Source organism: Agelaius tricolor, unplaced genomic scaffold (assembly GCF_023055355.1).
Source record: "Agelaius tricolor isolate 1412-34295 unplaced genomic scaffold, bAgeTri1.0.p SCAF_11, whole genome shotgun sequence".
In the NCBI taxonomy this organism is placed as follows: Eukaryota; Metazoa; Chordata; class Aves; order Passeriformes; family Icteridae; genus Agelaius; species Agelaius tricolor.
The window spans coordinates 6,683,441-6,744,751 of record NW_027269271.1 but is presented as its reverse complement, the minus strand read 5'-3'; the positions used below and the strand labels follow the sequence as shown (position 1 = coordinate 6,744,751).

General features: G+C 42.3%; 3 protein-coding genes across 10 annotated transcripts; 1 reads left to right on the top strand and 2 right to left on the bottom strand.

The window, feature by feature from the left end:
* Positions 1 to 1,606: 1,606 nt before the first annotated feature.
* TPR (translocated promoter region, nuclear basket protein) lies at positions 1,607 to 34,919 on the bottom strand. Of its 4 annotated transcripts, none has more exons than XM_071435946.1 (51): positions 34,748 to 34,919; positions 32,743 to 32,847; positions 32,246 to 32,319; positions 31,169 to 31,265; positions 30,839 to 30,942; positions 30,221 to 30,385; positions 29,898 to 29,990; positions 29,699 to 29,779; positions 28,653 to 28,740; positions 28,036 to 28,176; positions 27,160 to 27,251; positions 26,229 to 26,426; positions 25,639 to 25,746; positions 24,897 to 25,123; positions 23,668 to 23,831; positions 23,449 to 23,588; positions 23,210 to 23,358; positions 22,792 to 22,954; positions 22,414 to 22,548; positions 21,534 to 21,674; positions 21,230 to 21,398; positions 20,593 to 20,759; positions 20,211 to 20,363; positions 19,588 to 19,704; positions 18,731 to 18,934; positions 18,456 to 18,640; positions 18,123 to 18,270; positions 17,622 to 17,759; positions 16,863 to 16,994; positions 16,474 to 16,604; positions 15,910 to 16,120; positions 15,610 to 15,756; positions 15,038 to 15,236; positions 14,193 to 14,398; positions 13,669 to 13,730; positions 12,572 to 12,780; positions 11,996 to 12,268; positions 11,076 to 11,224; positions 10,193 to 10,276; positions 9,658 to 9,858; positions 9,191 to 9,322; positions 8,544 to 8,634; positions 7,910 to 8,097; positions 6,935 to 7,003; positions 6,249 to 6,358; positions 5,485 to 5,591; positions 4,714 to 4,809; positions 4,372 to 4,528; positions 3,606 to 3,724; positions 2,657 to 2,755; positions 1,607 to 1,815 (listed from the first exon to the last, which is right to left on the bottom strand). In XM_071435946.1, the coding sequence occupies exons 1-51, from the start codon at positions 34,896 to 34,898 to the stop codon at positions 1,760 to 1,762; spliced, it is 7,125 nt and encodes a 2,374-aa protein (XP_071292047.1). In that variant the 5' UTR covers positions 34,899 to 34,919; the 3' UTR covers positions 1,607 to 1,759. The 4 variants fall into 4 exon arrangements, with proteins under 4 accessions (XP_071292047.1, XP_071292049.1, XP_071292050.1 ...); XM_071435948.1 differs by having other exon boundaries at positions 6,249 to 6,343; XM_071435949.1 differs by having other exon boundaries at positions 6,249 to 6,340.
* Positions 34,920 to 35,197: 278 nt separating this feature from the next.
* ODR4 (odr-4 GPCR localization factor homolog) lies at positions 35,198 to 51,209 on the top strand. Of its 5 annotated transcripts, none has more exons than XM_071435941.1 (15): positions 35,198 to 35,305; positions 35,465 to 35,485; positions 36,639 to 36,772; positions 36,871 to 37,005; positions 37,373 to 37,468; positions 38,382 to 38,488; positions 39,208 to 39,244; positions 39,350 to 39,490; positions 40,045 to 40,140; positions 40,599 to 40,664; positions 41,952 to 42,080; positions 42,750 to 42,840; positions 43,800 to 43,985; positions 48,977 to 49,069; positions 49,969 to 51,209. In XM_071435941.1, exons 3-15 carry the CDS (start codon positions 36,674 to 36,676, stop codon positions 50,034 to 50,036), a joined length of 1,344 nt encoding a protein of 447 aa, XP_071292042.1. In that variant the 5' UTR covers positions 35,198 to 35,305; positions 35,465 to 35,485; positions 36,639 to 36,673; the 3' UTR covers positions 50,037 to 51,209. The 5 variants fall into 5 exon arrangements, with proteins under 5 accessions (XP_071292042.1, XP_071292045.1, XP_071292043.1 ...); XM_071435942.1 differs by lacking the exon at positions 35,465 to 35,485 and adding an exon at positions 35,420 to 35,440 and having other exon boundaries at positions 35,209 to 35,305; XM_071435944.1 differs by lacking the exon at positions 35,465 to 35,485 and having other exon boundaries at positions 35,205 to 35,326.
* Positions 51,210 to 55,587: 4,378 nt separating this feature from the next.
* PDC (phosducin) lies at positions 55,588 to 59,832 on the bottom strand. Its single transcript, XM_071435616.1, has 3 exons — positions 59,757 to 59,832; positions 57,993 to 58,153; positions 55,588 to 56,112 (listed from the first exon to the last, which is right to left on the bottom strand). The coding sequence occupies exons 1-3, from the start codon at positions 59,815 to 59,817 to the stop codon at positions 55,588 to 55,590; spliced, it is 747 nt and encodes a 248-aa protein (XP_071291717.1). The 5' UTR covers positions 59,818 to 59,832.
* Positions 59,833 to 61,311: the final 1,479 nt, after the last annotated feature.

Here is a 61,311-nt window from a genome sequence, read left to right as displayed (position 1 = left end):
TGTGATAGGAATATAATGACATTTTCATACCTAATCAAGTTCAGTGTTTTTTGGGGGGGGATTTAAATTTTTTAAAACTAACAAAACAAACGTGTGTTGTAGATGGGAACATGCAGCAGTATGTGTACAGACAAGAGCCAGCCAGGAAGTGTCAAAGAAGAGCCCAGGTCACCATCAGATACCCAGCCTTTGTCCCCAGAGTTGTCATCCGGCGGCGCTTCCAGCGCGCTGTGCGAATGCCGACCGTCATCCGCACCGTCAGGATCAACCCCCACCCTTCTGGTAAGGGGACATTAAGGCTCTCTTACACAGGTGCTTTCACCTCTGACACAACATTGTGCTTGGGAGGTTTTAGTGGCTGTAGGGGACACAGCTCCTCACGGAGGGTTCCTTTTGCTTGCAGGAGTTCTGCGCAAGGAAGTCCAAATGACAACGTACTGGAGAGGGCTGCCCAAGGTTGTCCACTCAACTCTCTCCATACCCAACCAGAACAAGCCCGATGGCTACGACTACTATGCCTTCTCTTACAGTAAGTAAAACTAAAGCACATCACTATAGACCTCAGAAGGGGGTGGGGAAGAAGCTCCTGTTATCACTTGTAGTACTACTTTCAGCACTGCTAAAAAGTCCCGAGAATTAAAATGCTGCCCGTAATCAAGAGATGTTTCTATTAAGAATCAGGACAAGGTGCAGCAATGAAATACAGAGGTTCAAAGCAGCCAGTTGGGGAATGTATTGCCAGGGAGTTCAGCCTTGTAAAGGGACAAACCTTTAATGAAGGATTATGTTAATGATAGACTGAAGTCTTTGGATCACAACACAGCAAGTTTTTCAATGGCTTCTAGGGAACTTTGTTTTGACAAAACACAAAAAGGAGGGAGATAAACCACTTAACTTAGCTCAAAAAAATTATTTACGATCCTAGATTAGGTAGACTCATTCCCCCAGCCAGGATCCCATTTAAGCATTCCTCAGTTTTCAAAAAACTAAATAGCTCTATGAACAAGCCATACCCAAATACAGGCTATTTAAGTCCCTGTCAGTAAGATCCAATTCCTCATCTTGGAGGAATCAGCCTCACAGGCTCATTCACACTCAGGGACCATGGACTTCCCACTTCTGTGGTGAGTGCAGGAGTGTTGTGGATCTAGTTAGTTTGATTTCCAAATTCTTAAGACTATTTCTGTGTTCTAGCAACACAAGAACGTTCTTCCCTGCTCCTGGGACAGATTTAATTATTGGCAATGCCATAAAACTTACTACAACCAAGGACACCTGAAAAATAAAGCTGAGAACAGAAATTTATTGTTGGAGCCTCTCAGCTCCCTATATGCACATGGAACAGTAAATCTGTTATCCAGGCCTAAGTGACACTAAAATGCAGGCTTGAATTTGTCAATTTTTCTCATGAATTAAATGTAGTTTCTGGAATTTAATCCTGACCTCTCTTCCTTTCAGATCGGTACTACAGTTTGGATATTGGCAAAAGAATAGCACGGCCTGTTACTGCTCTTACAGGAAAGACTGTAACCAAAGACTGGTACAACTGTCCCAGCAAGTGATGAACAGCAGAGGAGTTTAAAACAAGATGCCATTTGGATGTCAATGTTTTTTCTAATTTTATTAATAAAAGACATTGAAATATGTGCACACAACTCTAAGTATTAAAATGCTGCTTCAAGCTCTGGCTTCATTACACTAAGCAATCACAGGCAAACTGGCATTTTGTATACACAGCTGGAAGTCCTTTACATTTCATTTAACTAATGTTTCCTCTGTTCAGGCCTCCTCTGCCTCCCATGGCATGAGTTACACCTGTGCAGGGAAAGAAAACAAGTGCATTAGTATAAACCCTTTTCATCAACCATTGCACAGGTGATACTTCATCATTCCCTAAGGAATTGTCAGGGCAGTGGAGTGGTTCCTTTCTGATACAGTTCAAGTTTCCCCTTTCTCCCCCTCAGCCTGGTGACATGTGTACATGTCACCTGTGTCATGCAAAAGGCTGGGGGTGACTTGTGATCCTGAGCCAAACCAATGAGCAGAGGCTTCTTACCTCATCTGAAATCACTTAGTCCCTCCTTCTTGTTATTAAAAAAAATGGTGACAGATGGAAGAAAATCTATCCTAGTCCCACCTCCTTATTTTTTTCCCCTTAAAATACCAGTTAATCTATATTTCAATGCTAATATTGAGTCCTCTACAATGTTAAAATAATGCAAAACAAAACAAAATCCAAAGGTTTTTTTTAAGTACAGAAGTTGCAAAAATATTTTCTTGCCATGGTTTAACTCCATTACATTGGAAAACCTGTAATACTTCCAATAAAGCTTTTTTCAATGAGTACACATTGATATAACTGGAATCCTTAATGTACCAAATGGAAGCTCCTCTAATGCTAAAACCAGAATTTTCTAAACTGCTGTCCTAACAGACTTGTGGAACCTTGCTTTAAAACTTTGAAGATCTAATGCCCTTTACATTCTCTCTACTGATAAGAGCCAGGTGCTACTGCAGAAGGAAGTTTGCCAGTCTGAAATCCGCTCAGCCTAACACACTAAACCCCAACCAGAGCTCAGGGTCACACACCAAACTAGAGGGCAGGGCTGCTGTGTCACTCACTCACTCCCTGGCTGGAGCAGCCAGGAGCACTTACCCCTCTGCCTGTTGAACTGCCGGCCACGCACGCCCGTCCTCAGCGTCGGGGGCTGCAGCCGGACACGGCGCAGGGACTTGGGCTGAGTGCTGCTCGTGTCTGTGGGGAGAGGCAGTGCAGAAAGAAAGGGTGGCTGTGCCTGCCAGCTTCTCATCTTTACATCTTTTGATATGGGTTATGCTTTCTTTACTTTAGAATGATGGAGGTGCCTCCTTATTTCATTGACCTCTAATATAAATAAAAGCTTCAAAACAAGTAAGTTGCACTTCTCTTGTTCTCTATACAAAGGGTTAATTGATAACTCAGTAGAGATTAACTTATTGTTGTTTCACAATTTAATTAAAAATATTTTAAAGCTGACATCAAATATGCCAGTGGATAAACCACCAAAATATCAGTAACATTTGCTCCTTGAAGTGTTATTCTTTTTTTGGCCTACTCCAGTTACTGCAGTCCAAGGAAAAATGGTTTACCAAAGGATCTATAAGCATCAGAATATGATCTTGCTCTTACAGAATCTGGGGAGACCTTAGAGCCCCTTCCAGTGACTAAAGGGGCTCCAGGAGAGCTGGAGAGGGACTTAGGACAATGGCCTGTAAGGACAGGACAAGAGGGAATGGCTTCCCACTGCCAGAGGGCAGGGTTAGATGGGCTATTGGGAAAGAATTGTTCTCTGTGACAGTGGTAAGGCCCTGGCACAGGGCACCCAGGGAAGCTGTTGCTTCCCCCTGGAAGTGCCCAAGGCCAGGTTGGAACCTAGGTGTCCCTACCCATGGCAGGGGTGGCACTGCATTGGCTTTAAGATCCCTTCCACCCCAAACTATTCTATGAGTCTGATTCTAAGAGTTTTATCTTATTTTGTATATCCTGCCTACCAGCCATGATGCTGGACAAAGGAATTCCCACTCTTAATGAAAAGGTAGGAACTATTATTGTGAATATCCTGTACCTGCAGATGAACTTGAAGGAGGATCCTGACTAGTTGAAGGAAGATCTGACTCATCAGATGCTTGAACAGATTCTTCTTCTTGCTGACTATCGATTTCTAGACCTGCTTCTGAAGTAATGCTAGAAGGGAGGGAGGGGGAGGAGAACCATGTAAGTGTATTTGCATAGTTTCAAAAAGGTCCAGAAAAAAAAAGACCTGTCTTGGAACACAAAGATCTAATGAAAATCAAAAGTAAAATATAGCATAAAATGATAAACTGTCCCCTTTTAGATCTTGACTTCACCATATTACAAAATATAGCAATTATCATAAATATTAAAAATTGCACTTGTAAAGCAAGTGACATAATTATTTGTCTTCAAAATTCACTAAGAACTGCTTATTCCAGCCCTGTGCTTCATCTTTTGTACATGCACTGTATTAACCAGGTGAATTAATCACGTATGTGTGCTTTGCACAAGGAGTGATTTTCTGCATTACACAGGAATGCCTTAGTCTTTATTCTACAAATTGATCCTTCAACCCATGCCTTTAATAGCAGTATTTGACTATTGCAGAGTGCTCTGCATTCTTAAAAAATAATTTTTTTGGGTGAATTTTATATTAACTTTGTAAACCCCAAGGAGAAGATCAGCAGAAAACCATTGGTTTTGGATGAAGACTCAGATTGTCCTGCCTCACAGCACTACAAAACGCTGTCTGAGCTGCCCCTGGGTGACCATGAACATGTCAGCAGTGCTAGTGAATCAAACCAGTGGTGCTTTACCCCTCAGACTCTGCCTCTGCGAAGACCTCGTCGGCATCATCGCCGGCGCCGGGCTCGGTGGTGGTGGACAGGCTGCCGGTGGAGGTGGTGACCATGGGCACGGACTGGGACGCGTGCTCCGAGGCGTCGGCCGAGGCACTCTCTGTGAACACCGTCACTGGGGAGCACAGACACCCTCAGGCCCTGCCCACAGAGCCTGTAACAGCACAGGCAGCTCGGGGACAGGCTGCCCAGTGCTGCTGAGGAGCGGCAGCACTGCACCGACCACGGGGAATCATTGCCGGCTTTGCTGTGCAAAAGCACCTGCGCCTCTGCAAAATTCCTTGCGCCTCTGCCACTTACCCGGTGCTGCCACTTGTAACGGTGTTGTGGGGACACTACGACCCCCTGATTCCTCCTCGTGGGCAAGGAACAGTGGGGTTTCATACATCCCTAAACCTGCAACACAAAGTTCTAGTGACAATCCATCCAAATGAGTGGCTAAAAAAAGGATTAACCAATGTCTTCCCTCTGGCTATTTGATAAAATCCAGTCACTTGTATTTAAGCAGATTGTTGTCGTTTTGACTTACTGCCAGAGCTGATTATAATTTATTGGAAGGTAAAACCTTCATGAAAATATTACTGCCTGTTTTCTTAACTTTCATCCTTGCATTATGCCATTATTTTGCTATGAGCTTTCTTCAGAGAACAGCCTGTGGTCCATGCCAACAGGGATGCCAGAAAGGGACTGATTCAGACCAACAACAAACACAACAGCCTGGCCATCTCTGAGCAGATAAGGATATAGCCCATAGATTTCTTTGCATTTGATGTTTTCCCCTATTGTTTCACTACAGGTAAGCTACAACCAATAGTAAAATTGAAGTTAAAAACCATTCCTTCAATATTTCATTCAATTTCAAAATCCCAACACAACTATAAATGTAGCAGCTTGAAGATAACACCTTCTCAATTTCTGTTATTCTCTCCTGGCTGACAATTATTTAAGAGTTGCAGGCTTCCACACTTCAACAATTACCTGAAACACTGTGTGAAGAATTGTGTTTTGTTGAGTGAAAAAGAGGGAATTCAGTCAAAGACCCACAGAAAAGAGAGCCCAGAAGTGCTTTACCTCCTTGTGATGCCAGCTGCCCAAGATCAGAGTGACTGGAGCTGGTTTGTGGCATATCTTCAGGGGGCCCAAATCTGAACCGAGGAACTCCAGCTACCTGGGGGGAACTGGAAAACACAGACTTAAGGAATTCTGCAACTTCCCCAAAGATCGGGGCAGGGGGGAGAACTTTCTGACCAAAAGAACAAATCAAGCATGAGACAAAATGAGCTAATACTGACCATAAAAATCATCTGAGTTACTGCTAAATAAACAGCAATTAGCTCTCAAATTATTAGGAATGCATTCAAAATCAGTACAATACAATAGTCCTGAAGAGAATATTCTTTACTTATCCATTCTATGAACTCACACAATTTTAAGTGGATTGCTGGACATGTCCAGAATATTCCAAAAACAGAAATGGGAGCAACTTTTCCTATTTTCACTTTCAATATTAATGGGGAGGGAGGAAGAACAAGGAAGGAAATTTGATAGAACTTTTTTGTTTGCTTAATCTCTTCATAAGTCACCGGTTACAATACATGGGAGAATATTCAATTCCTAATCTGCTGATCAGTCATATGACACACAAGTCAAACAATAATTACTTATCTGCACATGCAGATATCTATCCTCCATCTATCCTACTGCCTACCATGTTACTTCAATCACAAGTTCATTTAATTTAAATTTATTTTAATTTCACTGAAAAACAGAAAGAAAGAGAATAAAGAATAGAGAAAAGCCTTTTTTTTTTCCTTTTTCTTTTCAGATCTACTTACTGAATAGCTTCTGCAAATCCATCTGTACGATGTGGAACTACAAGAGTTGGTGTGCTTGGAACTGTCCTGTCCTCATCATCAAAGAAGTGCTGCTGCTGGAAAAAAAGAGACTGATATGAGAGCCTACAATGTATTTCCAGTTTTTACCAGCTGAGTTAAAGGTTGATTTTTCCACATAGTCCAGCAAAACAAAAGCAGATTTAACTCTAACAAAATTCTTGTTTAATTTCAGACATCTAAAACTGATGCCTTTGGTCTCACAGAAGGTACTTAGTCTCTTCTCTCACTGAACTTGCATTTGTTCTGCCAAATACAGCTGAATAAAGGGTTCAAAATTAGCTGATGGAGACAGCATAAATTAGTCTTCTTCCTTTACAATGAGGCTGAACTTAGTATTGTTTTTTCCAGCAACACAGACACTGACTGACTCTAAAAATAAGTAAATAAAATCACCTTAGACAAAACCAATTGAGCCTCTTTTGAGGCCTTTTGTTTCCTGGGAGCTTTCTAATCTTTGCCTTCCATTAATACATGAATTAACAGGAGCAGGATATTTTCTGCAAGACTACAGAGACCATCCCCTCCCTGAAATCAGCAGCCAGGTTTCTTTAAAAACCAAAGTAACCCCAAGAGTCAGGGATGTTCCCTCAAAGCAGGGCATTAGTAGTAGACTCTGATACACTCACCATTCCACCTATCCCAGGGGTCAGCTGAAGCCCTCGCCCCACCGACTGTCTTCGAGTCATCTGGATTCTCTTTATGGGAAAGAAATGGGGGAAGTTGTGTGAATGTGGTCCTGGAATTCTAACAACCTACAAGTGTTCAGTCAGAGCCAAGGATGGCAGCTAGATGAGTAAGTATGGCAATCATCATGGAATCACAGAATATCCTGAGCTGGAAGGGACCCACAAGGATCATCAAGTCCAATCCCTGCATGAAGGACAGGCCCAAGAAACCCAGGAAGAGCCTGAGAGCATTGTTCAAACACTCTTGGAGCTCTGACAGCCTTGGGGCTGTGCCCATTCCCTGGGGAACCTGTTCAGTGCCCCAGCACTCTCTGGGGGACAATGTGTATATTCTGGGCAAGTGACAGTAATCTTCTACTCAAGTCTCTACTGAATATAGAAAACATGCACACATTGTGATCTCAAGCCTCGGCACAAGTTAATGGTAAAGGATCATTTCAGTCAGGGTATTTTTTGAAGAATTCCTGTTGTGATGTTTTAACTTACAAAATCTACATGTCTTCAACAAGCATAATCATGGGTCAGGCACTGACTGTGAAAGGTTTAACTTGGAAAACAAATGGCAGCATTCCTTTGCCCCATCTACATTGGGGCAGCTCATAAAAACCCTTCAAATCTGAGCTACAACCTGGCTAAGAAAAGCTTTTTGAGTGGAAATATCATCAGCCACTGATTGACATAGCACTAGTATAATATAATAAGAATTCCAAAATAAAAAGCAGTAAGGCACTGGGGATGGATTTGTATGTTTCCTGTCCAGCCATCATCTGCAGGGTGACTAAACCCCTCTGCTCAGCTACCACTTCTATCATGCTGAACAGCTGGCAACATTTTTCCCAATGGATTTTACTGATAAGAAATCATGCAGCAATTTTTTTCCCCCAAGTCTCCTGAGTCACTGGAGCTGGTTTGTACCTGCACTGGGGGCCCCAGCTCCTGGGGAGGGGCGTGGATGGTGAGCCGTGGGGGCAGAGGGTGCGGGGGCCTCCTTGGGGACTGCGGGGGCCGCGGGCCCTGGCGCTCGGACGATGCCGATGACGGCTGCTGCTCCCGCAGGCTCTCGTGGGCAAACGTGGACTCTGCAGCACTCGTGCTCCCTTCTCCTGCAACACAAATATACAGGGTTTGGAAAACCCTAGGAACCAAGCTGAATACCTGAAGGCAAATCTTCCAATTCTGCCACTAATTAACTCATTTTTCCCTTGCAAGCCTGGGGACAGCCCAGTGTTGTTATGTAAAATCACTTGAAGAGGACTTGTGCCAGCTACAATTCCAGCACTGAAACAAAGTGTTAATTATTCAGATGCTGATTTAGAGACCGATTAATCCAGTGAGCCATTAAGTTTCCACAGAAACCAGAGCTTGCAGGATTTTCAAAGGAATTTAGAATAAATCCAGAGAAGATAATTTCAAAGGTATCCACACTGCATGTTAAAATGGCCTTAAGTATTATGATTTTTTAAGTGCAGATTTTAACACATGGAAAATAGTTTCTATATTTCCCTCCCCCTGCCTACACAGACTCTGAAGAAACATGGAATAACTGTACCACTGTTTTGGGAATCTGCTGCCCTCTGGTTGCTTTCAGCTCCTCCCATGCTCTCTTCAGTCTCTGTTCCAGGATCTGTACCATCAGCACCCTAAAATTCCACAGAAACAGAGTGAGACTAAACAAATTATAGGTTGTAAAGAGAATATAAAAGCAGTAGAAAAGTATTCAGGAAGTAAAAAAAGTCAAATATAAGACAATCTTAAAAGATTTTTGTATCTACAGCATTAGGTAAATATATTCAACTGTGTGAGATTTCAGAAGTTTTGAGTACCTGTGCATATACAAACCTGATGTAGCCACCATCATTTAGTAGCAACAGATAGTGAAATATCCAGCTTTTCAAAAGCCTCACCAGTTTTGCAACTACAGTATTTGCTGCTAGCTCCTGTACTTTGTATTTTCATTCAGCCCTCTTAAACATTCCTAGTTGATTTTTCTTGTGAAAACACCAGTTGTAAAAAATTACCATGACCCAGTATCATCCTTCAACTTTTGGGGATGAATTCATGCCAGGATTTTCTCTTCTAAGCATTCACATTTGTGAATGAGTATTGGTAAACTTCTTTCAACAAAACAGTGAGTATTACAGCACTGATTTGTTGCAAGAAATTTACCAGGCTACAAAAGAAATGTACAAATCTCACCTCAGCATCATCTGCTTCATATCCATCATTGCCATCAGCACTACCAGTTCCTTCATTGCTGTCATCACCTTCATCTCCCATGCCTGTGTCTTCATCGTCATCCTCGTCCTCCTCTTCCTCATCATCATAATCCTGTGATGAGACAATAAAAGAGCCTTAGGAAATGCAGAGAGGGGAGTGGAATAGGCTGGATGTGGTGCACAGATCAACACCCACCCAGACGCTCCCTTTCTCCCTCTTCAACAGGACAGGGGTAGGAAAGAAGATGGAAAAGCCTGAGAGTTCAGATAAAGGAAGGTAAAAGAAAAATTCAAGGTGAATTAGCAGGTAGCTTTAAAACACTACAAATTCAGGCAACATAAATACAGACCAATTACTCAGTCAAAAATATTTTGATTAAATTAATAATGTCTGGTAAGTTTTCCATCTGATGAAAGACAAAATCATAAAGGAATTGATATACATACCTCCTGCTCCCCTTCATTTTCTTCATCATCATCATCTTCATCATCACTATCAATTACAATCACATCATCTCTCTTGGACTGGCCATCCTGAGATGAAGAAGTGTTTTGTTGGTCTGATTGAAGGGACCCCAGGTCTATAGGGATAGACTGGGAGGTCTCCTCGCTGTCCTCCATGGCCGCGTACTCCCCCTGGGTCACACCCTGCCAAAGAGCAAAGGCAATCACCAGCACAAACAAAACTCACTGCACCATCATCAACAGCAAGAGAACCAGACTCTGATGCTCACAGGACAGCTATTGCTGTTCCTTAAAAACTGACCAGAGGAGAGGACAAAAGAGAGGAGAGGACAAAAGAGAATGTGACAGGTGACTGTCAGTGACTGAACAGTTCAAGTCTAAACTTTAAAACATTTTAAGTGGTTTCCAATGGGAAACCTGAAGGATTCTATTTGAGATTTCACTTCTAAATATACTGAGAGTTTTTGGGGCAGATGGCTATTTCTGCTGAAGATTTTTGCTCTTTAAATATGCTTACTTCTCCAATGGAGTCTTGTGAGTCTTGATTGTATGTTTGTGCCTCCACTTCTCCATCAGTGCTCTCTTCTGCTGTCACTTCCTCCTGGAACAACAAATATTTTTCTCATTTAAAACATATCATTAGCCCTAAACATGCTTGAGAGTTTTGTTTTTTACTTCTTTAATAAAAATTATCTTTTTCCACAAACATTATGGGCAACATTTTCTCCTGCTTCCTTAGCAATGCTTTTATCAAAAATCTCACTTCCCTGCCCTAGAGAAATACAACTTTCGCCCACTAGACCTCAGCACACCTCCATCTTTTCAGGACCAAAGACAAATCAAAGCTTACCATTCTACCTCCAGCCTCCCAGATCCTTAAGTGGCAATGTTCTTATACAATCCTGCCCTTTTTCTCTTATGAACATCCCTCTCACACAGAGTTAATTAAATATCTTTGGCTTCCTTAACACTGTGAGGTTCTGTCTCATCAATTTTATCCCTTTTGTTCACAGCACATCTCAAATCCCTCACACCAACATTCACATGTGTCTTCTGTAGGCTTTTCCAGCAACTCTTCCTTGCTTCCCATCTCCTAAATCCCCTGTATTTTTGTCCAGAATTACTGTAGATAAAGACCTTCTGAATGACACTGAAAGAAGTTTGAACTTCTTCCTCCTCAATCCTAGGATACAGCTCTCTCTCCCATCCTACAGGTTAAGATTTACATCATTCAAATTGGTTTAACCTTTGCCTTTTTAGATACCCAAAAATAATTGTTTCCTCCCCAACAGATTAGGAAGTCATTTAAGAATTCACTGATTTGCCCTGAAGTAACACAATTCTTCTTCCCATTCAAATCCTACAAAGATTAAGTAGTAGCACTTTATGTTTGTGCAAACCTCAGGCCCAACTCTCTGCATGATTCTCAGTTTCTTTGAAGTAGGTGCATCCACTGTTTCCTCAGAGATCTGGTCTGAGTTCTCCACAGTGTTGTCCTCCTCCTCCTCTCGGGAGCGTTTAGACAGTGAGGAACTGGGGGTAGCTGAAACTGCAAAGACCGCTCAGTTATTTTCAGAACAACACATGTGTAAACCAGAAATCAAAAGCTTTGGTATTTTCCTCTGAAGATCACCTCCATGTCTGCACTAAATGACAACAAATCAGAATTGCACTGAACTGTTTCCTAGGCCAGGAAAACGTCCACCCCTTGAGTTACAAGTCTTAACCTCTCAGGCCTTTATTCACAACTTAACTGACCCTAAGTATAAGACTCAGAGTACAACCCAAGTATTTCTTCCAACATCTTTGCTTTGGACAAGTACACCCAAAATTTTAAAGAGAGTATCAGCTGGAAAAAGAGAACCCCAACAGTTTGCAGAAATGTTTTTTGGGGAATAAATCTTCTATTTACACTGTGTAGGACAAACAGATGTGCAAGAGTGTATTACAGTGTGTAGCTTTAGAGTACTTCCTATATTTTAAATCCAAGCTTAAGTAGCTTACTCATGGCTCCTAGAATTAACCTTGCTCATAGTGCCATGGAAACAGAGCCAGCAAGGTTTAATGTCTTAAACTCCAAAGACAAACACAAAGTTTTATTTTCTTTCTACTTTAAGGAACGCAGTGCCAACAGCATTTCAGAGGCATCATTTCTGACAGCTCAAGAAGGAAGCCTAACTTCAGAAGTTCTTAAAATGTGCAGAAACTAAGGGAGGGGGGAAAAGGCTTGAACTGAAGTGAGGCCTGGTTGGCCAAGGGTCCAACTGGAGCTACCTACAAGGAACTATGGAGCAAGGCAGGCCTACAAAATGATACCAACCTGTGCCAAACACGGCTGTGGATGTGGAGGGCCTCTCTATCTGGGAGCTCTGCACCACCTCCACGATGGCAGGGGCTGGCTCCTGAGCTGCAGGCTCGATCTGAGCGTGGCTTTGCTGGGTGGGCTGCACGAAGGCAGTGGCCTGGGTCTGCTGCTGCACAGTCAGGATGGGCTGGGGCAGAGATGTCTGCACGTTGGGGCTGGTGGAGCGCACGGAGCCGCTGGCACTGCCGAACACCGGGACGTGCTCCACGGGTCCTTCCGACTGCATGGCTGGAAGGCAAACAGCAGCACAGTCAGGGTCTTCATTCATCCAGCACAGCTCACATTCTCCCTCTCAGGATGCCCTGAACAAGCACATTCAGTGTTCTGCAGATGAATTCACGTTATGTACATCTCCAGCTGAGGAAGCATGAATTTTGCTGCAAGTAGAATGGTCATGGAAGTGCAACACTCCAAGAGATGCAGGGACAGTGACACTGTCTGTGGCCCTTCCAAACTGACTGCCACCAACCTTTCAAGGCAAAGGCAGCACTTCTGAGCACTGAGGATCCTTATGCTACACTAAAATCTCACCTTCCTGAGTCTCCACCTGTGTTGTTGGCATAACTGTGGCTGTGGGGGTAGTGGTGGGATTGGTGACTGTGGCAGGAGTCACCATGGGACGGATGCTGGCCCTTGGAGTAGATTTATTCCCAGCCATTGCAGCAGCAGTCACTTTACTGGGAGTTGACACAACAGGAGTTGGTTTAATGTTTGCTGTTGGAGGATCTGAAGTGCTGGCACTGAAAAACAGGAGATTGGTTTCATCATGGTACAGAAAGCAGACTTTAAAAATAACAAACAAGTATATTTTCATAGCCAGAAACACTAGTTTTTTTAAAAGCTTTTAAATTTAAAAGCCTGAGAATAGCCTATGGAATTGTCTTCAAAACTTTTTATAGTTGAGAAAGAGAGACACACTATGCCATCAATAGCATTTTATCCAGCTTGGAGAACTGACAGGTTTCTTCCAAGGTAATCAAGTGGGAATCCAGTAACAGATCAAAATGTTTGTACTGTTGGCTGTGCTGGAACTTTATTACAGTGAGTAACACATCTTACATCAAAACTGATTCACTCAATACAGAGTGACATCATCTCTTGGCAGAGACAAGGGGCAGCCAAATTTTAAGAGACATTTTTGAAAGTTGTGCTGTCTAAAGGATGCATTTCATAATAGCCAAGAGAGAGTTTGTTATCCCAGCTTAGTAGTACAGCAATATTTCCCATTTCAGAGCTTAGGCAAATGACTATTTTATCTTTTAGAGTTATCTGTTCAGTCCATTTCTCATTCTTGCACAAGGAAAATCCTTCCCAAAACCAAAAAGGTTAAAGTTAATCAAAATTACACAACTTCAAAAACCTTCAAATCTGAAAACATTTTTTAAAAACCTCCCATGTTTCCCAGATACCATGTTCCTGGGGGCTAATCTGCCAGCTTGCAGCTTAAAAGCCCTATTGATTAGATGTAGCTGAGAAAACAGGAGAAACACATTATTTCAGTCAGTATCTTCGCAGTTGTTTAAGAAAAATTATGAAAAGCCAGTAGTTTGCTAAAAAGAAGAGCAACTACATTATGATAAACCCAAGAAGTATCAACGACAGAAACTCTGCAAACCCCTTGAACTCACATTCCTCTTTCACCTGAAGCTGGAGTAGACTTGAGTGAGATTTGCCTCTGCTGTTCTGGGACCTATTAGGTAAAAACCAGAAATATCATGTCAGGTACACGTGAAACGGAGAAAGCAACATGGAAAACACTTCAGCACTTTGCTAACAAGTCTGTGAAAGAAATGCTAGTTGGGTATTGTAATTATGGCAAATTCCCTGAACCAAATCATACCACCCACACCAAGGCTCGAAAACAATTTGGTAACTGCTCAGGTATTTTCTGAAGCTTTGAGACATGAACCCATTATACTGAATGCATGAGTAAAATACAAAAATAGAGGGCATAGCATGAACAGCTCCTTGACTGATTCACAGTGAATGGCAGAACTGCCTGCTTGTTAGTGCTGGGAGCTCTGATTAGAGCAGGAAATTTAAATGAAATTCTGAACCCTTACTGATGCCAACCTGTGTATTTCCAAGAGCAGGGCATGGTGGCCTGGCTGCCGTGTCAGGGCTGCCTGGCAGGACTGTGCACATGCTGTACCTTGTTTGTGGACTCTGGGGGCTCATCCCGCTGCTCGTGGTGCCGCTCCTGCTGCTCCCGGAGCTCCCTCTCCAGGCGGCAGATCCGCCCCTCGTACTGGGACTTCAGGGCGCTCATCCGCACCTCCAGCTCCGTCTTCTGCTCCTCCAGGGAGCTGCTCTTCTGCTTCCACTCCTCATTCTCCTTTGTGAGCTGCTCTTTTGTACCTGGTGGAACAGGAAAGGGTGCAGCCTTGCTGAATCTGCACACTGAACACCTGGGTGTTTTACCAGGTCACTGAAGTATTCTGAAATCCTAAAAATGTTAAATTATAAAAGGAGATCTGGGAGGCAATATGGACATTTTTCTTTTTAATTGCAATTAAATAAAAAGAAACTGAGATAGAAAAATATGTAATAAAAATAGATAAAGAAAAACTTAAAGAAGTAGTCCCAAAAGAACAAGATGTTTTCAGCAAGCTCTTACATCATCATTCCTCTCAGTGACATTTAAAAACAGAGGAGACAATGTGTTTTGCAACTCTGCATTTAGGGAAGGAGTGAATAACCAGAGTTGTTAGTAGAGCCAATCTGTTCTAATCAATAGAAGGATCAAAAATGTTATGTTGGCTGGCCAAAAGTAAGCAAAACTTTTTCTATGTCCAGTGTGCAGCTACTTATGTACTTTTATCATCCCCTGGAGGAATTAAATTTTAAACTTTAGAACAATCCCTACAGCATTTAGTCTAGAAAACACTTTTCAGTAAAATATGAAGCAGGCCATATTTTTCAAGCATCCTGTCTAAAGGTTTTTCCATAGAAATAATCAAAAATCTCTAAGGACAGAAAGAAAAAGAAATACAATACCAGCTAACTGTGCTATTTTCTGCTTGGCTGCAAGCAAGGTCTTCCTTGTTTTCTCTTCCTTCTCTGTGATCTGTTGCCTGAGCTGTTCTTCCTGTGTAGTCTTCTCTTGCAGATCTTGATGGAAACGGGCCAGTTCTGTCTGGAGCTGCATTATCTGCTCCTGGAGATTTCTAACTTCAGTTTCCTTTTCTGTTATTGTCTAGGAGAGAGAAAGATCGCAATTGTTGGCCAAAACCAACTACTTTGGCAAACACAGGGCCCAAGTTTCCAGGAGCTGGTATTAGCTGGCCATTGGATTAAGGTTAAAAGGCTTCTTAACAACAGGAGTTCAGTCCTCCCTGAATGCAAGAGATGGAGAACAGCATTCTCTTTTCCACTTATTCCAGGAAATAATGTGAGACACACTAAAATTTACACTAGATTTAAGATTCCTCTTTCCCAAGAAAGTAGAGGCATATTTGGTCACTTCCCATATTTCTGTGACACACATCAAAACACCCTCCCATTCTTCACTGTTACACACTTAGGACTGCACTGGAGAACAGTACTCCAAAATTACTCACTGTTCTTACCTTTTGTAAACTTTCAACCTGAGTCTCCAAATTCTTTGTCTTCACCTCAGCTTGACTGAGAGTGTCTTTTAGCTCTTGTACTTCCTGGGCAGAAACTTGGTCTTCTTGTGGTTCTGCCAAAGGCAGAGTTGATGATTCAGCAACCATCTGAAAGGCATCAAGGGGTACAAGGCTGAAGGGGACTATCTGATCACAATGTCATTACTTTCACAAGATGCCTTTGTGTGCCAAGTGATTGGTTTAAAAGTCCTGGGCAAAGCCCAGGAACACTAAGGAATGCTCCATTTCAGTTCCACCTACCTTATCATGCTGTGCTTTCAGCTCCTCATACTGAGTTTTGTACCTGCGACCGATTTTCTTGACCTGTGTTATAGTTTTCACTTTTTCCTGTATGTCAGCCACTTTAGCATCTAGTTCTTTCTGCAAAGTGTCCTTTTCTGTTCTTATTTTAGTTACTTCATCCTTCAGGCTCTGAACAAGATTCTGGCTTGTAGTCAAGGATGCATTAGTTCTAAATGACAAGAGATCAGAGGGAGATGCAAATGAGATGCTTGAAAACATATACATTTCAATATCCTTTATTTATGTAACATCACAGGCCTTATCTGTAGTGGATTATATTTTCTAGGATTTTGCAATACAGAATAGAAATTATTCTACAATACATTACTTTGGAATAATTTCAGCTAATAGCTTGCAAAACAACTCTCACTTCACCTTACCTGCTTGTTAGCAAGCCACAGAAAGAATACCAAAAGTTTCACAGTTACACGGAGACACTTAAGAAATTACACTTTCAGATACAGCTGTAATTAGAATATTTTGCTTTGCACCAAACCTTTTACAAATTGACCAATACCACACCTGGCAACTTCTGCTTTAAGCCTGCCTGTTTCTTCACTCATCTGCTGGACACGCTTGGCATTTGCCTCCTTCTCAGAGAGCAGCTTTCGATACTCTTCCAGATCGGTGTCCTTCTGCTGGCTCAGTAAGTGCTGGAAGGGGAAGAAAAGAGGGGCATTTTTGTAAAATAATTACACAGTTATAGCGAGAAAATCTTTTTGAATTAGAGCCACTGCTTTTGCATTTTGATATGGAATAGCCAGCTCTGAAGCTGCATGAATAACGTTTTATAATTCAAACATATTTCTTAGTTTTTTATTCTTCATAAGAAAATACAGCAGTTTTTTTAGTTGTTTGACTGGTGGGCCTTTTTTCCACATTATGTTCTTCAAAAGGAGGCATTTCTCCACCTGAGTCCGGGCTTTCCAGCGTTTAACATCCTCTTCCAAGAGCTTCTTCTCTGCCTGCAGCATCCCACTCTTTTCACTGAGCTCAGCATTGGACTCTTGCAGGGGCAGAATGTCTGCCTCGAGCTTGCGTACCTGAGAAAGCACAACAAGGGGTTACAGTCTGCAACTCAGAAGACTGAAGGAATCCCTCAGGAAAAAGTCATGACAGCTTCTGTCCTAACTCTCTGCCTTCTTTTCCTAACTCTCTGCCAGCTGGAGGAAGAGAAAAGGACAAAGACAACAGCAGAGGATGATCCCACAGAGAAAAAAAATATTGGTGCAACTTCCCAATCTTCAATGCTCACTCTGTACTTTGGTACAGGAGAGATTATTAATGTTAAAATCCAACGCATTTGCTACCATTAAAACAAGCAGTATCTCACTTTTAAACTCTTAATAAAGCTGTGGTCTGTTTTATATGCATTCTTGTGCCATTTTTAATGTAATTGCTGATAATATGATTGCTCCTGGTATACCTCTAGCTAAGGATAAACACTGACTTTCAGGTTCATCTAAATGGAACTGAACTTCAAGCTCTGCAATACTGCAGATGGACCAAAGTCTTTTAAAATTGGAAATGTAATGTTTCCTCATTAGTGTATGACTTCAAGGAATAATTATAATGTAAATCACATATTTACTGTAATTAGCAATGGTATATCCCAACATTTAACCCATACACTGAATATCTGGAAGATTTATGTGAAGCTCAATACTAACTTTTGCTTGTATCTGCTGTAGCTCTTGCTCCAGCCTCTCCTTCTCTTCCCTTAACATCTTGTTGGTTTCTATGAGTATGTTCATGGTCTCAGTTTTCTTCATTAATTCTTCATGCTGTGCAATGGTTTTTGCTGTTACCTGTGGAAAGAGTCAATCATTTGTTTTGCATGCACATGCACATATACTCCACCTGGATGTGGTATAACACCATCTTGGAAAGCTATCATGTCATTCATTATTTTACATGTACATTCAAGACACTGGGAAGGAGGAGATGGGAGGAAAAAAAGTAAGATAATTAGGGTAAAATAAAGATAATTTATGAGATTTTGGAATTGCCACACTCTCTCACAAGACTCGGAACAAGATACTCCATTCGGTTATAAGCAAGCCCAGTTAAAAAAAACCCCCAAATTCTTTCCAAAATTCATTTTTGGGGACAGGCAGCCCCAGAAGAGCCCTGTACTCATGGAAATCACAAGCATTAACCCCCAGCCATACCTGCACCTTCTCCCTCTCAGCGTTGAGGCTGTCCTGCAGCTCCTGGAGCTCCCTCTCCAGGTGCTCCACTCTCTGGCGGTATCGCAGGCTCTCCACCTGCGCCACCTCAAACCTCGTCTCCGCAATCTCCTTCTCCCGACGGATAAACCTGCAGGGAGGAGTTCAACACCACTTCACACCAGGAAAATGTTCTCAACTGGTACAACCACCTCCCATCTGCAATAAAGCACTTGGATTTTTAACATTATCCTTCAAGTATAAAGTAATACAGAATTATTTAAGTTCAAATCTAATTTATAACCCCCAGGAGAAGGAATCCAGAGCTAAGGTTACCGAAGAATTTCTAAGATTTGTTCCTGGGATTTGCCTTCCTCACTGAGAGAAACATTTGCTGCAGTTGGGATGGCTTCTTTCATGGAAGTCACCATCTTATTGCTCATGCTCTCCAGCTGCTCATGTAATAATCGATTTTGTTTCTCCAGATCCTCACAGCGGGATGCAAGTTTTGAAGCTTCATCCTACAACAAAATCATTCACTGAATGTGATTTCTGTGGCTGAACTTCTGTTAACTGAAAAAACCACACTGAAACAACAAAGCCCATCACACCTTGATCATTCTCTCTCTCTCTTCCCAGGAGGCTTTGGATTCCAAGAGCTCAGACTCTGCTTTCTGAGCAGCCTCCTCCAGCTGCTGCCTCACAGCTGCATTCTTGGCGACTTGCTCTTTGATGGCCTGCAGTGCCTCCACATCAGCAGCATGAAGCATCAACTCCCGCTCATATTTGTTCTGAGCTTCAGAAGCCATCATTGCCTGCACAAAACCAGAATAAATCAACTCTGCTACCCTTATTTTGTGTGTTTGATCTGTACAAAGAGACAAAATCAAGTGACCACAGCTCAAGAAGAAAACCACTGCCCAAAATCTCTGCTATTCTCAAGCACAGGAAACATGGAATGCCCATCTACTACATTTGGGGTTGGATTAAACAGCCCAAAGTTTTTTGATATCCTTGAAACCAATTAGTGCTGCTGGAATTCTCATCTGCAGAAAAATAAATTCCCTTTAAAAATAGTTGGTAACAAGACAATCTTATCAGCTGCTGCTAAATATCACACTGCCCCACAGTCATAAAAGATGACAATTATCTATTGGGTTAGAAAAATACTTTCCCCATTGTCTTGTTGGGAGCATTTTCAGCCCCCTCCTCAGGGCATGAAGGCAGCAATTCATTAAAATCAGTTAATTACATTCCCAAGCCAATCTTTTTACATAATGAAACAGACCTTAGAAAGAGAAATCTATTGCATTCAATAAGCAGCTGCTCCCAAAATAGAAAATGTGCTCTCACAGCATTTTTCCCACCTCCAGCAGTCCCTGAGTAACAAGTTTAGTTTTGAGTTCAACGGAAAGCTAACAGGAATTCTGCTGACCCTGGCAAAAATAGGCAAACACCACAAACTTACTTGCTCCTGGCAGTCCCTCCTGGCCTGTTGTTCATTATTCAAAGCTGTGCTGGCTCTCTGAAGAGCTTCCTGAACTTCTGACTGCACAGCTGACAGACTCTTCTTCAGCTCTGAAAGCTACAGTGACAGGGGAACAAACAAAACGAAGTAAGAACAAACCCAGGACTAAGTGGCAAAGTATGTGCAGACTACTGAACACAGTCATTCATAATGGTGATTATTTTATTACTTATAGATTAAAATTAGTATTAAAAGAGACAAATACTTTCTATATTTTGACTTACTAATATACAGAGGTTTTTCCCAGTAAAAATATAATCCTTTACTTTCAGAGTTGGGCCTGCAGTAATTCTAGTTAAAGTCATTTTGTTTCCTTCTGAAACCTCTCACAAAGGCTGTTACTTTATGTTTTCCTGCTCAAAGTTCAGGCAGAGAGTGACAGCTTTAAACACAGAATCACTGCAGTGAAGTGACACTGTCAATACACAGCTCCTGTTTGGAAACCTCTCATAAATTCAGGCAATCTGGGAACACTCTAAAAGATTGGTGGGAAACCCAAGTGAAGCTGAGGAAGCTTTGTGAAAGCCCATTCCTTGGGGTTCTCAGGGAGGGTCAGTGCATACCTGCTGCTCCATGTTCTCCACTGCTTTACGCTTCTCCTCCTGCAGTTCCTGTTTTTCTTTTTCTGACTCCATCAACTTCTTTTCCAGCTGTGCCTGATATTCTGAAGACTCCTTCAGACGAGCTTCAACTGTTGTACGTACTTCCTCTGTCACCTTCATTAAAATCCATCATGAGATCCATTTTTTACCCAGTTAAATACATTATTCTGATACAAAACTGGAATTTTGTTAACAATTTAAAGCCAGAATAGGCTCATCATTCATCATCATATTCTCATCATCTAATTTAGAACAATAACACTGAAAATGTGGAAAATCACAAACAGCAGTGAATTTTTGCTCAAAAACACAAAGTAAGTAAAAATAAGTAATTGCTACTTACTTGTTTTTCCTTATTGAGGGATTCCTCCAGGCTAAGAACCATGGCCCTGTACTGCTCCACATTACTGGAACTAGTCTTGAGCCTTTCTCTTAGGTCATTGACTTGCTCCTCAGCTTGTCTCAGACGACTTACAAGATCATCCACATCTTCATTTGTACTAGGCTGACCTGCAGTGTTAGAATACATTCATTAACTGAAGTTTAATTTAGTCTTAAAACCACTGTTCGCTTGAAAACTGAGGTAATTTTTGCATAATAACATGATAAAAACAATTATTTTCACAAAGCTTCCCTAAATTAAACTGTAAGCCCTCACCAAAATAAAAGCTTATAATAAACATTGTTGACTATTTAAAACTATGTAGCCTAATACATTTAAGCTCCTTCAAATAATAAAAAGAATCCTTTAAGAAGTTTTGCATTATTTTTCCCCTTTGTCAAAGACTGCTTGGATGCGAATTTTACATTAACAAATCATGCTGGTTATCATCTGTCTGAATATGTGAATGCAGTAACAAAGTGATTCATTATTTACTGTACTGTTGTCCCAATTCCAATTATTATGGACTGTGAATTTTACTATTCTGAGATAGCAATGCTCAGCATAAAGAGAAATTAACTGTAGAGGAAGATTTTACCTTTCCCTGGAGGCCTTTGTGAGGACTGGGATGTGAGCTGGGCCTCAGTGTTGTTCAGCTGCTGTTTCAGCATGGCATTTTCCTTCTGGGCGTTCTTCAGGAGCTCCTTTGTGTTGATGTGACGGTTGGTCTCTGTCTCCAGCTGCCTCTTCAGGTCCAGGATATGAACCTGCAAGCACAGGGCTCTCCAGTTTGCAATTATTCCCAAATGGCACAGAGGCCAAGTGTGGCTCTACATGTCAGGGATGGAGAAGCACCTGGGGCTTTATTTTCTTCCAAACAAGTGCAGCACATTTACACTCACCTCCTGATTCTTGGTAAGGGAATGTCTTTGTTCCACCTCACTTTCCAGTTTCTTCTTCAGCTGAGATATCTCACGTTCAAGCTTTTCTATCTGATTATTGAGTCTCTGCTTTGTTTCTGTCTCAGATCTCTCAAGTATTCCCTGAAAAAAGAGCACAATGCATTTTGTTTACAACATACCTCAATAATTTTCTTCTGAATTACTGCAGCATTTCATACAAAGTTGTCACAACACTTCTCCCACCCCAAGAATAACTAAATAATAGGTAGATACAGAAAATGATGAAAAGTAGTGCTTGCAATGTTTGACTTAGCTTTGAAAGGTTTCATTAATGATATTAATACAATAAATATTATTAGAAGAACATCTACTATCCATGCATTCTAATGCCTTGGACTAAAAAAATCCCCACAAGATCTACCAGAGAAACAGAATTCAGTCACATGATAAAATGTGCATCCTTAAATACATTCTAAGTGTCAATATACATTATAATAAATTATATAAATGTATAAAAGTAAATATAATGTAACAGCAAAATCAACTACCACAGCAGGCACTGTTACATTTTGCTATCATTAAAATTACCATTACAAATTCTTTCCTTTCACTTTGTTTCACATTTTTTATTTCCATTTGAATCCTTCTCATCAACTCAGAATTCTCAGGACTTTGCCCAGGTAAATAACAGAGTATCATAATGTAGGACAGGAATCCCAGACTCGCCGAAACAAGTTGCTGAAGTATTTTATATTGTGTTGATTTGTAACCACAAAAAAAGCCCTATATCAAGACCCAATCCTTTGAGTCTTTTATTTTCATGGGTATTTATTGAAAAGCCTGACAGACCCAACCTGGGCATAAGAATAGCACCACATACCTGAATTGTTCTCAAATTGGTGAGCAGCAAGTTCTGTCCTCTTTGTTCAACCAGCAGAGAGTCACGTTGCTGAGTCAGGCGCACATCTGACATCTTCAGGATATCCTTCTCTTTTTTCAAGTTTTCTGCTCTCACCTTTAAGACAACATATTATAAAAACTTTGTTGTCAATCCCTAATCCATCCATTGAATTTAGTATTATTTAAAAATCTGTGTGAATTAAGCCAAGAATAGTTAAGAATAGACCTACTGGACATTCTACTTTCCCTGCAAACTGGAACACCTTGGAATGCTCTTACATCTCCACTCTTCACTTGAGACATAAGGAAAACTCATGCTGGCCTGGCATACCCCACAGTGACACACACTGTTACTGACCTCTGCCACTGCCAGTTTTTCATTAGCTCCCCTCAGGTCCTGAGTCATGGTGTTAATGATCTGCTCCTGCTTCTGAGTGGTCGCAGTGAGTTTCTGGGTTCTCTCGTGCAGGGAGGTGATTTCCCGGCGATAGCCTTCCACGTTATCCTGCAGCATCTCGTACCTTCCAGGGAACACAGCAAAGCAAGTCTGCCCCTGTCCAGCTCAACAGGGGCATGCACACTGCTGTGTGCTTCATGGTTTTATACTTCAGTTTGCACAAATGTGCCTCACTCAACCACAGCTTCTGCTTTTGAGCCCACCTGCATTATTTCCTTCATGTTCTTACACAGACTAGACAGGATCAATGTTTAAGTGAACAAACAAAATCAAGCAGCCAGAGAACATGCAAGGCAATGATATTATGTAGCTGAATTACCGTTTGGAGGCAAATTCCAGCTGTGTGGATATCTTTGCATTTTGTGACCTCAAGTCTGTGACCTGCTCCTGAAGCTTTTCATTCTGCTCATTCAGAAGCTTGTCGTTCTCTGCCTTTTCTTTTTTATAGTTCTCAAAAACTTCTTGTAACTGCAGAAAAGAACAGACATAAAAGTAAGTACCAAAAGCAAGTAAAAATAAACAGGGACACCTTTGTGCAGTGTCTACTGAAAAATGTACCTGCTTAAGAGCAGCCTTGGCCTCCACAGTCTCCACAGACTCACTCATGGACACTGGAGCAGGAGTTGCCATGGACTGAGGTAAATTTGGGCGCTTTGGAGTAGATGTAAGACAGATCTCCTCTGGTAACATACCTGAAGCTACAAGAAGGTAAAGGGAGTTTTAAAGCAACTCTTCTGCTTGCCACAGCAGATCACACAGCCCCTGCAGCCTGGGTACCTTGCAGAGGAATGATGGCCCCCGTGGTCTGGGTGAGCAGGATGCGGAACATGTCCCGCTGGCGGATGATGGACTCCACGAGCTGCAGCTGGTGCTGCCGCGACTCCCGCAGCTGCTGCAGCTCACTGAGGGCCTCATCCAGCTGGCTCTGCAGCTCAGAGATCCTGAAACAACAACAACAGCCCTCAACATCACACACAGGCATGCCCAGGTGTTCTGGGCCCCTTCCTTCTGCAAGGATGGTGAGGGGTTGGAGAGTGTCCAGGGAAGGGAATGGAGATGGAGAAGGGTCTGGGGCACCAGGAACAGCTGAGGGAGCTGGGAAAGGGGCTCAGCCTGGAGAAAAGGAGGCTCAGGGGGGACCTTGTGGCTCTGCACAACTCCTGACAGGAGGGGACAGCTGGGGGGATGAGGCTCTGCACCCAGGAAACAGGGATAGGACAAGAGGAAACGCCCTCAAGCTGTGCCAGGGGAGGTTCCAGTTGGATATCAAGAAGAATTTTTTCACAGAAGGGGTTGTTAAACAGTGGCAGGGGCTGCCCAGGGAGGTGTTGAAGTCCCCATCCCTGGAGGTGCCCAAGGAAGGCCTGGACGTGGCACTCAGTGCTCTGGGCAGGTGACATCTGGGGCATAGCTTGGACTCGATCCTGGACATCTTTCCCAAACTTAATGATTCTGTGAACCTATGACAAAATCCTGCAAAGCTCCAGAAGACAGGCCTTTGGGCTGCCATTTGCAGATGAAAAAGAAAGCAGGCCTATTTCCTGAACAGCAGAATTCTACCCATGTGAGTAACTTCAAAAATGTCAGTAGCATGAGCAGAGAGTCATGCTAAGAACCTTTCACACAGAATTCTCACTCACCTCAGTTAACCTGTGGCCTTTACAGTAGTGATTTAGATTTGCATACATGCAGGTTTTTGTTCAGCTAACAGGAATAAAAACTAATCTTTTTGAAAAACAGCTCTGTTGTTTGAAACCAGTCACTAGATGACTGGCAATTATTTTTACTTCAAGTTTTGATGACAGGACCTATTTAAAGATATAAAGCTATAAAGCCATTTTAATAGAAACCTGAAGGTCCTGTAGCTTAATAAGGACTTGCTTTTATGAGTTATTTAGCTGCTGCACACAATTAATAACAATCAGAAGTAAAAAAAATGAAAAGTGCTTGAATGAATTCCTGTTACTAATTAGTACAAAATTAATGAAAAGGAAGAGGTGACCTACTTAGATGATGTTGTTTCTTGCTCCTCTTTTTCTCTTGCCTCCCCCAGCTCCCGAAGAGCCACCAGAAGACGCTGATTCTGCTGCTGAAGCTCTTGGATATTTCTGTAGGAGACCAGGTGTTGAGTGATCACTTCAGAAGAGCTGCTGATGTCAGCAGAGCTCACTGCTTCATCACGGATCACGTGGTTGCCTCTGGCTTCTTCCAGTTCCATTAACAGCACACAGATCTGAAAGAGAACAGTCCTTGTGTAAGGCCTGCACAGACTCTAAAGTTTGCTGTGAAAACCAATATATTGGGAATAAAGGACTTGGAAATTAAGGGGTTTTCCCTAACATGTGCAAACAATTATAATCAATAAATCCTTGTAAGATAATTATATGGCTTATAACTATAAGAAAAAATAGCTTGACAAAAGACAACAAATCAAAAGTATATGAACTGTTCAGTTCTGTGAAGAGATCACAGGACAGTCCAATCTAACAAAAAAATTACATAGATGAGTTTTCCATGTCAGATGCTTAACAATATTATCCTAAAGCAGCACCACTTCTATCCAGCTAAACTTATTTCAGTTCTGAAAGCCGTCCTGAGGAGATGCTTTAATGTCACTAAGGTACTCAGGACAACCAAAGTCTCCATGACTGTGGCTGAATGCAACTTCCAAGCAAACATCTGAAATGCAGCAGCACATGAATACACAACTGCAAACAGCCCATTTAACCACAGCAATGTTTCCTGTACCTGCTGGGAGAGATCCTTCACTCGCACCTCCAGTCTCTGGCTCTCCCTCTCAAAGAAGGAGGCGTGTTTGTTGGCCTGGTCAGCGCTGTCCTGCAGGCGATGGATCTCCTGCAAGCACACCAACAAGGAGTAACCATCACACCTCCACTGGACACATTCCTTTCCAGAGAGATAACAGCATGTGCAGACATGCCTGGGGAACCTTAGAGTTACACAAGCAAGGTTAAACTCCAGGTGTTCCAAAATCAAAAACCACGTTCTTTTGTAATGTACTGGTGTATGCTTTAAAATCATTGGGAAAGGAACACTGAAGTCAATTTTATGTCAAATAAACACTAAACTTTGTTTACAGTGAATCTACTCTCCCAGAAAATCAGAGACAAATCACCACTATAAAAAAACTACAAAATATGTTGGTTCTGTAAAATACTTTGTACAGTTCCGGGAAGCCAGAAAGTCCAACACATATTTTCCCATAATAAAAGTTGACTGAAAGATGCATTTCATACACTTATAACAGCAATTAGTTTTAAAGATTTTTAAGGTAATTTGTTTTCCAAAATTACAATGATCTTTTATTTTATACCAACCTTCATAGCTTGTTCAAGCTTTGCAGACAGACTCGCAACAGCTTTTTGGGAACGCTCAAATTCTTCACGCTGACGTTTTAAGATTGGGGCTTTGGCTTCTACTTCCTGCACTATTTCATCCAAATATTTATTGATTCTCCTATTCTCCAGCTTCTCCATATGCAACTGATCCTGAGTTTCTACATAGGCATTGTACAGCTGCAACAAAAAGGTTTTGGTTTGGTTTTGATATGCTTGTACAGATCTCTTTAAAAAGAACCACTGGTAATGATACAATTCATACCTTAAAGCACTGCAATTTTATACAACTGAACTAGTTAATTCAGAAAAACAAGCTGGACTTTTAAAATATGGTTCTAGGACTCATATCATAGAAAAGAAATTTCACATATTAAATTTAAAATGGCAAACTGTATAGTGCAACTGTCTGCAATAAAAGAAGTCTACATAAAAGGTGGACGTTTAAAGCAAATTTAAGACAACAGAAATATCAAAACCAGTAACACAGCATAAAGGAATTTGATGGCTGGACAAAACAATCAGTAACAAATAATAACAACACAAATTGCATAAACAGAAGTATAAAACCCCCTAGAACCTGTATGACCTATTGTTATGCTAATTGTTTCCAAGAACAGGCCAAAAGCAGAGCAATACAGATTAAACTATTATCTCAGTAAGCAAAAAAAGGCTGCTCCTGCCAAAAATGCATATAGAAAGTAAGTTTATATTAACAAAACCCACCTATTTCTGAATTTGATCTACTAAAGAAAAACTGTAAGGCATGTTGAAAAAAATCCCAGTAACTTAGCAAGTGACATCAGGCATGACCACAAACCTAAAGAGTGCCCTAAACCTGAACCTTTCTGTTCTCAGAGTGTCACTGATGGCATCCAAGGGCTTTGCTGCTGGAGAGGTTGTGCTCACTCACCTCAGTTAATTTCATGCCAGGCTTGACCACTTTGGCCACTGCTGCAGCAGTGGGAGACATGGCTGCCAGCTCCTCCTCGGACAGGATGGCTCCTGGAGACACAACCCCACAATTACCATCCAAAAGCTGCAATAATTCCCACCAGAAATACTCTTAAATATCATATCTGACTGGCCTTATTTGAATTGCTGAAAAGCTGTTACTACTAGGACTCCTGAAATGCAAATAATTTCAGAACATGAGCAGTTGAAATAGCTGGAGCAAAGCTTAACCTCAGGTTTTTTAGCACACTGTCAGAGGTCTGGAGCAGCAGAGCACTGGTTTATTTTCATTAAATTAACAAAGGGAGAGAGCAAATGTACTCCATGCCTCTGTTCCTTCCTGCTCTCTATCCTTTAGAAACTATGGATATGAAGCTAACAACAAAAAGAACATAGCTACAACAGTGAATACTGAGCAAAATTTAATGTCAGACAGAAATTTAAGCACAAGAGGTATGTTCACTGCTGCCTTTTTTTTAAAGAGGAAAATAAGACTAGTTTATCATCTCCACTTCCCTCTCCAGAAAACCACTAAAAGCAGGCTGATTCAGCCTTGAAGAAAAGTTTCCTCTCTATTTATTTGAAAAGATAACAGATTAACAAAAGAACTTCAAAAATGTATGACAGAAACGCACTTTCTGCTGAGGGGAGCATATTTATATACATATATAAGCATATGCATATATATGAAATACCTTCTAAAATGAATTATTAGAAATTACCAAAGATGACATTAGATTAATGCAGCTGGTTCTTAAGAGAAATTCAGCACAATATCCTTGAAAGATCACAAAAGCCCAAGAGTTTCTGTATTTCAGGTGCCAGCTGCTCCCACCTTTGCGCTTCGTAGCTGACAGTAAATCATTGGCATTCTCCAGCTCCTTCTCCAGCTTACTGATCTTCTCTCTCAGCTCCTTCTCCATGGTGGCTTTTGACTCCTCCACCTCAGCCAAATGCTCCTGGGCTGCTTTATTAGCTGAAATTCAATCAGACAAGCAGGTTATATGTCGTGATTGATTTTTATTTTAAAAGTATCAGAATTTAGCTGTGTACCTTAAATTTTACTTTATATGATCTGCAGAAGTTCATGCTGATAAGAAAATTCAGCAGTGTGAGAAAAGCATGAACCACTGCCTATCACCCTTGCTTAGAAATGGGAAAAAATATCAACTGTCCTTAGCAGTGAAAAGGAACCTAAACTAAAAAGCTAAAGTGAAGACATATCTAGCAAGATTATCAAAATCCATACTAAAATTCCAGGTGTATTTGAAAATAGCTCCCCAACCATGAGAAAATTCAACTAGTCAGGCACAGTTTTTGTTACAAAGGAACTGGCATTTCCATCGCCCCCAAAGCCCAATGAAATTCCTTTCAGGAACACAAAAACCCCATTTTTCAGAGTATCAAGGTACTCCAAGGAGCCCAACTGCTCTCCTCCCTTTGCCAGCTTACCTTCCCCTGCTTCCTTCAGGAGCTTGTGCAGCTCTTCCACTGCTCCTGTCAGCTCATTGCTCTTTGCCTCTGAGTCATCAGCAGCACTCTGAAGAAAGCATTTTAGCTCACCTTTAGTACACAGCAACAGCAGCCCCGTGTTTACAAGAAAGCCTAAACTGGCCACAAATTATGAACACAGTTTTCTGCAAAAAATGCTGAAAGAGTCACCCAAGCTGGTCAGTCCTTTCCATGTGAATTGACTCACTGATGCAAACTGCTTTAGAGTAAGAAGCATCAGACACTGATTTGATGTGGCAATTCCCAATACAATCTATGGCCTTTAGCTGTTTACAGCTGCTGCTGACTCTTTCCTTCTTCTGACTAAAGAAAACTGGGAATTTTCAGTACTCTATTTCAAAGAGTCTGAAAAAATAGTATTTTTAGGGACTCCTATTATATAACAGTTTATGTTTCTTTGCTTCCAACTTGAGATATCCCAAGTGCAAAGCTGCACAATATTTATTTGGTGTTTGTGCAAGAAAGATCACAAAGCAGAGCTCAACCTGTGCACTAAAATGTGCAAACCAAAGAGCAAAAAGTTGTACATTTCAGCTGACTTAGTCAGAAGGTTACAGGGTATTTTTCACTCTTTGAGCAAACAGAACAAATATTACTTGTTTAGATGGTGTGTCTTTGACACAGTACAGGACATTCAGCTGGGTCCTAACCAAGTCACCAACACTTGCAGTGTTCAGAAATGAACTTCTAACTCAGAAAAATCTCTTGCACAGTCATACTTTCCACATAAACTTTTACCTTCCAATACATCCTAAGACATAATCACATTTTTACAACATGAAGCCTCAAAATAGTTGGCATAAAATTACTATTTCAACCCCAGTTTTGCTTATTCTCCAAGATGATCCAAACAATGTAAGAGTCTAAATGCTGACTAAGACAGCAGCAAAGAAAACAATGTTTTGCATGTTTCACAAAGTTGAAATTGGCCTGCATTATGTAATATTCATACCCTACTAGAGTTATAATGGAATTAACAAACTCACCTTATACAAGTTGGATAATTTCATGTGGGCATTCAGTTCATTGTGGAATCTCTCTTCCATGCTTGTCTGCTGTTCTTTTGCCTGGCAAATGAAAGAGGAGAGGGTAGGGGAGCATTCCACTATTTCTATTTCACTCATTTTATTGTTTGATTTGTAGGATGAACTGCAATGCCATTTAACATATTTCAAGCTGTCTCACCTCCTTTAGTTTATTCAAAAGTTCTTCAACATGCTTCTGGAGGTTTTCATTTGACTGTTTCAAGCTGTTCACCTGCTCCTCCATTCTGGAAACCTATTAAGAGAAGAAATAAAGACACTATGTAAGATTTTTAGCTCCTAGCCCAGTTTATTTTGGAAAATATTTGTCCAATTGTTTTTAACTTAAAAATAAAAACAAACCCAAAAGTTGCTGAAAGAGCATTTAAGGTCACTCAAATACAGTCATTAAAGTATTGGCTTTGTTTAACTCAGTTAATCAGGTGGTATAATTTCTAAGAAATGACAACTCAGTAATTACATTACCTCCTCCTTTTTGTTCTCCAGACTGCATTTGAGCTCCAGGATTTCATTGCCTTTCTCCCTGGCAGTATGGAGCAGCTCATCTGTTTTAGCTTTCAGCTCAGCATTCAGCCATGTGTTCTGGTTCTGCAGCAGCTCCTTCTCTTGCTCCAGCCTTTTCTCCCGGTACTGAAAAGAGAATTGCACAGTGTGATTGTAGTGGTTCCTGCCATTTGAGTTAATTTCCCCCAAGTTTAAATTAGTTGGGAACAAGAACAAGATTAGCAGCCTTTTAGAGGAAATATGATATTGAGATTTTTGTCCCTTCCTCCTCTCCTTATGGAGTTCCTCTCTGCTCACAGAGTAACGGTACAGGTTCACAGCTCATTATTTTTCTCCTTTCTACCTCCCTTCATGGAGCTGAAGTCCTTCCAAGCAGACCTTCCTTCCACTGCCACTGCCCAGCCTGATACCCTCTGTCTTCCAGGAATACAGATCTCACTTCTAGTCACAGCCACCAATTTTATAATAAAAGAATTTGCTATAAATAACAGGCACTCACTTGACCTACTTTCCAAAATGGTGATTACATCACACACAAACAATGCAGAACACACACTGTGCTTACAAAGCCCTCCTCACCTTCATGGAAACATCTGATGTTTGAAGCTCGTCCAACTTCAGCTGAAGTTTTGCCTTTTCTGTGTTGGCCTCTGTGAGCTTTTCATTTAAACGTTTAACATCCTCTGGAGGAGGGAAATCAGTGTTAGAAAAACCTGTTGTGTAACAACTTTAATTACTAAATTGTAAAGAATGACAACAGGCAAGATACTTTGTATGTAATTGCATGTTGGGCACTAAGATACTGCATAAGGCACATTTTTAAATGGAGAAAAACAAGCACCAAAGTGGTGTCTTTGTGCAATGACTGTGTTATTTCCTGGTATTTATGGACTGTGCTCCTGGCTGTACCATTTAAATGTTCAACTTCCTGAGATCGCCTTTCAGTGGTTCGGACCAAGTCTCTCTTCTCAGCTTCCAGTTCTTCCTTCTCTCGAATTAACTGGCTCTGAAAAAGATTGCCCAAGGGCAAGTAAGAAATGTGATCAGCTCTCTGGAACTGTTTATAGCCTCTGCTTACACTCAGAACCACACAGCAGTGAGCTAAACCTCAGTGAGCTACCCCAGCCAACTGAACACTGGGATAAGAGGCTTAGAGTGGGCATGGAAATCACAATGGAGCTGTTCAAAACTCCATTTCATTTTAATATTCTTGGAAAGACAGCTGTAATAGTCAAGAATTTCCTGAAACAGCTTTGTTTGGTTAAATAAAAGGGGTAAGAGAGTAAACAAGGAATGACAGTGCAATTTACATGCACCAATAGAAACAACCAACAATGCAATTTACACGCACCAATATAAAAATCAAAACAAAGTCAACAATCTTGGATCATTTACAGACTACACTGTCTCTCAAGGTATCACTACACTTGAGGATGCCCTCAAGGTATCACTACAAAGCACCTCAGTCAGGCCCAGGTAAGCTCCTTTGGGGGAACAATGAGATCCACCTCTCATTGTGGAAAAATCAAACGAATAAACTTGTTTTAGCTTCCTGCTTCAAAATTACTGTTCTGCTGGGTCAGTCAGCTCAAGTGACTCATCCTGCAACCCAGTAACTTTTGGGCATAACACAAGAAAAACTGTGCCAGAGTGTGGGAAAAGATGGGGAAAAACAGAACTCTTGTTTATACCTTTGTCTGAATTTTGGGGGTTTGGGTTAAAGTCACTTCACAACAGGTTTCAGCTGGAATGGAACAATCCAGCCAAACTGAAACAAAGCACCTGCTCACCTGTCATTCAATTTGCTAAAACATCACCTTTTTAAAAGTTCCTGTAACTTTCCTGCACACACATCCTCATGGACATGTAAACACCTCCCTGAGCTCATCCTGGTGCCAATCCTGATATTCTCCAATGAGAACTGATTGCATTCTGTGCTGCAAAGGGCCAGGGAGCCCCAGGGTGTCAGCCTGACCCCAGCAGTACCTGCACGGCCGCATTCCGGTCCTGGGCAGCCTCCAGCTCCTTGTTCTTCTCATTGAGCACCTTCAGCTGCTCATCTGGGGGGAAGGAACAGCAGTGAGGGATCTCCACTAGGATGTGTCAGAACTCACCCTCCTAATGCAACAGAGCCACAATTTCCCTGACAAACATTTTTAGCAAAAGAGAGAGAAGAATGCCGGACCCTGCCCTGGATGGACCAGGGGCACTGAGGCAGACTAAGGCACTGCTTAGAGCAGAAGCAGCTTTAGTGAGGATCCATACACAGCCCCCTGCACTGCTACTACCCAGCAAGGGGCTCTTCTGCCATGAGAACAACAGATTCCATTAATCTTGGAACACACCACCAAAACACATCTCTACAAAAGCAGCTGATGGGAGATTTTCAGCTCCTGTGTAAACCCTGAAGCAGTGCCCACAACCCTGGGCTGGAGGGTGAATGTCCTGGCCAGCACTTAAGGATGTTACACAGTTACACTTACGAAGCTTTTTGAGCTCCTCCCGCAGAGTTTGACATTCCTGGGTCTCATTTACAAGTCTTTCCTGGCTCTGAGCCAGTCGCTTTTCCACTTCAAAGTACTGTTGCTCTGCAAAATAACAAAGTCATCTCAGTTTCACATCATAAACATTTTTTTTCTTACTCACCTCTACCAAGGAGCATTCTAAAGAAAACATATAAAAATACTAAGACTGTAACAGAATTTGAAGGAAGGAAAAAAAAAAACCCACAACATTTTTGAAGGCAAAAACCTGAATTTTCACATTGAATGAACACTAGCATGACAAGTGCTGTGCTTCCAGAAACTGTGATATGTTTCAGCCTGCTCTAGTGGAAAGTGTCCCTGCTGATGGGAGGGGTTGGAATGAGATGAGCTTTAGGGTCCCTTCCAACCCAAATCATTCCATGACTCTGTGAAATTGTCCATCAAATAAGAGCCTGATTAATCTGAATAGTTCTTTAACATTTTTGATGTAACCAGAGATGCTGTATCAGCCCAATTATGCAGTGTGGGCTCATCAGCTTAAAACTTCTTTTATTTCTAGAGTATTTCTATACATACAAAATAAAATCCACATATCCCCAGGTATCAAGGGATTTGATGTGGGGAAACTTTTAATGAAGACTTCTTAAAATTAATTCCTGGGCTCTATTCCCTTAGCAGCGGAAAATAAAAGAATTATATGTGAGTTTTTGTCATCTAAAACAGTAACTGTGTCATGGAGCTTCAGTGTAAAATACTCTGTAAAAGCATAATTAATCCCACTCTTGGGCAGGATGGGTTTCAAGGAAGCACTGAGGGAATGTCTGTTTATCTTCTTCCTCTGATACATTACAATTTCAAACAATGCTCCTGCTCCTGCCACACATGAGAAGAATGGATCTGGATGAGAGCAACTTGCTAAAATCTGTGGGTTACCTTAATTTACACCACAATTTATTAATGCATTTACCAAGATGTCTACCACAAGAGAGACTGAAAAACTGAAAGGTAGAAGTAAAGCTTACATTAGAAGCATGTCACATCCTCTACAGATTAACCCATATTCACAATCTCACACTCTTGTCTTCTGCTCTCTGCTGGTGTTACTGTTCTGTTATCAACTCATCTCTAAATCAATATAAAAACATTGATTCCATCAGGGCCACTTTATGGAACGGAATTGAACAGGAAAGTATAAACCTAGGGCTGTTTGAGAGCTGTGTGAACAAAGCTGCATTCCTCCTCCACAACGAGGACCAAAGAGACTGAAGCACAGAACTGTTTGGGTTGGAAGAGACACCTGAGATCAGAGTCCAACCATGGCCCAGCACTGCCAAGGACACCGCTGACCCATGTCCCCAGATGCTGCATCCACATGGCTTTAAAATCCCTCCAGGGGTGGGGATTCCACACCTGTCCCGGGCAGCTGTGCCAAGGATGGACAGCTTTTTTAGTAAAGGACTTTTTCCCAATATTGAACCTGAACCTTTCCTGGGGCAACTGGAGGCCGTTCCCTCTCCTCCTGTCCCTGTTCCTGGGAGCAGAGCCCGACCCCCCCGGCTGTCCCCTCCTGTCAGGAGCTGTGCAGAGCCACAAGGGCCCCCCTGAGCCTCCTTTGCTCCAGGCTGAGCCCCTTTCCCAGCTCCCTCAGACACTCCTCCTCAGACCTGTGCGTATCAATGGTAGTTAAAAACCAGGGGAAAAGCTGTTCTTAAAGACGATTCAAACGCAGTTTTAACCCTGAACGCCCCTTAGCATGAGGAAAAAAAAACAACCAGCAGCAAGAGGAGAAAAAAAAAAAAAGAAGAAAAATATATATATACTCCAGAAGACAAAACGAGACAAACACCGCTCAGGTCCCACTGCAGGCCCGTTCCAAGCCCCCTCCCGGCCTCACAGCCCCCAGGGTACCCCCGCAAGCCTGTGGAAGACAGAACCGCGTTCCGCGCAGTGCCCGCGCTGCCTCCCCGAGCACAGGGACCGTGGGCCCGCCGCCCGCGCTCACCGCTGTCCACCTTGAAGCGCTCATGGCGGGCCCGCAGCCCGTCGATCTCGCCCTGCTGGTCGCCCAGGAAGCGCTCCAGCTTGCCCTGCACGGCGCGGGGCAGCTTCGCGAGCTCGGCCCGCTCCAGGAGCTGCTGCAGCACGGCCGCCATGGCTCCGGCACAGCACCGCCCGCCGCCCGCAGCGCTTCCGCTTCCGCCACGGCAGCGCCATCATGGGAGTGGCGGCAACGCCGCGGCAGTGCCACAGCCGGGACAGGAGACCGCACGGCCTCGTCGCCATGACGGATAGAGGAGCTTCATCCCTGCTAAGTGACAGGAGCTGTCTGTGCTTCTGAGATGCCCCATGTGCCCGACAGCTGCCGGGGAAGGGCGGCCGCTTCCGCCACTCTCAACATGGCGGAGCAGGGACTGTGCGCCCCCTCGCGCGCCCTTTTCCCGCGCTCCGCTCGGCATTGCAGTGCGTCATCTCCCTGCGCCGCGGCACTTAGCGATGACGTAATTGGCCACATCGGTGCTCGGCTGAGACCGGGGCGGCTGCAGAAGCTGGGGATGTGCAGGTGCTGAACCCCTCTATGCAGGTACTGATCCGTGGGGATGGGCAGGTGCTGAACCCCCCTGGGCAGGTGCTGATCCATGGGGATGGGCAGGTGCTGATCCATGGGGATGGGCAGGTGCTGAACCCCCCTATGCAGGTGCTGATCCATGGGGATGGGCAGGTGCTGAACCCCCCTATGCAGGTGCTGATCCATGGGGATGTGCAGGGGCTGAACCCCCCCATGTAGGTGCTGATCCCTGGGGATGTGCAGGTACTGATCCATGGGGATGTGCAGGTGCTCGTCCATGGGGATGTGCAGGTGTTGATCCCTGGGTATGTGCAGGTGCTGATCCCGGCTATGGGGGCATGAGTTGAGGTGTGTGAGCACCTTCCCTGTGGAGGTTCAGGATGCTCTTTGCTTTCTCACCCTGTGCTCTTGGGCTTCAGCTTTTTAATGCTCAATTCTTTGGGAGAGCTCTCCAGGCTTGAAGGGGTTTTCAGACCCTTCCTGCAGGGAAGGAAGGGGATTCTGTGGCAGCCCCTGTGTCCTGTGTCCTGGAAGGGATGCAGAACCCCCTGTGTCCTGGGTTGTTGCAGCCTTCTGCAAAGGCTGCTCATTGGAACATCCACAGATGGTGTGCTCTGAGTGTTTGGGAATTGCAATGGAAGTGCTGTAGTGTATGTTCAAGGACACGTGTGGAATTCAGCAAGTCACTGTGGGAATAGAACAGTGCATCCTTTAGAAGTATCATGTAGCAAGATACTTTTTCTTGAAGGCATTTCAAAATTCAAATCCTGGGTTCAGTTTTGGGCCCCTCATGACAAGAAAGATGTGGAGGGGCTGGAGCATTCCAGGGAAGGGAATGGAGATGGGAAGGGTCTGGAGCACCAGGAGGGGCTGAGGGAGCTGGGAAAGGGGCTCAGCCTGGAGCAAAGGAGGCTCAGGGGGCCCTGCTGGCTCTGCACAACTCCCTGACAGGAGGGGACAGCCGGGGGGTCGGGCTCTGCTCCCAGGAACAGGGACAGGAGGAGAGGGAACGGCCTCAGGCTGGGCCAGGGCAGGCTCAGGTTGAACTTTGGGAAAGTTTCTGTACTGAAGGGGCTGTCCATCCCTGGCACAGCTGCTCAGGGCAGGCACGGAATCCCCACCCCTGGAGGGATTTTAAAGCCATGTGGATGTAACATCTGGGGACATGGGTCAGTGGTGGCCTTGGGGGAATGAATGATTGGACTCGATGACTTTGCAGGGTTTTTTCAATCAAACAGTTGTAAAGGATCTTTGTGTGAGACTTGTTCTCCTGTACCCATTGCAGTGTATGTACCCTCTTTCACTTAGTGCATTGTGTGTTTTGTAGGTTGGAACTACAACAGCTCACTTAAACCTGGAGCCATGGGTAGAACTTACCTTGTCGAGGAAGGTATTGGGCAGTACCTGACAGAGCTCAGCACAAAGGTGAAGCCATATGTCACTGGCCTGTTGATAGGGCAGGTAAGTGTGGGATTGTCCTTCCATTCATTCCTGTGAACTGGGGAAACCCCTGTTCAGCAGTCTCAAGGTCTGTTTGCTTCTGTTGATGTTCTGGCAAGTGCTCCCCCCAACGGGACTATGTCATCAGGGCTGTGCGAACCCCTCCCAAGGAGCAGCAGCAGCAGGAGGAGAGCCTGGGCCCTCCCAAACTGGCATCCCTGGATGAGGAGTGGATCACCACACATGCCAGTCAGGTGAGAACTCACCCTGGGAGGTGGCAAAGCGGGGAGAGGAACAGGAGGGAAATAAGATGGACACAAAGGATCTCAGCACTTGTGTGATGTCAAAGTGACAGAGCCTTCCTAACCATGCTGGGCACAGGTGTTTTAAACCAGAAATACCCTTAATGTTTTCAGGTTTTTTGATGAAAGGACATTTGATATTACTGAAGGGAAAACACTTGCAGGATGTGTTCCTGCATGGAGAGGGTCCTGTAAATGAAAACCAGTCTCCCTTAACTCACGTCTGCTCTTGGTATCTCACCAGTGGTTTTTGATATCTCAAGATACGTGGTTTCTAGATTGCCAATCATGTTAATAAATGTTCAATTTCATTTTCAAGGTGTCCAGAATGCTCCCTGGAGGGTTGCTGGTTCTTGGTGTGTTTATGATTGCAACTCCAGAGCTGGCTAAAGATGGTCAAAATGCTCTGCGCAAGGTAAGCGGAGTTCCTGCTGGGAGGACAGCAACATCCTTGGCTCTGTGTGTGAGGAATTTCCTCTCACTGGCCTGACTAAAATGCAGCAGTTTTGTTGCTTTATGTCACAAGTGTTGTGCTTTGATGTGTGGATTTGAGACTGGAACCTCAGAAATCCCTGTCCTGTGGGACACTATTTTTAACCTCCTGTTTGTAACTGCAATAGCAAATCTGAATTTCTGTTTACTGGGTTTGTCTGTGTTTAGTGGATGTGGACATTCTGGCTTAGGGAAAACATCCTCAAGGTTTATATTAAGCTAAATGCATTTTTGTTACAGTATTGGGGCATCTACTGCCATATTTGGTTTCTGTTCTGAAAATGTATGTTCATTTTGTCATTTTTCTAACATAATCATGGTCAGTGATTTAAGCACAAGTGGGTTTGGCAGCCTGAGATCCAAGAGTCAGTTTTGGCAGTTCAGTGTAATTGCATCTAAGTTATGTAATGAAAGTGGTAGCTGGCTAAAAAAGGTGAGCTCTGTCCAGGTGACCAGTGATTGCTGAATTAAAAATTGGGGGGGATTTGTTTTTTATAATTAGTGGCTATTTTGCACAGCTTTTCTGACCCAGCTGATAGGCACAAAACTGTAATATATCTGTAAGGACAAAAGCATACAGGTTGGGCGTGTGAATGTATGTTGCTTGCTTTGGTTTATAAGGGAGCTAAATTAAAATTTAACAAGTCTCTTTCACTTTGGGGCATAGTGCCTCTGAATCCCTGTTGAATTTTCTTTTAATGTGACATTTTGGTGACATGTAAGCTGTGTTTCCTGCTCATACATAATTTTTATATTGCTTGGACTTAAAATTTTAGCACAAGACTATTTTCCAGGAATTATAGTGCATATTTTTGCAATTTCTTTTTGGTCTTTAGCTAATATTTTCAGTGGAAAAGTCCTTGAGTAAAAGAAGGCTCTGGAAACCTACTGAAGAGGAGGTCTCAGACAGAGCAGCACTTCAAATCTGTTCTGCTACAAAAAAGTATCCTTTATGAGCAAGGTTTATTGACTGAGGCTGCTCTCCCAACCTCTTTTATCCAGTTACTGCTGAATAAATAAGAATTAGGGAGGAGGAAGCTGTTTAAGTTCAGCTAGACATGTATAAGTTGAAATAATGAAGTTTTCTGATTAGCCATGGTTAAGACTATTGACCCTCTTGTCCTTGCAAAATTTCCATAATTTCTTATGTGGTCTGTCTGTGTGACAGCATCAAATGACACCTTTCCCAGTCAGTCTTGACTTGCAGAAACTGAAAAAAAAAATCTAAATTACTGTTTGGCTTTTTGAATTGCTGTTACCAGTGGTGCTTGCATGGAATCGGGGCAGCAGCAATCCTGTGGGATCAATGCTAGAGCTGCAGCAGAATGCAGGAGCTGTTGGTAATGACATAATACAAGGAGAGAAAGCAAGGATTTTTCTCTGAGGGGAGAGAGAGATGAGGACAAATTAAAAATTGATGCCTTGGTGCTTTTCCTGTCAATACATATTGATCTTAATTTGTTTGTAAGAGATGGCATCACTGTGGTAGTTGGGGATTACGGGCAAATGGTTTCCCATTTTTTTACACTGATGAAAGGTGAGAACTTGCTCCAGAGCCTAAGTTAGCTTGACAAGGAAGTTTAGTAGAGGACTAAGTTAGTTGTGGATTGTTCTTAGTTTTTCCCTTGCTTTTCACTGGGTCTTTTTCTTTAAGTAGCACAGAGTAGTTTGCCGAACCTACGATGTGCAGGACCCCAAGGTAAGCTCATCCAGCTTTTAATGCATGGCAAGTAATGCTAAACCCCAAAAAAGCCTCAATACAGTGCTTTGGGGAGATGCTTTATGGCTTTTCTTCTGCTCTCAGAGTTCAGCTAAACCAGCAGACTGGAAGTACCAGAGTGCTCTGACTGCCTCCTGGGTGGCTTTGGGCTGCACAGTAAATGTGAACATCCACATTCCACTTCTTGCTACTTCCCCCAACCATGACCTGGAGAAGAATACCAAGGTAACTCACTGCCTGCAGTGGTTCCTACACACCAGTAACCACACTCATTTCTCTGCTGAGAATTAAATAAGAAAGAGTTGAGCAGTGCAGGAGTGGACTAGTCAGTGGAGAATGTTTAGCAATTATTCCTCTTTTAAATGTAACTCTTCTGCTGTGCTCAATGGGAAGTTTCCTGTGTTCAAAATGATGTAATAATTGTCATGAGTATCCCAGGTAACCTCTCTGGTGCCTCACCTGGTGAAAGGTTACACCCAATTTGTTCAGGACTATGGGGTGCTTTTGCCATGAGTTGGCTTTCAATGGGCTGCAACCCTCTCTGCAACCCCCAAATCCCTGGGGTGGCACTTCACTATTTTGCAATGCTTGTTTCTTAATTTGTTCTGAATATGATCCATTTAAGATTTACCTTTGGGAAAACACAGGTTTTTCACTTTAAAACTTTTGTCAGAGTAATTATTAAAACACATACTTCTATAAGTTTCAGCATGGAACTGTCCAGTCCTTCAGTGAAATTCTTTCTCTTTCTTGTGGTTGTGTTTTCACTTGTTTTAAAGAATGGGTTAAACCGATGGTCAAAGCAGATAGAAGACAGTGTTTTTCTGATCAATGGCCAAGTTAAAGATGAGGATACAGACCTGCTGGAAGGGCAGGTGAGTACCAAACAAGGAGGAATTGAGCTCTAAGAGATGCATGGTTGGATCCTCTGTGTGACAAAGCATTGAATGAGACATCTCCTGTGCAGTGTTTGTTGGTCTGATTGGCTGTTCCAGGTAACCAACACACAGAGCTGCCATTCCTGCAGCTTGCCTCTCCCTCCTGGGCAGTGTGAATGCAGTAATTATGTGTGAAATGACTGAAATGTTTCTGTTACAGAGTGAGGTGTGAATGTGGGTGATGACATTTCAAAGACCTACTTCAGTCACCTCGTTGGTTGATTCATTCATCTCTCCTTTTAGTTTTGTAGTTCTATTCTCTTGGTTGGTTTCTAAGTGCTATTTTCCCCTCTCAAAGCCTATAAACTAGGGAACACTCTATGCCAGGGTGAGGAGACTGCTTCAGGCACTTTTTTTTTCCTGTTTCATGACACAAAGAATTTTTTTCCCCTCAGAAAAAGTTCAGAGGAAATACTCAGCCCAGCACTCAGATTTCTGATGTCAAGGTTCTGACACAGCTGGTAAGTTTTTAGTGGTTTGCAAAGTATAAGCTTGCCTTTCAATTATAAAATTGAGCAAAAAATAGAATAACAAGGTTCTGAATTATTGTCTAGAAATCTTGCTCACTTATTCCTAAAACTTTCCCCCCACCCCTGGATATTGAATATGAAACTGATTGTTAACAGATTTTGTGCCTTTAGAAATTCTTGTGGTGAGATAACCATGTTGTCCATGAATTGCATAGCTGAAAGACTGGAAAACAGGTTCTGGAAAAGAAGTGCTGTGACTAATTCCTTTGGTAGTAGGATACCTGTAGGTACCTGTGTACATTGATTTGAGGTGACTTTGTATCTGAAGTTCAGAGTCACCCCCACACTTCAGTCAGTGCACAGCTTGCCCTGGCTAGCTTGGACATTCACTTGGATGCTTTTGTCAGAAGCTCAGCTGCCAGCTCTGGATTAAGGCGTAGATCCCGTGAGTTGAATCATCATCTGGAGCTGCTGGATCTATGTCAGGAGCTTCCTCCCCACCTGAGTTGTGAAGAACTGTGAATTGAGTGCCCCAGTCTAGGTCCTGAAGTCCAGATGTGTCCAGGCCTTGTTTCATAGCCTTCTGTATTTTGTCAGGTGGTTCCTGGATTCTCAGTTACGTTCTGCAAAACTAGAAGTGTTTCCAATGCCATTTTAAAGTCTCCATGAGTATCTCAGCTTCTTTTGTTGTTAGTGTCTATTGTATTGAGGTTAATTGCTGCAGGGACAGGAAAACTCTCTTTGGCAGAAGTGGTTTGTGCAGTTGGTGAGGAAGTTGTGCACCCCAGTGTTTCCAGGTGTTGTCCTGGAGTGCTTCATGCTCACACTCATTGTTGTGGTAATTAGGGAGAGCATTTCTAGGCAACAGTTTGATGCAGCTCTCAGTGTGACCACGTGTATAATTTGGTACTGACTGATGGGATGACTCCCAGCACACCCTGGGTTACACTGATTATAGCAAACATGAAAACGTCATTGTTTTAAAAAAGCCTGTAAAAGACTTAACAGTTGCAATGCTGTTATTTGCCACAAGCCTGGAGAGTTTTAAGATCTCCTAGACACAAGTGTTTGAAACACCTGGAGAGATAAACAGATTTTCCATAATAGAAAAGAGAGGAAGAACCAAATGAATAACTAAAAATAAAATAAAAATAAAATTAGCTCTACATGATGAGGGAAACAGCTAGTGTGTGAGCACCTGCTGTTGGTTTGCTGATTCTGGTTTTAGTGACTGTGCTGCAAAGGCCTGGGATAAAGGTGGATGTGTTTGTCCCTCAGTGCCAGGGTGCCAGCCCCAGGTCCACGGCGACAGTGCAGGTGTGCAGTGGCTCCATCAACCTGCGGGGAGCAGTGAAATGCAGAGCCTACATCCACAGCAACAAGCCCAAGGTTAAAGAGGCCATTCAGGTACTGAGCAGGGTCTTGGTCCATCAGAAACATTCTCCTGGAACATGTGGGACTTGGCATACTGGTTTTCCTTTGCCAGAATGGTCTAAACTGGGGTCAAAGTTATTTTAGAAACCATCCCTGTGGGGTTAGTTAGTTTTTCTCTTCTAGAGGAATATGTGTGCCGTGGGTAAGGCTGGGCTCTGGGGAGTCTTTGCATAAATTGTCAAAGGGATTAGGCTTTGAAGAATTCTCTTTAAGAAAGGTTGGAGACTATATTTTTGTATTTGTAGAGGTAAAATTCAGATTTACTTGCTCAGTAATTTATTTTTTCCCCTCACTGAGTCATTGCCTGATGATTATTTTTTAGTTTTACTGGTAAATATCTAGAAGTTGTCAGTTCTTATCCTAGCAATCCTAAAACTTTCCTCAGCTTTTCGTTTTTGTTTTGTGGTTTTCCTTCTTGATACCAATTCTTTTAATGTTAGCTTTTCTTTATTAATCAATTATTATTTATTAGTTTGAAAATTCACACTAGTTTTTATTTTCTGGGAAAAAAAACTATTCTTTCATCATGGGTTTAATGTATGGGGTTTCTTTGGTTATTTCTTCCTGGTTAAAAGCTTTGCAAATAGTTTTGATTTTGCAAATGGATTTGATATTCCTGATGATTTCACTGTGTCCTTGCAGGCTTTGAAAAGAGACATAATAAACACATTGAGTGATCGGTGTGAAATACTGTTTGAAGATCTGATTTTAAATGAAGGACCTCAGAAAAAAAGTAAGAAATAAAAAACAAACAAACAAACAAACAAAAAACCCAAAGCCACTAGCTTGTATTTGCAGTGAATTTTGGTGGTTGTAGAAAATTCTGTTACAGTGAAGTTCCAGTATGGTTAGAGCAGAATAAAAAGGAAAAGGTATAATTGCTGCTTGTCAGCCTTGACTTTTCCTTAAATCTGGAAATTTTTTGTCAAGTTTATGTCCTTTGGCATCACAGTTCCTGTGACCACAAAATGCAATCCCAGCTTCTTCCTCACCGATCAGAAATTTTGTGATTTTTTCAAACTTCTGTAGTTGAAACTTTTGCCTCTCAAGTTCCAACTGTACCTTGCACACTTTAAATTTTTATTTCTATTTTTAAATCTATGTATGGTGTTCCTATTAAAATTGATGTGTGTTAAAACTTGATAGAGGCCAGATACTTGGGCTCATGCTGGGACTCTTAAATTTCTTCAAGTCAGTGCAGTGGTGTTGTTGTCTTAAACCAAAAAGGAGTTAATTGACGAATCAATGGGAATGTCTTGGGCAGAAGGAGCCTTTTCCATCGCACGTAGTTCTGAGTCCCCTCTCTAGGTGGCAGCCGAGTTTTGTGGCTCTGAGTGTGACACCTCTGCAGTCCTGAGTGCTGCTGAAATCCGGCTCCTCGGGGAGCTCTTACCTGCACCCTCTCCCAGAGCCCTCCTGCAAGTCATTCTGAACAGGAGAAAAGCTCTGCTTGGCGTTTTATGGTCTGTTTGGAGCTGCCCTGGCTATTTCTGGAGAGACTAATAATGTAAGGACATAAATCCATAGAACAGCAGCCCACTAAGCCAGGCATGTCTGGAAGCAGGGTTTTACACAGAGACCTTGAGCTCTTCTTTTGCAATGACTTTATCTTATGCTCAGAGATTATGGAGGAATCTTATCATAACTGTCAAGGCTTTTATTGGGATGGTATTTCTCCATCTTTCCTTTTAGATTTTGGGAGGGAATATCATGTCTTGCCTCAGAGACTGTTTGTCCCAGTGGCTGGATCCAGTGTGATGCTCAGTGATTATAAGTTTGGTGATGAGGCTGCTGGAGAAATCCAGGAACGTTTTGTGGAGATGTTGGATCAGCCTGTGCAAGCTGAAGATATGCACATAGCTGAGGACATTAGCACAGGTAAATATCTGGGAGCCAGGGCAGGCTGGCTCAGGGGCTAGGAAATGCTGATTAATGGCATAGGCCAGTTTATCCAGATATGAATAAAGTCAAATTACTTCATATGCAACTCTAAGGATTTATAGCAATTCATTGCAGCTTTAATATATTGTGGAAAATGATCCTAACAGTTTGTGTTTTTTGGAACAGACTTTCTCCTCTCAAATATTTTGGTTTTTCAGTGCAGCCATGATTGCAGCCCATGAGCTGCTGTAGAAAATTGAAGAAATGGTTAACCAAGGTTTGTATGTGCCATTGTGCTCATGAATTAGAGGGGATCCTTTATTGATCAATAAACTCTTAAAAAACACCCTGCAAAGCTTTATTTTTTACATGAATATATATATTTACACTTTCAGTAGTTAATCTTTTTAGTGCTAAGTAGCTTTGAGACAAGTTAGAATAAGTTGAGTGATTTAGTCAAATCTACTGCTTTTTCACTACAGAATTAAAAACACTTTAAAAATTATTCTAGCAAAACATTAATGTAGTCTAATGTATCTTTCAAGAAGTTTTCGTGCTAAACCTGATTTTTTAAAAAAAGCCAAATACCTTCCTTTATTCAGAGTGTTTTAATTTATGTACCAAATGCAGTGCCCAAACCTGAAGATTTGTGGTTCACCCAGAATGAAAACAAAGTTGAGAGTGCTTTTCATTTTCTGCTGAATGTCTTACAAGTTTGTGGTCTGATTATGAGACTGCTATATTTCGTTTAATACAGATATTTTGACATAATCCAGTTACTGTATTCATCTTTCTGAATATTTCTGGTCTATATAATTTCCTTTAGGGTTTTCTCCCTTGCAATGTTGATTTCAATGTAGATTTCAAATATGACATTGAAATGCACCTAGGAACATTTGCTGTGGTCTTATGGAAGACATTTTGCTCCCCTTTTTTTCCCCCCCTCAACATGCATATGAGCTGCAGGTTCCAGTTTTACAATTTAAATAAACAAAAAATCCAACACTAATTCTCACATTAAAACTATGAACACTTTTTAATGTTGGTATTTAGGGACAAAAACTTAGGGGCAATGTAACCATGACTTGCTGTGCAAGGTGAACTGTGAGTACTGATATTCACCTTGACTTGCATGCTAACTTGAAGGGGGTTTTGAGTTTCCTAATTTCAGAGTTAACCATAAATTCTTGTCTTTCTAAATGAATCAGCTCCCCCAGGCTTTAACTAGACCTGTTAGCTGTTAAGTGACTCATCCTTTTGAAGAGTAAGAGGTGTACAGGAACCTCAAGGAAAACAGGAAAGACAATAAAAATCTCTCTGGCATTATTAGAGTAACTTTAATACTCTTAAAACTAATTACTACTGAGCTTTAAGGAATCAGTGTAGCTTAGAGAAGCAAATGAGTATTGTTGTAGCAGTGGAGAGAGGTGTGGGAGGAGAGAGGTGATGATTCAGTTCACCTTTATTGCTTATGTAAGGCTGTGTGAGCTGCAGGTAGGAAGGAAACACCTTTCCACTCACAGCAGGGCATCCCAAAGATTAATGCCAACAATAGGTGTGAAGTGATGGCACAAAAGGAGCTTGGGTGTTCTTGTAGTCTTCTGCTTGTAGAGTTAACTGGGGGGGATTTATATTCCTTTTCTTTGAAAGAAAAGCAAATTAAAGTAGGTGTGTATTTTCTTTAAGAAGAAAACCCCAAAGCCACAAATTGAAATAAGTGCATAGAAGAGGAGAGGAAAAAACGTGCAAGGGGATTTTGGGAAAGCTTGGCCTTGTCCTGGTGACCACCATAAGGTTTGTCCATGGAATGGGCTCTGTTAATTGCAGTGGTATCAATAATGCTGACAGCACATTAAAGTTGAGCTAATTAAAGTTGAGGCATCAGTCACTTGTGGTTTATTAAAATCACAAGTTATTTATACACTTTTATCATACCAGGAAGGTCATTTTAGAAAGAGTCCTGTTAAATGCATACAAAGTGTTCTGCATTCTAAAAAAATCCCCCATTAATTATGGGATTTGATTTTTATTGTTGCTTTGGTATGAAATGTCCAAGCATTGCTGTGAACATGTTTTTTTGTTGTAATGAGAGTTTGTGGTTTTTCTTGTGCAAAGGCTTTTCCAGTGCATCATTTTGGCTTGGGAAGCATGTGCTGTTTCTCTAAGCTTAGCTCTAACTTTGTTAATAATAGCCACTATTCAGTAATTGGTTTGTAGGGAACTTTGTCATCAGCCTTTCTGTTTGTGTCACAGTTCCTGTGGTCTGAGGCACCCTCCTCAAATTAACTGGAAATGCTGTTCATACTGAGGTTCTGGGGAAAGTTTACTGATAAAAAGAATTCTCAAAAATTCAAGAACATGAGCAGGCTTTTGAAATTATTTGGGGTTTTTTTCCTCTTTAAAATATGCACTTTAGAAGAAGAGGATCTAATCGGTATAGGCAAAAGATTTATTTTTTAAGCAACTTTTACTTAAAACATGATTTTTTGAGGTCAGTTTTATGTGTTTACTGAACCTGGGGCTCTCCTGCTGTCTCCTGCAGTTTGTCTCTTGACTGCATGTACAGATCTCCAGTAGGGACACCGCTGGGTCACGCTTTAAAATTGCTGTGTGGAAAATAGAAAGTAAACCCCGAGCTATTTATAAGTGAAAGACTTAAATAGCCCTAACACTGTAATTTCAAGGTATTCAGTGCTCTAATACAGGCAACTGAAAGCTCTACATTTCTGATTGGCTTTACTAAATCCCTGCTCCTCCTTGGTGCAGGGGGTGGGCTGTTAAATACCCTGAGTGGATAGACAGAAATAAGACTTCAGCAGTGATAATCACTTCCCTGTCTTGCTTAGGAAACTGAAGAATTAAGGATTCATCTAATTGGTACTAGAAGACATCTGCTATGAAAACTGTTTTGTGTGATTTTGCTGCTCTACATGCAAACCTTCCAGAATGTGGTGGTATCAAGGCCTGTGGTAGCTAAATACCTCAAGGGTGGTTCTTTTTTCTTTTTCCCTTTGTCTTCTTTTTTTTTTTCCAGGCAAGGAATGTGGAGCTGCCTTGATGTGCAGCTTCCAAAGGTCCCCTCAGCACAGGGAGGCACAAAAAAACCTCATATTAGAGGGCACAGACCATCCTACCTGCTCATCAAATATACAGCAGAAAGGAACCTGCTGGAGCTAGACTCCAGAGGTGGCCCAAAAAATGCAGTCAGATTGTCCCAAAGTGGGATGTTTCACAGAATTCAAACCTCTGGACAGAAGTTCTCTTACTGTGCTAGTTAAAGATACTTACTGAAAACCTATATTGCAACAATTAATAACTACTCTAGCTGCAGATTTCTGCTCATTTTAGGCAGCTGAGGGAGTGTTTTTCTTGGCACAAAGAAAATAATGATCTAGCCACAGCCTTATTGAGGACTAGTGGGATTCAGGGATATTTAATGATTTCTCTTCAAAAAACACACTTTGCACTGAAATATTGTTATCTTGATCTTACATGGATGTGGTGCTTGCAGAGAGATCTCCAAGCAATGTCTGTATATCTGTGTATCTCACTGTCCTGTTGAGTTCCATATCAGGCAGTGATTTCTCTGCTGCTGTACATCCTGTACCAATGCAGTGGGTTTAGGGATAAAAACCCTAAAGACAGGTTTTAAAAGCTACTTCGGGTGTTTTTGTGTAACAAGTCTTGTGCAAGCTTGATTTAAGGATATTTTGAAGACAATTATCCACATGAGTCAACAGAAACAACCTTTCTGATCATCTAGATTATCCATTTCCACCATAGGTAATGACAGAGAAAGTACTTTGTTTGCATATGAATCACACAGAGGATGTGCCTTATTACTCAAGCATGTAATTTGTGATTTATTGCTGATGGTCAACCCCTCTGTGGAAATGGAGATCTGTTTTTATTCAGATCCGTGTCCCATGGCCTTCTAAACCCTGATATCTGGTTCTGCTGGGGGTTCCCTTGTCTCCAGAACAGTCAGTTAGGCTCCTTCTCTTATCTGAGCCTGCTTGTCTCATTCTTCCCAGACACATCCAGCTCCCACTGCCATGACAAACACTTTGTCTTTCTGTTTGCTTGTGCAGAAAATGCCTGTGGTTGTAGATTCTGAACTGTAATCCAAATTTTTTGGCAAGTTTTAGCAAACTCCTGAAAATGGGAATGCTTAAAAATGATGGCCCACGACCATCCCGCAGCCTTGTCACTGGGGGCTGTATGGTGTGTTCCATGCTGGCTCAAACAAGTTGGGCTGAAGGACTGGAGATTAATCCCCTTCTTTCTCTCCTGCCCCTCTAACAAGCTGGGTATAGCCAAGGGATTAGGGAGATCTTTGCAAAGGAAATAGATACAGGTTTGAGTCCCATCCGCCTGGAAATAGACTCAAGCTCTCTCACATCCTGGCTGGGCAGACTAAGGATTTAGTAATTCTTCCAAGGAGGAATGAGTCCTCCATGCCTGCTGTGAAAGGGAATTTTTAGGGGATCTTCAAAAAGAAATTTCTGTGGCTGGAAAAAATGAAAAAATGCATCTCTGGCTGTTGGGTAGGGAAGTGCTGCTGGGCTCATCCTCTCTGGTGTGGGATTTGCATGTACCCTGAACTGGGGACAGATGGCTCTGGAGGGGACCTTTGCTCTTGGAAGGTGCTCAATGGTACATTTTGGTGGTTCCCTCTCACGTAGTCAAATTCTCCCCAGGCTATGCAAAGAGGGTGGGGAGTTTTACTCTGGAAGCAGGGTGGGGAAAATGAGTTTTGGAAGAGGAGCTCCTCCTGAAATGTATTTTGTCTCTTTAATTTTACCCTTCCAGCCATACAGCATAGTTTAGCACTGTGCTATTGCTGTTGTACCACTTCTGCAATAAACTGGTTTTTTTCTACCATAAATACACTTTATAAAGTTGATGTGAAGTTCTTGGCCTTTTGTGTTAATTCACTGTAAAAGACAGCTGTTAATTTTCCCCTTCTTCCCTTGATTTCCATGCAGTTGATATTTGCCCAGTGACTGACAGCCCGAGTGACACACCACAGGCACAGCTGACAAAAGCAACGTTGCTGTTGAAGCTTCAACAAAATATGGGTATGTTCCTTCCAGATTTTTGCTATGGCACTCCAGAAGCTGCAGTGGCTCCTTTCAGGACTGTTAGCTCCCACAGCATCCTAATTGTCAGCTCAGGAATTCAGGGAACACCAGCCACAGAACTTGCCATTGCAACTTCTCCATGGTGCTGCCTCATCCAGCTCTCAGAGATTTGTCTGCACTTAGTACAGCTCTCTTTGCTGTGGGGCTGCTTGTATTGAAATAGTTACACTTTACTGAACAAAGCAGTTACTTCTGGATTCTATTAATTGTTGGAAATAGAATATAGTAACTGGAAGATTAAATAGGAGCAGTAAATACGTGTTTGCTTTGAATGTAAAAATGTTTTCCCTTTCATCATCACTGAGGTGTTTTGGGGTTTTCTGTGTGTCTCCTCAGTTGCATCAGTAATGAGCATGCTAATAAAAGTAGTTGTTGGGGTCGCTCTTTTTGGGGTAGCTCTTTTTGTTTCTCCTTGTGCTCATTCCCCCTGACCCACTCTCCCCTCCCTGCCTGCTGCTGCCTGTGCTGCCTTTCCCTCACTGCCTGTGTTCTTTTTGGATTTAGGGCTGGTTGTTCTCCCCTTCCCTCACTGCCTGTGGATTTAGGGCTGGTTGTGGTGTCCTTCCCTCACTGCCTGTGTTCCCTTTGGATTTAGGGCTGGTTGTGGTGTCCTTCCCTCACTGCCTGTGGATTTAGGGCTGCCTGTGCTGCCCTTCCCTCACTGCCTGCGTTCTCTCTGGATTTAGGGTTGGTTGTTCTGCCCTTCCCTCACTGCCTGTGTTCCCTTTGGATTTAGGGCTGTTTGTTCTGCCCTTCCCTCACTGCCTGTGTTCTCTCTGGATTTAGGGCTGTTTGTTCTGCCCTTCCCTCACTCCCTGTGCTCTCTCTGGATTTAGGGTTGGTCGTGGCAGCCGCTGTCGCAGTCCTGGCATCGATTTTCTCCTTCAACTACTTCAGTGATTGATCTCCAGTGATTAAACTCCAGCCATCACAGCTCCTGGGAAATGTTGGCCATTCAGAAGATGGAAATAACTGGGGTTGATATATTAGTAATTAAGAATTGTTGTATTAATCTCCCCAGGTAGATGTGCAATGTAAACTGTAATACTGTAAAATGTAATTCAGTTACCTTGTTCCATCATACGCTTCCTAAATTAAATAGAATTATGCACTTAGAGAATCAAGTAGAGGGTGAATCAGGTTTACAAGAAACTAACCCTGTCTCTCTGTGTAAATGAATGATAATATTATTTTCTGGAGAGGCCCCTTAAACAAATACAGAACCTTAATTTTCTTCCTACTGGCTCCTTTAATGTAAAATGCTACTCCTGGTGTTTCTCAGGGTATTGGTAAAACCTGTATAATGACCTGGTATGATAATTCCTGCTTTAAGGGTTCCTGTGCTAAGAGAAATCTTATTTTATTACAGTTAATTGGGGGAAAATTAGTTTTAGTAAAGCCAGCATTTCACCATAGTCATTGTTTTAGATAATACTGGCTAGCTAGCATAAAATGTATACAAATAGTTTCTAAAAGTTTCAAGACTAGACCAAGGCAGCCTGTAAATAGCTTGGTTCAAGACTGGAGATCTCAGAAATCAATGAAATGCATGGCATTGCTGAGCTGTGTGTATGCTGCTGCCTTTGACTCAGTGCCTCCTGATGAGGGTTTCTCTGCCCAGCTCCAATACAATCATTGCTATCTTGGAATTTTAACTATTTCAGCAACAGTTACACCTAGGCAGGCCTTGTGGGTTATCATGTAGGTACAGGCAAATTATCAACATTACTGCTAATCAGGATTTTTAGATTATAAACAGAGAGCTTTCTATGATGAGAGATTCTCCTGGGGATGTTGGCCAGTTACATGTTTACTTGACATGAGGAAGGTGGACAGAGGGAATGAACTCTAGTAAGGCTAATAAAGACAATTTGTATATGAAATGTGATGTTTCCTTGGACCCGAGCTGCAACAGAAAAGAATTAACAGCATTTTAATCCCAGTGCAAATTTCTTTTTTTTGTTTGAAAGCAATGGAACACAAAGAAAAAAAAATAAACCCTTTGGTTCTAAAGCATAATCAAGTATGTACTGGGATACCTTTAATAAAGGCAATTCTGAGAAAGGTGTGTTGACTACTGCTGCCTCACTTGTGTATTCTGTTTTTGCATGTTTGGAAAAAAGAGCTTTTTGAAAGACAGCGTGACCTTCTGTGCTCAGCATTGCTCAAGTGGTCCCTCCTGGAGGAGGGTGGTGAGTGCTGTAATGCAGGCACTGGGTTCAGCTGTTGTGGGTTCTATAATTCCTTTTTATTCTGTGCCAGTCAGTGGAGTCAACAGGCAGGAATCAGGAGCTGGGATGACATCCAGGGGAGGCTGAGGGTTATCCAGAAAATGGGAGTAATTTTGTAATGTGATGGTTGGTTTAAAAATTGCTCTGCTACAGTCCCTGTTAGAAGGAGGAACAGGGCTGAAATTAGAAGAAAGGCACTGTCTTTTGTCTCTTTTTTCTTTAAGGAGAACAGGGTGTGCTTTTGAAGGTAAAATACAAAATGATTGATTATTCTTTAGTTGCCTGTAACACAAAATGCAGCCATAAAAGTGAAGTACAGCATCTCTGATACCAGAGAAGATAATTGTCCTGAAACACTCTTTCTGTAGTTGTTCTTGTTTAGTACTTGTGGTGTCAAAAATAGAGCTTGTTGGCATGTATTATTCCAGGGATCCCCTTGCAAAGAACTCTTCCTCTTTTTTCTTCCTCTCTTAACATTTGCTAAGCTTATTCAGTGCTTAGTAAATGATCCTTTTCTTTGTGGTCATGGCCAAATTAATCCTTCAGTTTAGGACTAACTCAGTAGCAGGGATCTCATTTTCCAGTTTGGGCTTGGAGGAAGGCAAAGAAAGTTGCTCTGGTGGAGATTCCAGGTATAATATAAGAGACAGTTAAAGTACCATCTGTGCAATAATAAATTAATCAACCCTGTCAAAGAAGAAATGAGTAATTTGACTTGTACCTACAGATTGAGCCTTCCAGTCATCCTGCCATGAGGAAATTGTGGATGTAGAAGAAAGCAGGTTCTCACTTGTCTAAGAATTACAGGACTAACCAAGAGGGGATTTTATTGTCCCATCCTTTTATGTACCATTTTGCACTGTTGATAGTGTAAGATAATGAGGGTTTAGGATATATTAAAATGTGTGTGTAAGAGGAAAGGAAAACACCCTTTTAAAAATCTGTTTCCTGACTACTGCATAACTCAAGCTCAGGTTTCATTGTAGGTTTTTCCTACCTGTATAATATTCCAAAGCTTTCAGTCTGAGAAGACTCCACTGTGACTGATACTGAGCTTTGTTAACTTATGTCCATGATTGCAGATACATAATTTATTTTAGTATGTAAGAGTTCAGAGGAATGATTTGGACTTCCACATCTGAAAATCAGGCTCTTCTAAGTATAGTTCTAAAATTTATAGTACAAAATAGTTTTACAGAATCATTATTTTCTGTGCCATGGGGTTTTAAAATGTGGTTTAAAAAGCCTCAGTGGCCTTGGTCACTTGGTCTTGGAGGTTTATAATTCCTCACATCTGAGGGCAGCATTTGGTGTGGTAAGTTGGGACAGGTTGGGATGGTTTGACCCCAGCTGGCAACTGAGGACCACACAGAGCTTGTTCAGTTCCCTGGGGCAAGGGGCAGGAAGGTGGAACAAAGATAAAACTCTTGGGTTGCAATAAGAACAGTTTAATAATTGAAATAAAGTACAATATAATAATAGTAGTAGTAATAATAATAGTAATAATGAAAAATGGAGATAACAAAAAGAGAGAGGGGAGTACAGTGCAGAGAGATGAGTGATCCCAGTGCAGTGAGTGATCCCTCACCCCCACCCAGTGATGCCCAGCCCATCCCTCAGCAGCCTTCAGCCCCTCCTGGCCACTGCCCAGTGCCCACCCTGGGCATGGCATCCCCTGCTGTGGGATATCCCCTGCCCAGGGGGATCAGCTCTCCTGGCCATGCTCCATCCCAGCTCCTGCTGCAGCTCCTCACTGCCACAGCTGGGACACTGCAGAGTGCTTGGCTTGGGGTAGGCTCTGCTCAGCACCAACTGAAGCATCAGTGTCTTATCAAAATGATTCTGTACTGAATCCAAAGCACAGCCCTGTCCAGGCTGCTAGGAGGGAAAATAACTGTCCCAGCTGACAGCAGGACACTGGCATTGACCAGAGGCTTTGCTCCCAGCCTGAGCAGCAGTGACACCAGAGATAATTTCTTCCCTCCTCTGCTCCATCAGAAGATTTGGGGACTTGGGGTCTCTGTGACTTTGAAAATGAAGAGTAACCACAGCCCAGGACAGCAGGCAGGCTGTTCCCATGTGGTTGTTGAAGCATTTACTGTTTGCTACTCAAAAACTTTCATACAGTCATAAATGTTTAAGTCAAACCTTGCTTTTTGCTTTTAAGGTTGGGATTTTTTCCTGCAGAAACTGACAACTGCTGTGATCAGAGTATTATTTGCAACTTCATTAGTCATGAGCTTCTGTTGAGGCTTGGTGCCACGTTTGTGTTTGCTCTTTGGTTTTTGTTTTTTAAATTACAGGTAGAAGCAAATCCTGCTTAAGAACGTTTAATCTGTCTCTTAAATTGGAGTGTCAACTTATACAGTAGCTGTAGGTGGAGCTTCTGTGGTGTTTTTGTTGGGGTTTTGTGCTTTCAGCCTTGTTCTCAGAAAAATGAAGCTTATGTGATGAGGCTGCTGATGTACACCCTCATAGCTTTTGAACCAAGTTGGATAAAGAGGGAAAGTTCTCACGGAAGTTAAGCTCCCACAGCTTACATGGAGATTTTTTTGGTGTGTAGAGGATAGAAATTTTTCATGTATCTTCTTCAAAACATGTCATTAAATGCAAGAGAAATATTGTTCTGCTGCTTGGGTAACTGGTCATTTTTGTGATGGACAAAGAGAATTCAGTATTTTCTACCTAAACTCCTGTAAGATCATTGGATTTTCATGCTGTTGGGTGTATCTGCAAATGGCAGATCTGCAAATATTCTGAAGAGACAAATGAAATGTTAGGATGAAAGTGGCTTTACCTGAGGGGTCAACTTCATGCTTCAGTTAGGGGAGAGAGAAGACTGCTCCAAGGGAAAAGCTTTACTCCCCCTGGAGTTCTTGGGACTTGGGACAATCTCCCACTCAGCGATTTACAGCATGGAAATCATGACATTTTGGGAACATGCTCTTTGAATTCTTGGTGTAATAAAGTCATGAATTGTTTTACAAGTTAGAGAAGATTGTAGGAGAGATAATAACGATCTTCATTTGCACTGCTTAGTGTACATGATGTGAGGTTTCTGGAGCTCTGTTAAAATAGTCATCCATGGGAAAACAATGTTAGAAGTAGCAATTCAGTAGCATTTTGATAGAACAAAAGAAAAATAAACAAACAAAAAAGAAATAGTCTTTAACATTTTGATAATCTCAAATATTATAAACTAATCTGTGCTGTTAAGATCTTTAGTAAGATAAAAGTATTTCCATCCCCAGTCAAATCCAGCCTTTAGCTTTGCCAGGGTGCAGAAGTCTCTGAAGTATTTCTAATATTTTTGTTGTTTTGTATCAGAGAATATCTATAGTAAATTTATCCCATATCTTCCTCTCAATCAGATTATTAAATTGCATTTCTCAGCAGCTTCCCTTTAACAAAACTTAAAACTTTGAGTTTAGTAAATATCTGGTGATACTTACTAATATTTCACATGTTTTTAAGGGTAAGGTTATGTACTACCAATATATTCCACACTTCCAATGGCAGGTTTTGAGAGCTGATAAGCTTTATTCAGAGTTATTACATGAGCATAACATACTTTTCCAGAAACTCACAGGCATTTTAGATGCTGCTGCTCAGCATAGGGAGCACTGATGAACTGAAATCAGCTGATGCTGTGTCTGTGTCAGCTGTTTGGGTGAAAAACTTACAGGAGCATAGAGCTAACTTCTCCCTTTGCATCAGTATTGAGTATTAAATGTGGAATGAAATAATGACCTAGATACTCGAGCCATTCAGGAGTGCAAGGACTTTGGCCTATGTTTGGCTTTTGTTCCTGCCAAAGTTGGTAGAAGTGAATCAGGAGCCAGGACTTGCTGTAACTCCAGAGCATGGAGATGGATTTTTGTGTGCACACAGGGATGGACCACTCCTGTCCCCACTGAGATGAAGGACTTGTGCTTTGTGGAGACGGGCATGGGCCCTCAATTTTTAGTTCATTTTTCCTATATTTCTTAAATATCACTGCTGTTCTCCCTATTACTTGTGGCTGGCATAGACGCATGTGCAGGACTGCCATCTGTATGTGCTGTAAGCAGAATTCGCATGCTAACAGTTAAACAGCTTTCATATCTTTATTTGTTACAAGTAAATCAGCAAAGACAGCCTTCTCTAAGTGGGATGGGCGTTACTGACATTGATTTACAGCTGACTGAAGAGGAAAGGGAGGCAGTGAGGACTCTGGCTCTAATATTATTCAACATCTGGCTCATCCGTGCCATTTCCCACCGCCGGAAGCTCCCTCTCAGGTAGCAGCCCATACTCGTTTAGGAAAGCCTCCACATCCACAGCAAAAAACTCCTCACCGAACTGTTCAGAAACACTAATGAAATTGCTCAGGAGCTCCCCGGCCTTGTAGACCAGCAGGGAGGGGAGCACCTCGCTGGAGAAGCGATCCCCGGCGCCCGTGCTGGAGGCCTTGATCTTGCAGAACTTGACGGTGGGGTACTCGGCCGCCAGGCAGGCCAGGCTGCTGTTGAGGGCCTCGCAGCCCTTGACGCCGTCCTCGTAAATGTGCACGATGACTGTGGTGGTTTTGTGCTCCTTCTCCACGGCCTCCAGGAACTGTTCCCCGTTCTGCAGCTCGCACACGAAGCCGAACTTGGGCCCGAAGCTGAGGCGCTGGTGCATGTCCTGCATGCAGCGCTTGCGGTACTGCTGCAGGCAGCTCTCGTCCTCCTGCGCCGCGTGGATCAGCTCGTACTCCTGCATGCTCATCTGGGGAGATCCAGAGAGGGACATGAGGGACTGGGGGCCCATTGGAGCTGGGATGGGCATGGACAGACAGCCCCTGCTCTGTCTGGAGAGCACCCAAAGCTGAGCTAGAAGAGCCATCACTCCCTGCAGCAGCTCCATGTTGTCATTATATTGCAAGGGTTCCATATTGCTAGAGTTTCGTACTGCCTTGATGTTTCTTATAGGCATCTCCTCTAGGCACCGACTCTTCCTTGTCCTTGCAGTAGCCAACTAACTCCAGTTCCCCTCAACCAACCAATCCACTCTTTTATAACACTCTTCTTATTGGCTACAGCTGCAGCCTGTTCATATCAGGCCTGCTCCTAATCTTTAGTAATTGGTTCAGCTGCAACTCTTTAGGGGATAAGATTATATTATATTATAAGATTAGATTATATATCTATACCACCTTCATTTACCCATACTATATCCCCTTACAGCTCCAGGAGGTCTTGTTGAGAGACAGGTGAAGATCCTGCCTCGATGCTTGCCTGTCAGCATGATGGTACTGAAGGCAGTGGCAAAAATCTGGCAAAAATTTATGGATTCAATTTTTAATTGAAATCAAAATTGATTAAAATTTCCAGCAAGAGTTGGTGGAAATTTTGCCAGTAGTGAGGCAGGCTTAATTCCTATGTTATTGGGTGTGACCATGTTCTCAGGGGTCCCAGGATGAGGGAAGAGATGAGGATCTGACTCCATGTTTCAGAAGGCTTGATTTATTATTTTATGACATATATTACATTAAAACTATACTAAAAGAATAGAAGAAAGGATTTCATCAGAAGGCTAGCTAAGAATAGAAAAAGAAAGAATGATAACAAAAGCTTGTGTCTCGGACAGAGAGTCTGAGCCAGCTGGACTGTGATTGGCCATTAATTAGAAACAACCACATGAGGCCAATCCCAGATGCACCTGTTGCATTCCACAGCAGCAGATAACCATTGGTTACATTTTGTTCCTGAGGCCTCTCAGCTTCTCAGGAGAAAAAATCCCAAGGAAAGGATTTTTCAGAAAATATCATGGCTACAATTGGGAGTTTGGTTCCCCTCTGTTTCAGAATCAGTAAATGGTCATGAGTGACGTTAAGGCTCAGAGCTCTATCCTGACTTACAGGTTTTTAAACCTGCTAAAAATTTTCCATTGCATTAACCAAGGATAGAGCATTGTGGCAGGGAAGGGAGGAGCAAAGGTCAAGCTGTGCTGTGATAGATGTGAAATAACTGAGTTATTTCTCAGTTATTAACTGAGTTATGTGAAGTAACTGAAGTTACCCTTTGCTTGAGAGAGGACTGGGTAAAGAGAATCACAAAGCCACTAATTAAGGTTGGAAAAGCCCTCTAAGATTAAGTCCATCCATTAACCCAGGACTGCCAAATCCACCTCTAACCAGTGTCTCTGAGCACCACATCCCTGCTTTTTTTGGATTCTTTCAGGAATGGTGATGCCATCAATGCCTGGGCAGTCCCTTCCAATGTTTGACCACCCTTATGGGGAAGAAATTTTCCTGATATCCAATCTAAGCCTCCCCTGGAACAACTTGTTACCATTTCCTCTCATCCTGTCCCTGTTCCCTGGGAGCAGAGCCCAACCCCTGGCTGTCCCCTCCTGTCAGGAGCTGTGCAGAGCCACAAGGGCCCCCCTGAGCCTCCTTTGCTCCAGGCTGAGCCCCTTTCCAGCTCCCTCAGCCATTCCTGGTGCTCCAGACCCTTCCCCAGCTCCATTGTTTTGCACATGTGTTCTGTCTGCATTGTGAGAGCTCTACTAAGATACATGGAAATTGAGTGGAAAATTCAAGATTTCTACCTCGTAACAGGCATGTTTTATATAGAGCCAAAGTTAATTCCTTGTGCTTATCTTACCTTACGGCAGAATCTTTCTCGGGTGTCTTTGTCATCTCTGCTGAAAGATCTGTGTGGTGAAGACATTTGTCTAAGTATTTCTTTCTTACTCAGGGGTAAGGAGTCTCCATCTTCACTCTCTAATTTGAACTTCCTCCAGTCATTGATCACACCTTTGGGCCCTAAGAGAGATGAAGTTGGGTGAGAAAGTGGCTGCAATGAGAGATTTCCTGAGAAGTTTGTGTTCTGTGCTGGTTTGTCCTTCTGTGCCTCACTTTATCTGTCCCTACTCCTTCCAAAGCACTCTCCAGGAGTGCTGAGAACCAGAGCTTTTGGATCAATGTGTCCCAAAAAGAAAGAAAGTGGGTTTTTCTCACCTGAATCACTTTGGTGATCTGGTTCCCATCAGGATACTTTGGAAGGATTTTGGTGAACTACATGAGCAGTTAACATGGATGAGGATGTTGAAACATAATAAAACTACCATGCTGGCCAAAGGCAGTGTTTTGTAGACAAATATTTGATTTCTTGATAAACAGGTTATTTAAATATTAATTTAAATATTTAACAAAATTTAAATATTAAATGTCCATAAGGACTTGGAGTAAAACTAAGAATGCAGGACATTTGAGATTTTTTTAAAAACCCCAAACAATACCCGTTGCAATGGAAGAGTAACCCATAAGCAAATGATAATTCTGATTGTAATGCAGATCTTGGTCTTTGGAGCTGCTTGATTAAACTGCTTAAGTTTTGAAAATGTGAATAAAAAAAAAATTCAAAATTCCAGTTCTTTAACAAAATGAAAATATTTAATCTTCATCTTAGATTATAAAGCAAAACAAAAAATATTTCAGTGTTTTCAAAGGTGAAGTTTCTTATGGAAAATTTTGAAAAGGCTGGGTAAGCAGCTCTCATTTTCAGACGGAAGATGTGATGAAAGTGATATGTGGTGTGTATATGTATATATATATACACATATCTATAGAATGGTTTGGGTTGGAAGGGACCTTAAAGCTCATCCCATTCCACCCCCTGCCATGGGCAGGGACACCTTCCACTAGCTCTGTTGCTCAGAGCCCCATCCAACCTGTGCATATATCATAATCTTGGCCACCAGCAGCAAGGCTGGTTGGGAAATAATCCTGGAGTTATTACAAGAGCTGCATTCATTATAGCTCCAAGGAAAAGAAGCCCTTGGAGCAGAGGGAGGCAATGATTGGCATCTTGTTACCTGGCAGCAGGGTGGAGGAGCTGTAGAGCTGAACACAATGTCACTCCTTATAAAAATCCTGGTGATTGAGCACTGGATTAAAAAGAATGATGCTTTTGAGTGAGGTCTCTTTCCAAAGCTTCTAAATTGCTGTGCTGTGTTTGCCACAAGGGGCATTTTTAGCACCGAGTGTTCCTTCTGTACGAAGGAAAAAATCATTTTGCCTTTCTAGTGAAACGTTATCACCTAGTTCAAATGTGGGTTTTTTTGCTCTTTTGCAAAAAGAGAGCAGAGTGAAGCAATAAACCAACAGGAGCCATGCTGGGCCATGGCTCTTGGTGGCTTTGTCAAGTGTCCCGAGTTTGCCCTTTGCTTCGGGTTTGAGGAGGAGCAGCACATTTTTGTAAATTACAATTTTTGTAATTTGGTGTTACCTGCCCCAGAACACCTTCTCATTGCCTCTGGAATCTGGGTTTTTGTGCAAGAGGTTTGGCCACTGGAATTCTGGGCTTCTCCAGTGAACACTGACAGTTTAACTTATTTTTGGGAAAAAACCCAGTTAGTTTCCTTGCCTGTGTGTGTTGCCTGTCCTTCAAAGTCTTCTTCCAAGCTGGTGTTGGCATTTTCTTCCATTTCAGTGGCTGGAGTAGGAGATGCTGCAAGTCCCAAAGGGAGAACAGTTAATAACAGGATAGCACAGGGATAAGCTTGCAGCAGGTACAGCACAGTGTGTAATTTCCTGTAGCTGGTGAGTATCAGTGAAGATCAAAATACACATGGTAATTATGAAGCTTGTCATTGACCCACAGAAAGCAATTGGGATACATGTCAGTCTCCTTAAAACTGTGCCTGGCCAGATTCTCAGGTGAGGGCTCCTTCATTACACTGTTCCTTCCCAGTCACTGGGGAATATCAGGGACATGGTCACGGGAAATAGTGGGTGTAAAACTTCCTGCAATGGAAATGTATACTGTTTTCTTACTTTATTTTTTTTAATCCCTCTTGGAATTGGACCCTATTAATTTTCTGAGCGCTGTAAGCATTTATTTTTAAGGGTTGCCCAAATTGCTCATTTCACATACAGAAAATGGAGCCAAATATTTGAACCTGTTGGGCAAGAGACCTCTGAACATCCTGGAGCTGGTTGGGCCATATTTATTGCAAAACAGCAAACTGATGGTAGTTATAAATCAAAATCACTTTCTTGTTCCACCCTTTCCATAAACCAGGCAACCCAAAGAGCCAGATGACATTCTCAGGGCACCGTGATTCACCAGCACTCTTTTTGTCTCCAACAGTGGAGTTTTTGGTGGAGAACCACATTTATTTTGAGTGTTCCCACCAAGCACATGATCCCAGATCAGCGGTGCCAGAGCACTACAGAGCAGCAAGAAGCCTAAAGACAGGTGATTTGTGTGTTCCCATTAAGTCTAGATTAGTTTCAGCTGTTCAGGTGCTAAGTTAAGCTCTGTTTGACTTCACAGTAGCAAAGATGTTCTCATGCCATGACTGCCTTATTTAAAAGCTGCTGGAGTGTTAGACTGGAAGGATAAATAGTGATGTATCTGCCTTCATTTTTCCATAGCACCATCAAAGGATAATGTGGAATAACAGCTGAGCAGGACACAAGGTATCTGATTCTTGTATGTACGGGGACTAAAGCTGATTAGCAAAGGTGCAAATAAGTTGTTCTATGCATGTACTCATGACAATTAATCAAAACTTGTAGGAAACGTTGCAAGTTTGGAAGAAAAGCAGGTAACTAATTAAGGTTCATTAGTATAGATTCTCTAGGTTGCTCTATAGATAGGCTGTTGTCACTGTAGATCCAGATTACCAGATCACTTGCTGTTCCCTCAGTTCTGAAGTAGAAATCTGAACTAATCCCTTCTCACTAGGCAAAACTAAGAATCTTTGCCATGTCAGGGATGAACAGCTATAAATGCTGGGTCAAACCCTTAAGTCATTCCTTTGGCTTACATGGACATCTACAATAAGTTCTTCTGGCTGCTGCTGTGGATTTTCTTTGTTCTGGGGGGAACAAGAGGATTTGATTCTCTGTGTGCTTTGCTGTTTCAGAGCTTTGAGCTGAAAAGCACAGGATATGAAATTCAAGGAACTCAGTTG

Excerpts from the sequence above, each read along its gene's own strand:
- TPR (XM_071435946.1), bottom strand. The coding sequence starts at position 34,898 with ATGGCGGCCGTGCTGCAGCAGCTCCTGGAGCGGGCCGAGCTCGCGAAG. Across the intron at positions 17,760-18,122 it reads CTGAGAGGGAGAAGGTGCAG|GTAACAGCAAAAACCATTGC; the intron begins GTATGGCTGGGG and ends CTCTTTCCACAG. Across the intron at positions 14,399-15,037 it reads GAAAATAGCACAGTTAGCTG|GTACAAAAGAGCAGCTCACA; the intron begins GTATTGTATTTC and ends CTGTTCCACCAG.
- ODR4 (XM_071435941.1), top strand. The coding sequence starts at position 36,674 with ATGGGTAGAACTTACCTTGTCGAGGAAGGTATTGGGCAGTACCTGACA. Across the intron at positions 38,489-39,207 it reads ATCTGTTCTGCTACAAAAAA|AGTAGTTTGCCGAACCTACG; the intron begins GTATCCTTTATG and ends TAAGTAGCACAG. Across the intron at positions 39,491-40,044 it reads ACCTGGAGAAGAATACCAAG|AATGGGTTAAACCGATGGTC; the intron begins GTAACTCACTGC and ends CTTGTTTTAAAG.
- PDC (XM_071435616.1), bottom strand. The coding sequence starts at position 59,817 with ATGGAAGAAAATGCCAACACCAGCTTGGAAGAAGACTTTGAAGGACAG. Across the intron at positions 58,154-59,756 it reads AGGACAGGCAACACACACAG|GGCCCAAAGGTGTGATCAAT; the intron begins GCAAGGAAACTA and ends CATCTCTCTTAG. Across the intron at positions 56,113-57,992 it reads GAGAAAGATTCTGCCGTAAG|ATGAGCATGCAGGAGTACGA; the intron begins GTAAGATAAGCA and ends GGATCTCCCCAG.